The sequence below is a fragment of the Phyllobates terribilis genome, unplaced genomic scaffold (genome assembly GCF_046119375.1).
Source record: "Phyllobates terribilis strain yellow unplaced genomic scaffold, ASM4611937v1 Scaffold_11__3_contigs__length_659146591, whole genome shotgun sequence".
NCBI lineage: Eukaryota > Metazoa > Chordata > Amphibia > Anura > Dendrobatidae > Phyllobates > Phyllobates terribilis.
In genome coordinates, this window is record NW_027362771.1 from 435534073 (window position 1) to 435595020 (window position 60948).

General features: G+C 44.6%; 1 protein-coding gene across 1 annotated transcript; it reads left to right on the top strand.

The window, feature by feature from the left end:
• The first annotated feature begins 31159 nt into the window (after nt 1-31159).
• Nucleotides 31160-59398, top strand: IDH2 (isocitrate dehydrogenase (NADP(+)) 2). Its single transcript, XM_073653214.1, has 11 exons — nt 31160-31422; nt 43513-43604; nt 44769-44934; nt 46777-46937; nt 47023-47166; nt 54282-54418; nt 55041-55192; nt 56857-56969; nt 57186-57283; nt 58887-58979; nt 59056-59398. Exons 1-11 carry the CDS (start codon nt 31314-31316, stop codon nt 59141-59143), a joined length of 1353 nt encoding a protein of 450 aa, XP_073509315.1. The 5' UTR covers nt 31160-31313; the 3' UTR covers nt 59144-59398.
• Nucleotides 59399-60948: the final 1550 nt, after the last annotated feature.

Below are 60948 nucleotides of genomic sequence, written 5' to 3' on the forward strand. Positions count from 1 at the left end.
GCCAAAGGTGCTCTACTAAATATTAAAGACACTTGTCATGAAGGGGGTGCATAATTCTGAAACTAGAGAAATCATTAAAAGTGGTATTTTGTATTGAATTTGGAGACCGCTTGTGATATTAGTTGTGTTAAGCTAATTATTGTTCTCGTTTGTTTTATTGCAAACAGCAGAAAGTTTGTAAATCTTGCTAAGAAACCTAAATTGCAATGGGGGTTGAATAATTTCGATTGCGACTGTAGATGAGAATTCCAGAGAGTAGAGTGTGCACTAAACCACACATGAAAAAGCCAGGATAATTCTATGCGCCGTCTGTCACGTGAAGGAATACTCCAAAGGAATACTTAAAAAGTAATTACTTTATTAGCAAATTCTTCACACATGAACCGGTTTTCGACTCTGAACTGGAGCCTTTGTCAGATGAGCATATATTGCAGTATACAATAGATTATCACGTCATACCAGCACATGGTAAGTGTGTTTGTTACAAAGTTTGAAAATTCAAATTTTAATGCGAAAAGGGCAATGTAACCGACGTTCAGCACCTTCATAATATACAGACCTGATGAAGGCTCCTATCCGGAACTGAAAACCGCTTTGTGTCTGAAGCATATGCTAACAAAAGAATTACTTTTTAAGTATTCCTTTCAAGTATTCCTTCAAGCAGCAGACGGCAGAGAGCATTACTCTGACTTCCCAACTTTTTAATTAATCTAAACCTGATTGGAGAACCGAAAAGGAAGGATCAAGTGCAGCTGTCCTCAACATAAGTGAGAAAATTATTTATTTAACACACACCCACCACCATTCCCCCCAGAGCCCCACCACAACTCGCTATCAGGGAAGATGAGAAATACGAACAGGGCATGGAGGCTGGGTAGTAGAGGTGCATATTCTGGTATTGATAAGCACAAAGGGCTGACAGACTTTGCCAAGCTCCATGACAGTCTTTATTAGGTAGCTGAAAAATATAAGAATATGATGATTTATACTGTATAATCAGTAGCTGGCACATTTGTTAATATGGAGAAGCAGCATTCCAGGAGAGGGAGGAGGAGTATGAGCTATGGACTGGAGCAATGCCATTCTGCTCCCCTCAAGGACACAAGGAAGGTGTGCAATAACTGAGTGTGAAATATCATATGTAACAATAAAGCGTTCTGGGTAGTGATGAGCGAGTATGTTCTGTTAACCCTTTCGCCGAGTATGCTCGGGCCGAGCTCCGAGTATTTACAGCTGCTCAATGATATGTTTGGATCACTCCCGTGTGCATGATTTACGACTGTTTGACAGCTTTAATACATGGGAGGAATGTGTATTTCTTACACATTCCTCACATGTATTAAAGCAGCCAGTCGCAAATCATGCACACGGGAGCGATTCAAACATATCATTGAGCAGCTGTAAATACTCGGAGCTCGCCCGAGTAGACTCGGCGAAAGGGTTAACAAAACATACTTGCTCATCACTAGCTGGGTGTTCAGATATAACAAACTACTTCCTGACAGATATAATAGCGCTCATCCTCTGTCAATTCCAGGAGGAATAACAAAGGAATAGCATAAAAAACAGTTAAAAAAAATCTGATTTCTAACTTTATGTAAAATGTAAGTACTTGTACTCATCAGGAGAGATGACCGATCCTCATACAGTTATGTGAAAAATAATAGCAGTGTGCTTATAACAACTGAGAAAAAGCTCCATCCTCATGATAGCATTTATTTCCAGATACATAAATGCACTGGGAGCTGCACATTCAATTCCAAATGAAAACATGCTTGAATTCAGTGTTTTTTGGGTCATCTCACATTTAGATTCAATAAGAACAATCTTGCTCTCATCTGTCCATAGAATGTTGCGCCACTTCTCTTTAGACCAGTCAATGTGTTCTTTGGTAAACTGGAACCTTTTCAACACGTCTTTTTTGTAATGGTACTTTGCGAGCGTTTCTTGAAAATAGTTTGGCTTCATGTAGGTGTCTTCTGATGGTTGCAGGACTCACAAGTAACTAATCTTCTTTGATCTCCATGGAGCAGGTCACTGGATGCTTTTTTTGCCATTCTATGATCTATGCGGATGGTATTTATTTTCCTACCACGTGTTATGGGTGTTGGTTGCCATTTTTAAAGCATTGGAAATCTTTTTTAGCTGAGCAGCCAATTATTTTCTGCCCTTTTTTATGTTCTCCCCTCTCCAATTAAATTCTTGAACAAAGTTCTTTCTCGTTCACATTTTACTCACTGAGCAAGGGCTAAAACCTGTAGGTACAACATTTGCTGCCCTCCTTCTTTAACCCCTTCATGGCCCTTTTCAATTTTTACGCTTTTGCTTTTTGCTCCTCTTCTTTCCAGAGCCATATCTTTTTTATTTTTTAGGTCAATGTGGCCGTGTGAGGACTTTTTTTTTTGCGAGACAAGTTATACTTTTGAACAACACCATTGGTTTTAGCATATCATGTACTGGAAAACGGGAAAAAAATTCCAAGTGCGGTGAAATTGCAAAAATAAGTGTAATTTCACAATCGTTTTTTAGTTTTTACCACATTTACTATATGGTAAAACTGACCTGCCATTATGATTCTCCAGGTCATTACAAGCTCATAGATACCAAACATGTATATGTTCTTTTTTATTTAAGTGGTGAAATAAAAATCCAAAGTTTGTTAAAAAAAAAAGTTGCCATTTTCCGTGACCCGTAGCGTCTCCATTTTGCAGGATCGGGGGCCGGGTGAGGACTTATTTTTTGCGCGCCGATCTGACGTTTTTGATACCATTTTGGAGTAGAAACGATGCTTTGATCGCCCGTTATTGCATTTTATTGCAATGTTGCGGCGACCAAAAAGACGTAATTCTGGCATTTTGCTTTTTTTCTCATTACACCCTTTACCGATAGGATTAATTATTTTATATATTGATAGATCGGGTGATTCTGAAAGCGGCGATAGAAAATATGTGTATATTTGATTTTTTTTTTTTATTGTTTTATTTTTTCCATTTTTTAAATATTTTTAAAACTTTTTTTTTTTTACTTTTCACATGCTTCAATAGTCTCCATTGGAGACTTGAAGCTGCGATCATAAGATTGCCTGTGTATAGCAGAAATGCTCACTTTTCATGAGCGCCGATGCCAACCCATCGGCGACCCGCGGTCACGTGACAGAGGCATTTAACATGTTAACAGCCATGGGTGGATTGTGATTGCACCCGCAGCTGTTAGGGGCACATGACAGCTGATCAGATCAGCTGTTATGTCCCCGTAAAGGTGCGGGCTCAGCGCTGGAGCCCGCACCACAGGGAGAGACACGCCAATGAGCCGTACATTTACGGCGCATGTCGTGAAAGTGTTAAATAAGGGCCATAACTGACACCTGTTTCTTTACAGAATTAATGACCTCACTAATTGAACTCTGCACTGCTATCAATTAGAACATCCCCTTTCATTAAATGAGGTAATTACACTCAATTAGCACCGTGCACGTCATGACTGTTGATTCTGTTGGTTGCCCATTACTCGCCTACACCTTGTCATGAATTTTTTCCCATGATTATCATCTTTTCTGCCAAAAACAGTAATTAAACACATTAGTGATATTAGACTGTTATTATTTTGCACATAACTGTATGTAATATGGACACAAGTACGGATAGATCGCCAGTGATCTACTTGGCAACTAGACATGCTGGGCAATGTAGTTCACAAGGACATTGAGTGACATTGTGTGAAGACATTTCCACATGCAGCGAATTTTTTCAATGAAGCGTTCAGCTTATGTGCTGTCTTGTGAATCCAATTTTAAATAAAATGCACTTTTTAAAGTTGATACATACAATAAATGGTCGAGTAAAGGCCTATGCATTTGCCATTACCAATAGCCAAAAATATAATCGAAATATATATAAGTCCTGATCTCGATATATGCATTGGAAACATCTTTTTTATTCCAGAACCACAGAAAGCATAGACCCCTGTACACATTACTTAAAAGTTGTCTGAACTCGATCATCTGAAATGTAAGCCGAGGAAGTTAAGGATCCGGCATGTCCGATTTCAGACTTCTGATTCTTTTGTTCTCACTGAGATTATTTGCCTTTCTCATAGAGAACACAGGAGCGCTCAGCCAAGCAAGAGCTCCATTGTAAGGAATAGCTGCCAGGCAAACGATCAGCCAAAGCATCATTCGTCTGACAGACATCTCTTGTGTATGGCCAGCTTTAGATTTAATTCTTTACAACTTTAGGTCTGTCTCCAAAATGTATTTCTTCAAAAATGCTAAAGTCCCAAAACTTTATAAGAGCTACAACCCTAGCCCATGCTGCTATCTATCCAACTTGTACCACTATGCACATAAGACCATGGTCCCACTATCAGTATTTGGTCAGTATTCGGTCAGTATTTTTTCTCAGGAGTGGGAGACAACAGAGAAACAATCAGAGAAAAGGTATAAGGCTATGTGCCCATGATGCAGAAATGCTCCGGATTTTTCCTGAGCGTTTCTGCATCTCCCTGGCAGAAAAAAACGCATGCGGATTGTACATGCGTTTTTCCTGCCAGGGACATGCGGATGTGAAGCGTTCTTCACATGCATTTCTGCATGCGGGTTGACAAGCGCTTTCCAAGCGATTTTAGCATCACTTGGAAAGTGCTTGTCAACTTGGTCACACTATATAAATCCATGCAACCGGCATGGATTTATATAGTGTGACCTTAAAGAATGGTAAAAAATAAAAAAATAAATCTATACTTACCTTCCGATGTCTCCCGCAGTCTTGTTTCGCTCCGTTCTCCCTTGTCGGCAGCGCACGGTACACTGCACTGAAGGACCTGCCATCACATGACGTCACCGCAGGTCCTTCAGTCCACCGCGAGCTGCCGGCAAGCGAAGACAAGGAGACCGCGGGCCATCAGAAGGTAAGTATAATATTTATTTTTTATTTTATTCTTTTTTTTACAGGTTCTATGGTACCCGGGTCCGGAGGAGAGTCTCCTCTTCTCTAGACCCGGGTACCATCTGCACATTGAAACGCATGGAATGCGCATCTACATATACAGTGATGCATAATCCATGCGTTTCAATGCAAGTCAATGGCGGCGAAAACGCAGCACTTCCGCAAAATAATTGGTAGTGCTGTGTTTTTTTCCGCAATGATAATTCGCAGCGGAAATTTCCACAGCATGTGCACAGCACAGGCGGATTATCATTGGGGAACATGGCAGACCTTCTACCATGCGTTTTTTAAGCATTTCTGCAGCGTTTTTGCCCATGCGGAAACGCTTAAAAAACGCATCGTGGGCACACAGCCTAATAGACACAAGTCACCAATTCTACATTTATCACCCATTCCTGGTTTTGGTTCCCACTCCTGAGCAAAAATACTGACCGAATACTGATAGTGGGGCCGTGGCCTAACCCAGTTAATCAGTTTTGACTTAACGGGGTTGTCCAAGCTTGTGATGACGGTCTGCAGACAATCTATGTGACTGTAGACTTTTGAATCCTCACAGCTTGCGCACTAAACACTGTCAGATTCTCCGGTGCCAGCCACAAGAGCGGGTGGTCATGTAACCACAAGTATAAGTTTTTGATGCTTCCAGCTACATACCAACTAAATATGTACGACTACAAGTGAATTGAGTGAGGCCGCACACATCTAGATGATGATTGCCTGCTCGGATAATCCTGACAGTGTGCAGTGCACGCACTGTCAGGATTAGAGTGACTGCAGACTTTCATAACAAGCTTGGACAGCCCTTTTAAATTATCAAGCCCTGACCTGTGTTTCTGTTGGACATTGACCCTGTTAGCACTGATTGAACAGTATAGACACATCCCCAAATTGTAACACCAATTTACCCATTCAAATTGTATTACCATTTCATAGGTTTATGGCATACCCACTGGATATGCCATATATGGGACCTTCATCTATCGTAAGAATGGGGACCTTTCACATGCTGTTTTCAGTAAGAGGTAGAATGAATTCCCACACAAATGATTGGAAATTCCAACTACGTCTCCACTATCTTTGCACATTATGGCACCATTTTCTTTATAGATGCTGGGATTCGCATATACTACACATTTATGACATATCCCATGGAGATGTCAGCAGTATACGAAATGAAAAAATGTGCCCCTTTAATTTCAAGCAGGAATAATAGAGGATCAGTAGTACAATTCAGGGATATAAAAAAAAGTGCTCCAAATTTTTTATTTTATGGGGAATAGAATAATTTGTTAAAACAGTAATGTCAGGAGTGGTAACAGGTGCACTTCAATGGATTTTGCCACTTGAAAAGTTCTTATAATTGTGTAATAGTGTAACTTGTCTTTTTTCTTTTCTTATCTGAACTAACCAGAGAAACCCTAATAGCGATATTTAACAAATTCACTTTAAAAGGCCCCCAAGATATAATGTCAATTACACACACACTGATTATATAGTGTACATTATATACACACTTCTCATACTTATTATGCCCACACCTTTTATGTTTATTATGCACACAAATACTATGTGCTGTCTTCAAATAAAGAGGAAAATAAACATGACACTCGGCCATTTCTTGTCACTGATGGTGCTTTAACTGGTTACGCATAGTATTAGGAGAACGAGCCCTTGTCTTGTAAACCCCATTTGGATTTCTAAAAGGAGCATTAAAGATCAGTGAGTGGCATGATTATTTTCTTCTTTATTTGAAGATATTCAAGATTTCTGTGGACTTTATGTTAAAGAGGACCTTTCACCAAATTGTTCATGTTGAACTGGATACCCGATGTAATAATGGCTGCAGAGAGGATTAAAACTTTTTTTTTGCCTCTCCATTGCAGAGATATTAGCAATGAAAGTATGGCACCTAATTAATTAACTTTTGTTAAATCCCTGTTGGTATTATTAGATAGTTTTCACTAGTAATGTGTACTTATAATAATAAAAAATATATATTTCTATAGCGCCAACGTATTTCGGAGAACTTTACAATTCAGAGGGGACTTGAACAGACATTATATGACATTACAGAATAACAGTTCAACAGATACTAAGAGGAGTGAGGGCCCTGCTCACAAGCTTACAATCTAAGAGGAAATAGGGGGGACACAAAAGGGAAAAAAGTGCTCGTAGTGTACGGCCCAACCATCATTATAATAAATAGGACATTCAAATAACGCTGTATGAACTGGTCACGAGCCAGTATGTGTACAAGTACAGATACAGAGAATATGGATGGTGTGGAAATAGATGATACGAGACCGGATTTGGAGAAAAATTTTGGAATGGCAAAACAGGAATAGTTAGATTAGTAAGATGAAGTATAGGTCAGTCTAAAGAAATGTGTTTTTAGGGAACGCTTAAAGCTGTGAGTATTAGGAATTAATCAAATTGACCGGGGTAGTGCAAAGAATTGGCGCACGGGAAGTCTTGGAGATGAGAGTGGGAGGTTCGGATTATTAAGGATTTTAGTCTTAGGTCATTAGCGGAATGTAGGGTAGTAGACAGAGATGAGAGAGAAGATGTAGGGTGGTGCAGAACTGTGGAGACCTTTGTGGGTGAGAGAGATAAGTTTATATTGAACTCTGTAGCGGATGAGCAATGAGTGCAATGACTGGTACAGGGTGGAGGCATCAGTTTAGAAGTTTGACAAAACCTACAAGAAACAAAATGAGCATGAACTCTGCTATAACTAAATAAGTAAAAATCAAAAGTGCATTTAAATAACAGGGTTCTTAGTAACACTGTTTTTGATCACAAATATCATAAAAGCTATCCCACCACGGCAAGGTGACCTTATTTGGAACGGTCCTACACTGTCTAACATTAAAACCTTACCATGTGCCATAAGTGACCTGTGTGAATAAGGGCAGACAAAGGACTGGGCTCCGAACTCTGGACACCTCAGCCTTGGGAAGCTTTATAAATGTAATGTCCTGCTCAAAGAGGGGAAGCCACACTCTCACTTGCACAAAATTCAAAAATCCAAGAAAAAACACACACATTGAGCTGGAGTTTGAGTTCATGCAACATATAAAAGCATGTTCATATTGGCCATAAAACAGACAAGACCTACAAGAAACAAAATACGCATAAATCCTGTTGTAACTAAATAAATAAAAAGCAAAAGTGCATTTAAATAATATAGGGTTCTTAGTAACACTGTTTTTGATCATAAAAAGCACAAAAGACATCCCATCATGGCAAGGTGACCCTATTCGGGACGGTCCTACACTGTCTAATATTAAAACCTTACCATGTGTCATAAGTGACCTGTGTGAATAAGGGCAGACAAAGGACTGGGTCCTGAACTCTGGACACCTCAGCCTTGGGAAGCTTTTTAAGTGTACTGTCCTGCTCAAAGAGGGGAAGCCACACCCTCACTTGCACAAAATGCAAAAATTCAAGTAAAACACGCACATTCAGCTGGAGTTCGAATTGGTATACATGTAACATATAAACGCATGTTCACTGTTTTTTTTATCAAAAATAGCATAAAATCCAGTCCTTTGTCTGCCTTTGTTCACACAGGTCACTTCTGACACATGGTAAGGTTTTAATATAGACAGTGTAGGACCATCCTGAATAGGGTCACCCTGACGTGGTGGGATGGCTTTTATGCTATTTTTGATCAAAAACAGTGTTACTAAGAAGCCTATGTTATTTTAATGCACTTTTGCTTTTTAATTATTTAGTTATTTAGTTACAGGAGGGTTCATGTTCATTTTGTTTCTTGTAGGTTTTGTCTGTTTTATGGCCAACGTGAACATGCGTTTATATGTAGCATGTGTACCAACTAAAACTCCAGCTCAATGTGTGTGTTTTTTTTGGTGTAGAAGTTGGACAGGAATATGATCCTGGCTGCTGCATTCAGGATGGATTGGAGAAGGGAGAGTTTAGTAAAAAGGAGACCGATTAGTAGAGAATTGAAATAGTCAAGACGAGAATTAATAAGAGCAACAGTAAGAATTTTTGCAGAGTCAAAGGTATGAAAAGGTTGAATTCTAGAGATATTTTTGAGGTGTAGGTGACATGAGGGAGCGAGTGATCAGATGTAGGGAGTGAAGGAAAGATCTGAGTCAAAAATAACCACAAGACAGTGGGAGTGCTGCTTGGGAGTTATGGTAGGAGTTCAGTTTTGACAGATTCAGCTTTAGATATGTAACGCTGGTGGGTGTGGACCCACTGCGTCATGGGCCGGGCTTACCCTGGAGCGGTGTAACTAAGTGTCTACTGGGCTTTACTAGAGTCCCTGATGGTGGGGATAGGCTGGACCACCAGGTACCACTCCAGGGCAGTGCCCGGGTCTGCAGCAGCTGACCAGAGAGTCAAAGACACTGGTACGAGGTACAGTAGGACTGATGGTAAAGACGTAGTCAGACGGTCTTGGGACAGGGCAAGCTGCACAGGTTCAGTATACATAGCCGAGGTCAGGAGCGGAGAGGTAAGGATAAATGGTAATGTAAGGATAAACAGTAATGGAGCAATGTCAATAGCAGGAGAGACAGAACAAACATGAACCCAGAGGATCCAGAGACAAGCAACTGGGAATCAACGATCGAGCAAGGATTGGTGGGAGGAGCTGCCTAATAAACCGTCTGATGCCTAGGGATAGGCTGGGGACAGTAACCCTGCAGGACACAGCAGGGTTAAATTCCTGTAGGATCTGGCCATGTCTCCCTATAGCCAGGTGGAGATTCTCTAGGAGCAGAGCTGGCAGTGAACACACGGCAGCTCAGGGAGATGGTCTGAAGCTGGGGAAGCAGAGTGTTGAATGCAGTGAGTAGGCTGAGAAGGCGTCCGAGTTTTCGGTGTGACAAATAGAGGGAGGACATGATGTTAGAAACAGCGGACAGACAATCACTGGTATTTTGTAGTAATGGGGGGGTGATGTCAGGAGACAAAGTATATAATGACGCTGACCAATCATAAGCAGGCAGCAACACACTGGAAAAAGAACAAAGCCCCAAAATAGCTTAGAGCGATTTTCTTAGTGTGTGGGATGTAATGATACAGCCTTAGTCTCCTAGTGTAATCTCCTGCATGGCTAGACAGTGCTGGGCACACATGACTAAGGGTGCTTTCATGTTGCGTTTTGGCACCCGTTCAGTGGCCCCGTGGGGGCTTGCATCTGAAACCCCCACCCCCCCTGCAAAACGGTATTCGGACGTATGCAACGACAGACCCACAGATTATAATGGTGCCTACAGTGTGAACATGTGCTGACGTGCATAATTTTCGAGCATATACGACTACTGAAGGTGGACACTCAGACGTATAGTAGTAGATTGCGTCTGAGTGTCTATCTCCAGTAGGTGTATACTTCCGAAAATGATGCACGTGAGTATGCATGTTCGCTCTGTTGGCACCATTATAGTCTATCGCTCCATCGGCGCATATGTTCGAATCCCGTTTTGCGGGGGGTTTCCGTTTTGCAGGGGGTTCGGACCTGACTGGGCCAGTGAACCTGGTGCCAAACGCAATATGAAAGCACCCTAACACCTTTCAGATAAGTTCATTATATGAGCAGAGCAGAGAACCTGCTCTAAGCTACGGTGGGGCGTGTTCTTCTTTCTCCAATGTATTTCTGCCTGCTTATAATTGGTCATCATCATACAGGGGAAGTACACGCCCACAGTGAAAACAATCTGATAACACCCATTTGGACTCATTAGGTGCCAAATACAGTACAGCCCAAAAGTTTGGACACCCCTTCTCATTTAAAGATTTTTCTGTATTTTCATGGCTATCAAAATTGTACATTCACACTGAAGGCATCAAAACTATGAATTAACACATGTGGAATTATATAGTTAACAAAAAAGTGTGAAACAACTGAAAATATGTCTTATATTCTAGGTTCTTCAAAGTAGCCACCTTTTGCTTTGATGACTGCTTTGCACACTCTTGGCATTCTCTTGATGAGCTTCAAGAGGTAGTCACCAGAAATGGTCTTCCAACAATCTTGAAGGAGTTCCCAAAGATGCTTAGCACTTTTTGGCCCTTTTGCCTTCACTCTGCGGTCCAGCTCACCCCAAACCATCTCAATTGGGTTCAGGTCTGGTGACTGTGGAGGCCAGGTCATCTGGCGTAGCACCCCATCACTGTCCCTCTTGGTCAAATAGCCCTTACACAGCCTGGAGGTGTGTTTGGGGTCATTGTCCTGTTGAAAAATAAATGATGGTCCAACTAAACGCAAACCGGATGGAATAGCATGCCGCTGCAAGATGCTGTAGTAGCCATGCTGCTTCAGTATGCCTTCAATTTTGAATAAATCCCCAACAGTGTCACCAGCAAAGCACCCCCACACCATCACACCTCCTCCTCCATGCTTCACGGTGGGAACCAGGCACGTAGAGTCCATCCGTTCACCTTTTCTGCGTCGCACAAAGGCATGATGGTTGGAACCAAAGATCTCAAATTTGGACTCATCAGACCAAAGCACAGATTTCCACTGGTCTAATGTCCATTCCTTGTGTTCTTTAGCCCAAACAAGTCCCTTCTGCTTGTTGCCTGTCCTTAGCAGTGGTTTACTAGCAGCTATTTTACCATGAAGGCCTGCTGCACAAAGTCTCCTCTTAACAGTTATTGAAGAGATGTGTCTGCTGCTAGAACTCTGTGTGGCATTGACCTGGTCTCTAATCTGAGCTGCTCTTAACCTGCGATTTCTGAGGCTGGTGACTCGGATAAACTTATCCTCAGAAGCAGAGGTGACTCTTGGTCTTCCTTTCCTAGGGCAGTCCTCATGTGAGCCAGTTTCTTTGTAGCGCTTGATGGTTTTTGCAACTGCACTTGGGGACACTTTCAAAGTTTTCCCAATTTTTCGGACTGACTGACCTTCATTTCTTAAAGTAATGATGGCCACTTGTTTTTCTTTACGTAGCTGCTTTTTTCTTGGCATAATACAAATTCTAACAGTTTATTCAGTAGGACTATCAGCTGTGTATCCACCAGACTTCTGCACAACACAACTGATGGTCCCAACCCAATTTATAAGGCAAGAAATCCCACTTATTAAACCTGACAGGGCACACCTGTGAAGTGAAAACAATTTCCGGTGACTACCTCTTGAAGCTCATCAAGAGAATGCCAAGAGTGTGCAAAGCAGTCATCAAAGCAAAAGGTGGCTACTTTGAAGAACCTAGAATATCAGACATATTTTCAGTTGTTTCACACTTTTTTGTTAAGTATATAATTCCACCTGTGTTAATTCATAGTTTTGATGCCTTCAGTGTGAAAGTACAATTTTCATAGTCATGAAAATACAGAAAAATATTTAAATGAGAAGGTGTGTCCAAACTTTTGGTCTGTACTGTACGTTGATTGCTAATATATCTGCAACAGAGAGGCGAAATTAAAAAGAAACAAAAACATTTTATTCCGCTCTATAGCCACTATTACACTGTGTGTCCAGTTCAACATGAAAAATTTGATAAAAGGTCCTCTTTAATTCTGAACACCACCTACTTTAGTTGGAAAGCACACTGACATTTGAACGTTATTGCCTGACTCTGACTTTGTAGTGCCAATCTGTCTGGTGTATGGGAAATGTATAATGTACTGTACGTTAGGCACACACTAAGAGTTCATGCCCAGTGCCCACAGGGAATAAAAGCATTAGATTTATAATACCAGTCGTTTTACAGTACCAGCAATATGTATGAGATATTAGGGATGGCTTTTATGTTCTTTTGATCAAAATAGTATTAACTAAGAGCCCTATGTTATTTATATGTACTATTACTATTTACTTACTGCAGGGTATTTGCTCATTTTCTTTTTATCTTAGCTTCTACTGTATAAATAAACAAATTGTATTTGTATAAAATAAAAAATTTTCAGACTTAAGATACTGTTCACATCCAGTTTTCCGAAAAGCCGCTGACATAAATTAAGCAGAGGCTTTTGTCATCCATAGACTATAATGGTATCTGTTTAATTTTACATCATAAAAAGCTAATGACGTCCACATTTAGCCATAGCCTGTGATGGATGGCCTACCGAACAATATATGTTTTCACCAGGATTTTGTGGGATGGAATAGTATAGTATACTACGTTATTCTATACCTATTTTTACAGTATACTGACACTCTTGTGGCCTCAGTCTGACTACTTGGACCCCCATGGACACATTTAACGTGTATTTCAGGAGCTTTCTTCTGTGTACATGATAAACCTAAACTAAACAAGTGACGGGAACCAGGTCTAACCCGTAAGCCTTTTAGATCTATATCAAGAGAAGTCAACATTCAGTTAAGAAGTCCAAACTATTGACTATTATTGTAGAGTTTTGTATAGAACATATAAAATGAACACTACATACAACGTATCCTTCATTTCTAATTCTTTTAGAGACATCATGTAAAATAAACATAGAACCTACTCCTGTATTTCCTAGAGACATAAAACCCAGTCCAGTATTTCCTGGAAATTGTAACGTTCTGACAGCACCATGTCACGAGGCTGAGTTATAAAGTCACATTAGGTATAATAGTGCAGGACCGTGCTTTGACCTGTCCTTTGAAGACACAGTGACCTGCTCACGAGACAAGTTGGGTAAGTATTAATAAAAGTCATGTAAGTTTCCAAACATTTGAGCTTGCTTTTTCTGACTCCACCCTGCCGGTCTATCACTCTGGGAGAAGGTTATGACTTTGAGAATATAATTAACTACTAAGCTTCAGACTAGGAGTGGGAGTAAATATAGTAGGGAGGGAGTAGGGAGGTGCTGTGCGGAGTCGGGAAGTCCCAACCAGACGGCTTCTGACACTGTACTCACATAGGACGCTCCATTCACCTTGGGAGTGTTCTCCTGCCCTCATTATTCCATACAAGTAAGATTCTGCCAAGATGGGAATGGTGAAGGCTTCAGCTATGTCCAAAAGCAGCGTTTTGTGCAGCATTTTTTATGCAAATAAGAAGCTGTGTGTTACAGTACCTGCAAAAGCTATGAGATTTCGGAAATCATGTTTTTCCTGACAGAATTTGAGAACTCCCGTGTTTTTAAAATCTGCAGCATGTCAATTCTTTCAGTGTTTTTGCAGTGTTTTTTTCACGAATAGAAAGCAATGAGAAAGTGCAGAAATGCAGCAAACAGCTCCATTTTGCAGCGTTTTTTTGGTGAAGAAAATTAAGTACAGTACTAAACCTGTACTGTAGACAAATCACATCTGTAATCTGCACCAAAAAACACAGCTAAAAAACACAGCAAAACCTGTGTTTTGAAAGCAGACTTTTTACTGCCAAAAGAGCAGGTTTTGGCTGCAGAACAAAATGTTGCAAAAACGCTGAACATTTAGTAGATAAACCTAATATGATGACTTTACATGTGATACATGCACAACCCCTAAATTACAAGTAGCCAAATGTGGTTGATGGCCAATCTCTCTATACTGGCTATCAGGAAACCAATAACTTCATATATGTAATTTAGGTTTCCTGTAGAACAGAAATGTAAAGTGATGTCTCAGCTGTAGTCTCCAGGAGTTCCAAGACTACAACTCCCAGGAAACCCACGACAGGCCGGTAGGTTTGCAAAAGATGACAAGCCACTAACTGAAGATAACGGGTAGGCTAAGTTCACATAACAATCATCAGTTTCATCCAGAAAACTCAGATTTATTTTCACTTGTCATCCGTGTACAATCCATTTTTTACAGCAGGTAATAATAGTTTTCAAAGCAGTTTCTTATGTTACAGAATTGCAATGTATTTGTATAAAAACGGATGCTACACTGTGGCTCCGTACAGTATCTGATTTTTTTTGCGCACTCATAGACTTGAATAGATGAGTCTCATCCGATACATGGAAGAAATTAATACATGCTACAGTTTTTTTCACACGCAGAATCGATCAGTGAAAACAAAAATTGCACTGCTCTATTGAATAACATTGGACCGAGTGCTGCCTGTTTTTTCACGGACAGTGCCCAGACCGAAAATACAATTGTTTGAACCTACCACTTTAAGGAGCAAAAAAGAAACCTGGAAATATTGATAAGATAAGCCAGTGATGGGTGTGAGCGCGGCCTGATAGTCCTGGTACATGTGGTCGTCCTGAGGAAGAAAACCAACTATCCCAAAACTACCACAATTCATCCTTGTGCGCGCTGCAGCAGCTGACTATAAGGCGAATATAGTGGTTGTGTCGCACAGCCCATCAGGTGAGCACCTCCTGTGTTTTTAATAATTTCATCTAACCTGGATAAGACCCTATTTGTGCTTTAGGTTTTTTCTTTGCACGGACAGTCCCGGTGACAGATATAACAGACAATGTTGGCTATGAATATACTTTTTTCCTTGTTCTCTTGGTCTATAATCTGCAGCTCTTCACCAAAATGGCTATTTTGCGGATTGAGAGCTGTTGGCTGAACAGCATCTAGTAATGTGAGAAGAACAATAGAGAGAATGCTGTAACCCTCATTCACACTCACGTCTTATTTCCTGTGTAGTATAATTCCTGAATACAGCATTAGTGTTTCATGAAGCCAATCACAAGTCCATAATACTAAACAGCCAATATATGACTACTCCATCACACCTCGTACGGCAGCAGTATTATCCCTGCAGAAGTCGCCGACTACATATAAATATCCATAATACTACCTGCAATATGGGAACAGATAACATACATAAGGGAAGTGCTGAAATAGTACGGCGCTCAAGGAGAAACCAATAAAACCCCTAATATAGACCGTACACCAGTCCGCACGTTCAGCTTTAGGTACCATGAAGACAAGCACAGAGTCTGCACATGGCGTCCTTATGGGTCTGTATCCCTAGTAAAATCTTAGGCACATGGAGCTACTGTATATAATACATCATTGGCACACTGTTGCACAATTATTAGGTCATTTGTATTTGTGATGGTTAATTTTATTATTGAACACCCACATTGATCTCAGTCAATCCAAAAAGTTAATAAACCTGAATATTTAAGGAAGTAAAAGTGAAGTTTTGTTATTTTGAGGGCTCATTCATACAACCGTATTTTCGGTCCATGTACTGTACTGTCCATGAAAAAAAACGGACCGAACTCGATATTCAATGGGACAGTGCAGATGAGAGATTTTTTTCTCTGACCGAATCTGTGTGTGAAAAAAAAATTGCAGCAGGCACTAGTTTCTTCCATAAATTGCATGAGACTCCATTATAGTCTATGGTTCTCTGGCACCCCAGGAGTCCAGATGCCACATTGGCATTGCCTCTCTCACAGGGGGTGATGCCATGCCTAGAAGCAAGGAGGGGTCCCCTTATCAGGTAACACCAGCATCCAACAGATTTCCTGGCTCCAGACCAGAAGGGGGAGCTCTAACCCGGTTTCAGGGTAGCTTCCCCTTTAAATTGGAGCCTGGAGGCGGGGTTTAAAAAAGTCAGTTGGAGTGAGAAAAGGGAGTTGGAGACAGGAGAGCGACAAGGGAGAACCTGGGGAAGGGAGCTGTGGACAAGCTCGCCCCAGAGAAAAGCGCAAGAGACAGGACACCGGAGTCCGTGGTTGTTCGGGTACTAAAGTCCCGGCAGCTAAATCTGGAGGGCAGGAGACTGCAGGTCCCTGGCCCCACCAAACAACTGGCGGCTCAGCAGCATACTAGGGCCCGGCGCCGCCACGAAGGAGTGACACCTGAAAAGGGCTCAAGCTGCCGGCCATACGGGTGAGGATTAAAGGATTGCTCAAGAACGAGGGCCGCAGCATAGCTTTAAGCAGCAGGGCCAAAGAGGACAGCGCAGCAGGAAGGCCTACAACTCCACCTGGCGAGGTGGATCCCCAAATTGCTTCTAGGCCGCCCGGATCTCCATCCCCAGCTATTACCAGTGCCCCGGTCTCCACCGTCAAACCTCAAGTAAAGGTAGAGGAAACCGCCATTCTTGTGTTGTCTGGTCATTATCTGCGCCCTCAGCCCTGCACTACACTGTCCCTGCCGACGACATCTACCTTTTCAAATCACCATATCCTGCACTGGAGCTTAGCTCTGCCCGTGGAGAGCTGAACCAACCCTGCTGCGTCACCATCAGCTCCAGAGGATCTGCACCGCAGCGGCGGCTCCATATAGCCGCATACCACGGGTGGCGTCATGAACATTATCCCTAAATCTTTATTTCCCCAAATTGACTTTTGATTGATTGACCTTACTGGGCCACGGACCGGGTCACTGCCTCCGTGCCTACCCCAATACAGGACCGGCCCGGCTACCGAGTACCCCACGGCTAGTGGGGGCGCGTCAGTTCCATGAAAAAAAAGAAAAAAAATGAGATGCCATACAAAGCCACAGTAATCTGATTTTTATGGATACATTGCAGTTCAGTAACATAGGAAACTGTAATAATAGCTGCTGTGCATTTGAACCTACTCTTAGGATGTGTACCCATGAAACGCATCAAAAACACATGTAATCTGCATATGACTCTATCAATAAAGTTTTGTCAAAGCTAAATACCAAGAAGTATCAAAAACAAAGCAGCTTTATTTAAAACATGACATACCAAAAAGAGACAAAAAAAATCTGAATCAAAAACGCAAAAAAAACCGCATGTAAAACAATTGCACTGAAAAACGCAATGAACAAATGCAAGTACCCTAAAAGATGCAAATATGGTGCAGAAAATCTGCAACATCAAAAATTCACCAAAAGCATATCGTGGGAACATAGCCTTATGAGAATATCTAGGTGTGATTATTACTGGACAACCAGTAATGTGCAGAATTATTATGCAACTAAATGAAAAATGTACATTTTTCCATCTCAATTGTTTATTTTCATCTGTTAAAGTGAGAATAATAACCAAACAACTCAGAATATACAAAAATACAATTCTGACATCTCAAAAAAAATATCAGTGACCAATAAAGCTACCTTTATTTTTAATAAGGGCTTACACATCAGGGTTTTTTTTAGAAACAAGAAAAACGGACCGAAAAGAAGATTATGTGGCAATACTGAAGCAACATCTCAAGACATCAGCCAGGAAGGTAAAGCTTGGGCGGAAATGGGCCTTCCAAATGGACAATGACCCGAAGCATACTGCCAAAATTGTAACAAAGTGGCTTAAGGATAACAAAGTCAATGTTTTGCAGTGGCCATCACAAAGCCCTGATCTCAATCCTATTGAAAATTTATGGGCAAAAGCTGAAAAGGCAGGTGCGAGCAAGGTGAGCTACAAACCTGGATCAGTTACACCATTTTTGTCAGGAGGAATGGGCCCAACTTCTGACCAACTATTGTGAGAAGCTTGTGGAAGGATATCCCAAACGTATGACCCAAGTCATGTAGTTTAAGGGCAATGGTACCAAATACTAATGAAATGTATGTAAACTTTTGTCAATGAAGTAAGTAATAAGACAAAGTTATATCGTGATACCGTGTTAGCCAGAAAAATCAATGTAAATACTTTTATGCCCAAAAATGACAAAAGTATTCTTGGAGTGATACCTTTAATGGCTAATCAGAAAAAATATATACAGTACAGACCAAAAGTTTGGACACACCTTCTCATTTAAAGATTTTTCTGTATTTTCATGACTATGAAAATTGTACATTCACACTGAAGGCATCAAAACTATAAATTAACACATGTGGAATTATATACTTAACAAAAAAGTGTGAAACAACTGAAAATATGTCTTATATTCTAGGTTCTTCAAAGTAGCCACCTTTTGCTTTGATGACTGCTTTGCACACTCTTGGCATTCTCTTGATGAGCTTCAAGAGGTAGTCACCAGAAATGGTCTTCCAACAATCTTGAAGGAGTTCCCAAAGATGCTTAGCACTTTTTGGCCCTTTTGCCTTCACTCTGCGGTCCAGCTCACCCCAAACCATCTAGATTGGGTTCAGGTCTGGTGACTGTGGAGGCCAGGTCATCTGGCGTAGCACCCCATCACTGTCCCTCTTGGTCAAATAGCCCTTACACAGCCTGGAGGTGTGTTTGGGGTCATTGTCCTGTTGAAAAATAAATGATGGTCCAACTAAACGCAAACCGGATTGAATAGCATGCCGCTTCAAGATGCTGTGGTAGCCATGCAGGTTCAGTATGCCTTCAATTTGAATAAATCTCCAACAGTGTCACCAGCAAAGCACCCCCACGCCATCACACCTCCTCCTCCATGCTTCACGGTGGGAACCAGGCATGTAGAGTCCATACGTTCACCTTTTCTGCGTCGCACAAAGCCACGGTTGTTGGAACCAAAGATCTCAAATTTGGACTCGTCAGACCAAAGCACAGATTTCCACTGGTCTAATGTCCATTCCTTGTGTTCTTTAGCCCAAACAAGTCTCTTCTGCTTGTTGCCTGTCCTTAGCAGTGGTTTCCTAGCAGCTATTTTACCATGAAGGCCTGCTGCTTAAAGTCTCCTCTTAACAGTTTTTGTAGAGATGTGTCTGCTGCTAGAACTCTGTGTGGCATTGACCTGGTCTCTAATCTGAGCTGCTGTTAACCTGCGATTTCTGAGGCTGGTGACTCGGATAAACTTATCCTCAGAAGCAGAGGTGACTCTTGGTCTTCCTTTCCTGGGGCGGTCCTCATGTGAGCCAGTTTCTTTGTAGCGCTTGATGGTTTTTGCAACTGCACTTGGGGACACTTTCAAAGTTTGCTCAATTTTTCGGACTGACTGACCTTCATTTCTTAAAGTAATGATGGCCACTCGTTTTTCTTTACTTAGCTGCTTTTTTCTTGCCATAATACAAATTCTAACAGTCTATTCAGTAGGACTATCAGCTGTGTATCCACCAGACTTCTGCACAACACAATTGATGGTCCCAATCCCATTTATAAGGCAAGAAATCCCACTTATTAAACCTGACAGGGCACACCTGTGAAGTGAAAACCATTTCCTGTGACTACCTCTTGAAGCTCATCAAGAGAATGCCAAGAGTGTGCAAAGCAGTCATCAAAGCAAAAGGTGGCTACTTTGAAGAACCTAGAATATAAGACATATTTTCAGTTGTTTCACACTTTTTTGTTAAGTATATAATTCCACGTGTGTTAATTCATAGTTTTGATGCCTTCAGTGCGAATGTACAATTTTCAAAGTCATGAAAATACAGAAAAATCTTTAAATGAGAAGGTGTGTCCAAACTTTTGGTCTGTACTGTATATGCAAGCTTTCAGGGCACAGAGGCTCCTTCTTATGGTAATCCTAATTTACCTAATTCTGATTTCATGTCAGATATTGAGAAAAACATGCATATGTCTCTTTTTACATAGTGTATGCAAACTTCTGGTTTCGATAGTAGATGGGATTTGAGTGCTGTCTAATTTTTTCACGGACCCATAGATTGTCATTGCTGTGTTAGTTCCAACAATCGGATCAATATGTGTCCACAATTTTGCACGGACCATTCGATCAGAGGAAAAAATCTGACATGTGAACAGCCCCATAAACTGTCATAGGTATGAGTGCTATCCATGAAAAAAATGATAGTACTGTGTCTGTTGACAATCACCTTTTTGGGCAGCATCAACCTCAGCCTCCCAGACAATGTTCAGAGAGGTGAACTATTTTACTTCCCAGTAAATGCCCTTTAAGGCCAGAGTCATACTAGTGTATAGCATTAGATGCGATATGCTAATGACACTCGGCTTCAGCTCTGCTGCGAGCGTGATCCGACTGTCAGTGCTCTGTGCTCCGATCCTCTTGCATGCAAGAATCAGAGCACAGGTGTGGAGGAGACGAAGAAATTTGTTTCTCCATCTCCTCCATTGCCGGAGTCCGAGTGAATCACACTGCACTCTGGTGATTGAGTGCAGTGCGATGTTTCACACACATCCATAGACTTATATGGGTGCGTGCGATCCAATTCTCTGATGCAATCTTGTTTTCGAATCCCAAATCGGCATGAGAAAATAATCGCAGAAGTGAGCTGCCCCATAGAGTAACATTTGGGCAAGTGCAATCCGATTTTTTATCAGATTGCATTTGTCCGATTTCATCGCAAGTGTGAGAGAGCCCTAAGAAGGGCCCAAAAGTTCTCATAGTTGTTAGGTCAGGTGAGGAAGGGGCCATGTCATTAATCTTTCATCTTTAAGGCCTTTACTGAAAAGCAATGAGGTACTTCGATGCTGCGATGAGCATTGTCCTGGATAAAAATCATGGTTTTCTTGAAAGCTGCAGACTTTTTCCTGCACCACTGCTTGAAAAAAGTGTCTTCTAAAAACTGGCATTAGGTTTGGGAGTTTATTTTGAGTCCATCTTCAACCAGAAAAGGTCCAACTAGCTCATCTTTAATGATATCAGCCCATGGCAGTACCCCACCTCCACCTTTATGGCATCTGAGTTGACCTTGTGCCCATTACTGATCCGGCCATGGGCCCGTCCATCTGGTCCGATAAGAGTTACTCTCATCTCATCAGTCCATAAAACCTTTGAAAAACCTGTCTTCAGATATTTCTTGGCCCAGTCTTAACGTTACTACATCTGTATCTTGTTCAGTGGTGGTCGAGTTTCATCCTCCCTTATCATGGTCTCAGAGCACTGAGCACCTTGTACTTCTGGGCCTCCGGGGCGGTTACAGTTCTGTAATATGACAGCACAGGAGGATAATGGCTTCCTGGTCGCTTCACGTTCTCAAATCTTTGGCTGTTAATGTTCGTCTTTTTTCTCATCACATTTTTTGTGATTCTGTTGACTATTTGCAACAAACCTTTTTATGGTTCTGTGATCACAGTCCAATATGTTAGCAATTTTAAGACTGCTGCATCCCTCTGTAAGACCTGTAACAATTTTTTGGACTTTTCAGAGTCAGTTAAATCGCTTTTTTGGCTCATTTTGCCTGAGGAAAACAATCTGCTTAATAATGCTACACACCTGAATAAAGGGTGTTGTATCCTTAGACCACAATTTCCCTCATTACACATCACCTGATCTGCTTCATCCAATAAGAATTCAAGTTTATATAGCTTGGAGTTGGAAAATCTACATAAAAATTATGATATGGTCAAAATCACTGGTGTACAGCTTATAGCGGCAGACCATACAGCTGTTTGGGACTTGTGAGCCAGGTGGGCCCGTTGCCAGGGCCGGCACCGGGTCCCCTAACCGACTTTCAACTGTATCCGCATTCTGAATGCAGATGCAGTTGAAAGCAATGATAGAAGACGGAGCCATCAGCTAACGCTCCCTCCTCCATCTTTCTCCCTGTGCGAGTGACGTCTCAGCGTAGTTGGTGCGATGACGTTATTACATCACGACCGCTGTGCCGAGCAGGGCAGAAGATCAGGCAACACGCTGCGGAAACAAGAGAGGTATTTTTTTTCAATCAGAGAGTAATTTGTGGGGGGCATCATACTATTTGGAAGGCTATCTGGAGTGCTATGTGGGGGCCATCATGCTACTTGAGGGGCCATCATACTATTTACAGGGCTATGTTGGAAGCCATCATACTATTTGGGGGGCATCATACGGTGGGCTATTTGGGGGCCTTCATACTATTTGGAGGACTATGTGGGGTCCATTATACTGTTTAGAGGGTATGACAACACAGCATTCTCTTAATTATGCCTGACGTATTGTGCAGTAGGTCAAGGGACATGAGCCCTTGTTCATATGAGCCTGTATATTGACTCTTGTATGTTCATCTGTGGAATGCTTGCTGATTATGTATTGTATCAACCCCCTGCGGTTTACTAGTCTACACAACATAGAGTACCAATATGCAGGTTAACTCAACAATAGAACAATGAGGAATTACCTACCCCAATCCATTGGGAGAATGCCCTGAATGAGAGCTGTGGGTATAAAAGGGGCATGTCTCCCTCTCCGGTGACACTCTACAGGACATCGGCCGAGGAACCATGGCTCCAACTGGTGGAAAACAGATCTGCTCCACTGCCCATCACTGAACCCACAAAGATGTTGGAAGAAACCAGGTTGGGACAATCAGGTCACCTGGCCACATACCTCACTGTACTCGGCCAGCTTCCTAAGCTTGCCGCTACCTCCTCTCTGAGGTTGCCCGCCAAAAGCGGGGTCTTACTGGTTGGGGTAGTTGGCCCTGGATGCCCCAAAGTCACAGATGTTCTAATCCTCAGCGAGCCAGCAGCAGAGTGAGACTCTGTCATTTGCACCATCTTGTGTACTTGCTGAGACTGTACTATATGTTATTTACTGTTGGTGATCCAAAAAGTATTACAGCAGTGTGTTACCTTCAACCTGTGTTGTCTGAGTAGTATTCTATCCACAGATAAGGAGTGCGGGCGTTCAGTGAGATGAGCTTTGGTCTGTGCGGTCTTTCTGAAGACAGCCAGGCCAGTGGACAAAAGCACTCACTGACCCTCGTGTCTCCACAGAGGGCTGTGTGGGGGCCAAATATACTGTGTGCAGGGTTGTGTGGGGGCCAATGTACTGTATGGATTGTGCAGGGGCCATTATACTGTGTGGAGGGCTGTGCAGGGTCCATTATACTGTGTTGAGGGCTGTGCAGGGGCCATTATACTGTGTGAAGGGCTGTGCAGGGTCCATTATACTGTGTGGAGGGCTGTGCAGGGGCCATTATACTGTGTGGAGGGCTGTGTGAGGGCAATTATACAGTCTGGAGGACTATGTGGGAGCCATTACACTGTTTGGAGTGCTGTGTTTGTCCATCATATTGCATTTGGAGGACTCTGGGGGCCATCATCCTGTGTTGGGGTCACTGTGGAGGTTTCATACTTTGGAGGAGGTACTGTAGGTTCCTCAAACTTTGCGTGTGGAGGGTACTTTGGAGGAATTCAGTATGGTGGTATCTTACTGTCTTTGGAGGGCACTTTTGTTGGCATCATACTTTATGGAGGTAATGAAAGGGATATCTTAGTGTTTTTGAAAAACCAAAGGGCTTCAATAGGTGCAAAATTACTTTGTGAGAGCAGCAAAATTGTGGGATATGCATCAGGGTTGGACTGGCCCACCAGAAAACTGAAGAATCCTCAGGTAGGCCCTGGCTTCTCCTTCAGGAAAGTTCATAGTGCAAACTTTACAGCTGCTATAGGGCTCTTGAGTGGGGGAGAAAGGTTGGCCCTCATTGGGCCCAATGTTCTTCAGTCTGACACTATACGCTCTTCTGTGACTCTGCCGAATATTGTTTTTTTCTTTTTTGGGGGGGCGGGTGGGCCCAGTTAGGACTTCTGCTGTGGTGCCCCATGATTTCTATGCAAGTCCCTGCTCAAAATACTCACTTGTCTAATAATTATGCAGTGTATATAGCACTAGTTTTATAACATACACTGCTCAAAAAATAAAGGGAACACTTAAACAGAATATAACTCCAAGTAAATCAAACTTCTGTGAAATCAAACTGTCCACTTAGGAAGCAACACTGATTGACAGTCAATTTCACATGCTGTTGTGCAAATGGAATAGACAATAGATGGAAATTATTGGCAATTATCAAGACACCCTCAATAAAGGAGTGGTTCTGCAGGTGGGGACCACAGACCACACAGTACCAATGCTTTCTGGCTGATGTTTTGGTCACTTTTGAATGTTGGTTGTGCTTTCACACTCGTGGTAGCATGAGACGGACTCTACAACCCACAGAAGTTGCTCAGGTAGTGCAGCTCATCCAGGATGGCACATCAATGCGAGCTGTGGCATGAAGGTTTGCTGCGTCTGTCAGCGTAGTGTCTAGAGGCTGGAGGCGCTACCAGGAGACAGGCCAGTACACCAGGAGACTTGGAGGGGGCCGTAGGAGGGCAACAACCCAGCAGCAGGACCGCTACCTCCGCCTCTGTGCAAGGAGGAACAGGAGGAGCATTGCCAGAGCCCTGCAAAATGACCTCCAGCAGGCTACAAATGTGCATGTGTCTGCACAAACGGTTAGAAACCGACTCCATGAGGGTGGTATGAGGGCCCGACGTCCACAGATGGGGTTGTGCTCACAGCCCAACACTGTGCAGGACGCTTGGCATTTGCCACAGAACACCAGGATTGGCAAAGTCACCACTGGCGCCCTGTGCTCTTCACAGATGAAAACAGCTTCACATTGAGCACATGTGACAGACATGACAGAGTCTGGAGATGCCTTGGATAGAGATCTGCTGCCTGCAACATCCTTCAGCATGACCGGTTTGGCAGTCGGTCTGTAATGGTGTGGGGTGGCATTTCTTTGGAGGGCCGCACAGCCCTCCATGTGCTCGCCAGAGGTAGCCTGACTGCCAATAGGTACCGAGATGAGATCCTCAGACTCCTTGTGAGACCATATGCTGGTGCGGTTGGCCCTGGGTTCCTCCTAATGCAGGACAATGCCAGACCTCATGTGGCTGGAGTGTGTCAGCAGTTCCTGCAAGATGAAGGCATTGAAGCTATGGACTGGCCCGCCTGTTCCCCAGACCTGAATCCGATTGAGCACATCTGGGACATCATATCTCGCTCCATCCACCATTGTCACGTTGCACCACAGACTGTCCAGGAGTTGGCGGATGCTTTATTCCAGGTCTGGGAGGAGATCCTACAGGAGACCATCCGCAACCTCATCAGGAGCATGCCCAGGCATTGTAGGGAGGTCATACAGGCACGTGGAGGCCACACACAATACTGAGCCTCATTTTGACTTGTTTTAAGGACATTACATCAAAGTTGGATCAGCCTGTAGTGTGTTTTTCCACTTTAATTTTCGGGGTGACTCCAAATCCAGGCCTCCATTGGTTAATAAATTTGATTTCCATTGATGATTTTTGTGTGATTTTGTTGTCAGCACATTCAACTTTGTCCACTACTAGGACAATCCCTTCTTGATCTAAATGTTCGGCCCCTGATAAAATAAAAAACACTTATACTGCCCTCCCGTGCTGGCTCTGTTCCCGCGGTGTCGGCACTCACGGTTCCAGGGCAGCCGTACTGTTATTGTGACAGGTGACCCTGGAGCCCAATCAGCGCTGGTGTTGTGGCGCCCATGAAGGTTCAGTCGCCACAGAGGTACTGCACCTCACCCAGAGGTGTGGCATCTCCTTCTCTCAGGTAAGGATGGAGTACTGCCCGGGACCCTAACACCTGCACTCAACACTACACTACTCCAGACCGGCTGGAAGGGCAATATGCACTGCTTTCTGCTGCCCCGTCCCTGGCTGGAGTGGGGGGAACCAAAGTGAGGGGGAACCATGTAGTGGGTGTGGGTGGAGGACGCAGTACAGGGGAGCACTTGAAGAAGACATATAGGGAAGCCATCTTTTTACAGAGTGGTACGGAGGGAGAGAGAGAGTGAGGACGAAGGGAGCAGAGGCTCTTCAGGAGCTCTGCTCGGGAGGCAGGCTCGGCCTGTCATGCCCAAGACTGAGAGAGGAGTGGGAGCAAGGGAGGAAGGCTCCAGCAACTGAAGGGATCCCAGGGGGTACGGTGAGTGCAGGACGCACCCGTACGCCCGAATCTGCCAGGCGGTAGAGGGATCAGGCCGCAAGAAGGGAACCGGTCCCTGGACTAGCCGAGTTACTTTAGGTCTCAGCTAGAAAACCGGAGGCTTCTGCACTTACAAGGTGCAGTTGCCACAAACTGCACCTAAGCCGCCGAAAAGGGCACCAAGCAAGGTCCGGGAACTCCAAGCTGCCCAGAGGGATCTCAAGGTACCTGATCGGGACTTTGTGTGGCGGGGCGCAGGGCGGGAGGGAGAGACCCAGCGCGGGAAGTCGGCTAAGAAAGGAACATACAGAGAGGGGTCCCGTTAAGTGCTCTTGAGATACTTGAGGGAGTGCTGAACCCCTGCCTGGTAAACGCAGCGCGACGTGGGAGACTGTCACCTGTATGGTGCCACCTGAAGAACCTAAATAACTGTGAGTAAACTCGGATGACTGCACCCCACTGTTTCTGTCAGTTATTTCTAACACGTTATCGCTCCTGCACTACAACGCCCAGCATCACCATCTGCACCTACACTGCCCTGGAGCTGTGCTCTGCCTGTGGAGAGCTGCACCAACCCAGCTGCCCTAACATCTGCCCCAGAGATCTGCAGCAGTGCCGGTACCCATTACCAGGAACAACAGGTGGCGTCACGAGACAAAACTGTTATTCATCCCTTCAAGTAACAAACCCCTTTCAAAGAGTGACCCCAGGGTACGGGTCCGGGAGCCGACTGCCGTGACATCCCACAGAAGGTCAAGGCCTGGGTACCGAGTTTTCCCCCATATTCCCCTGGGCGAGTCATCTCTTCCTGGCGTCACGAACAGGATTCGAACAAACCCGTTATCACCAGGTATTGTGCGCCTAGAGACTGTTTTTCTTCACTGAATGTGGCGCCCGCCCCAGAAGAACGGGCGCCATTATGTGTGTTCTCAAAGACAACAAGTAATCACCACCCATCGTGGGCCAGGTCCCAGAGTGGCGCCAAAAGCGAGGCCCACCCCGAGCTACAGTGACCATGTATGTAGATGTGTCTATCAAAGTGGGGGGGGCCGCCCCTAGGAGTGACCGACAACAGGCTGCCATGGAACTGTCCCTGAAAGGGGAGTGGAGGAGGAGAGAATCAGTGGAGACAGGGTGTGGTTTCAACCAGTCTAGACAGACCGCACCCGGCAGCCAGCATGGACGGAAACCCGGACCAAGCCTCCACCCCTTGTCTGCAGCTACAAAGGAACCCCCTCACCCTGGAGGGAGTGATATCCAAGCTGTCCCCGGAGCATGCCGAGTTCCTCCAAGCTTAAGTGCAGGAGCTGAGCCAGCAAGTGGAGAAGGTCCAGCAGGCAGCAGTTGCATGGTGGAAGGAGGAGCTGCTGGCGCAGATCGCAGCCCGGCGGCAGCCAGCGCTGCGTGTCACCAGCAGCACCCCAGCCCTGGCGGAGCCTGATGAGCGCCAGGAGGCCGCGTACAGCACAGGAGCAGGTAGGAGAAGCTCCCCTGTCCCGGGCGCTGACCTGCTCCTCGAACTCCTGCAGAACCCTCCGTCCCTGGGCGTGTACGCCCTAGAGCAGCTTCTGAGCCCGGAACCTCTAACCCCGGGCGCCGACTCCGCGGACCTGCTGCTCGGCTCCCTCCCAGAACCGCCAGCCCCGGCACCCGAGTGGGTGTACGGAGCCCCCTCCTTTGACTGGTCCGCCAAATATGAGGACCGGCAAGAACCTCCTCTAATCCCTGCACCAGCACCCCCGGCTGCCCACCAAAAAGGAGAAGAATTTAGGTGGGACAATCGGGAGGGGGACCTCATGGGGTTCCCGCAGGAGACCCAGGCCCAAACTCTTCAGAGGGAGGAATTCTGCAAACAAGAACTCCTGCAGCTGGCGAAGGAACGGTGCACCCGGCGGGTGCACTGGGAGCAAATGGAGGCCCGGAACAAGGCCGCCAAAGCTCAAGTCCGCCAGTCAGAATCCGTCCGGCCCAGTCCCCGTGTGGATGGACTAATAGTTAAATTTGACCTGGAGGCCGGCCGGATGGGGCTTTATCCGGGATCCACAATTTGATCGGGATATTTTTGTCAATCGGCAAGATGTCGAGCCCCACCTCGAGCAGGGCCATCCTGACAGGAACCTTTACCCCGGTGACCGCGTCACTTACACCAGACACCACGGGGAACGCGGGTAGTATGCCCTCCAGGTGTACCGCGTGGTTGAGGAGGAAGAGGACATGCCCCCGCAGTCAGAGGCGGCTGACCCGGCTGGGTCAGCCTGCAAAAACCAAGAATACCCCCGGCGGGGACACCACTACTAAGTAACAGTAAGTGGGACTGAACATTGTGAATAAGTTACCCGTAAGGGTACAAACAGTTATATGTGTGTGAACTGGAAAATAATGTGTGCATTTAGTTACCCGTGAGGGTAAAAAGACTTGCAGGCTGAGGACTGTGAGCAGCCAAAAACTGTCCATTGTAAATAGTTGCACTTATTAAAGTGCCCCCCATTGGTTTTATATTAAGAGACCACTGAACAAAAACCCGTTTGGCGTGGCCAAAGACGTGGTCCAACACCTGGCTCACTTATGCCCTGTAGCCACGCCCAGGGCCTACGTTGAGGGTTTTCAGACGGGTCCCTCATGCTACTCATGTTGCACCTTCACCAGTGAGATGGACACCTGGTTATGGGACTCACTGTAACATTAAGAAGAATGTCTTATAGGAAAAATGTTTTATATACTTGAAGAAAGTTTTATAATGTTTTGATAAAAGTAACCAGTAACGTTTAAGAAAAAGTGCCTCCCATAAAGGGAAGAAAGCATTTGTTTATAATCTTATATGTGATGCATCTAAAAATTTGCATGTCTGTAATATACCGTGTTTTACTCTGTCCCAGCCCGCGGACGTGCTGTCTTTTACCAGGGGGGAATGTGGCGCCCCTGAGGGTTCAGTCGCCACAGAGGTACTGCACCTCACCCAGAGGTGTGGCATCTCCTTCTCTCAGGTAAGGATGGAGTACTGCCCGGGACCCTAATACCTACACTCAACACTACACTACTCCAGACCGGCTGGAAGGGCATTATGCACTGCTTTCTGCTGCCCCGTCCCTGGCTGGAGTGGGGGGAACCAAAGTGAGGGGGAACCATGTAGTGGGTGTGGGTGGAGGATGCAGACCAGGGGAGCACTTGAATATATATATATATATATATATATATATATATAGGGAAGCCATCTTTTAGAGAGGAGTAAGAGTCAATAAGATAGGAGAAGAAGTGAAGGGAGCAGAGGCTCTTCAGGAGCTCTGCTCGGGAGGCAGGTTCGGCCTGTCATGCCCAAGACTGAGAGAGGAGTGGGAGCAAGGGAGGAAGGCTCCAGCAACTGAAGGGATCCCAGGGGTACGGTGAGTGCAGGACGGCACCCGTACGCCCGAATCTGCCAGGCGTCAGAGGGATCAGGCCGCAAGAAGGGAACCGGTCCCTGGACTAGCCGAGTTACTTTAGGTCTCAGCTAGAAAACCGGAGGCTTCTGCACTTCCAAGGTGCAGTTGCCACAAACCGCACCTAAGCCGCAGAAAAGGGCACCAAGCAAGGTCCGGGAACTCCAAGTTGCCCAGAGGGATCTCAAGGTACCTGATCGGGACTTTGTGTGGCGAGGCGCAGGGCAGGAGGGAGAGACCCAGCGCGGGAAGTCGGCTAAGAAAGGAACATACAGAGAGGGGTCCCGTTAAGTGCTCTTGAGATACTTGAGGGAGTGCTGAACCCCTGCCTGGTAAACGCAGCGCAACGTGGGAGACTGTCACCTGTATGGTGCCACCTGAAGAACCTAAATAACTGTGAGTAAACACGGATGACTGCACCCCACTGTTTCTGTCAGTTATTTCTACCCCGCTATCGCTCCTGCACTACAACGCCCAGCATCACCATCTGCACCTACACTGCCCTGGGGCTGTGCTCTGCCTGTGGAGAGCCGCACCAACCCAGTTGCCCTAACACCTGCTCCAGAGGTCTGCAGCAGCGCCGGTACCCATTACCGGGAACCACAGGTGGCGTCACGAGACAAAACTGTTATTCATCCCTTCAAGTAACAAACCCCTTTTAAAGAGTGACCCCAGGGTACGGGCCCAGGAGCCGACTGCCGTGACATCCCACAGAAGGTCAAGGCCTGGGTACCGAGTTTTCCCCCATATCCCCCTGGGCGAGTCAGTGTCACTGTCCCCGCCTCATGTCAAATTGAGCATGAAGAGGAAGTCAGGGAGCAGCTGCAGTCCGGACTTCCTCTTCAGGTTCGATTTGTCCAAAGGCGGGGACAGTGACACCAGCGCTGATTGGGCGCAGAGCTCACGTGTCACAACAACCGCATGGGCGCCCCAGGACCGGGAGTGCTGACAACACGGGAACGGTGCCAGCACGGGAGGTGAGTATAGGCATTTTTATTTTATGGGGGCCAAACATTTAGATCAAGAAGGGGTTGTCCTAGTAGTGGAAAACCCCTTTACTATAATACCTGTTATAAGTGGGGGTCACCATCTGACATAGTGCCTTACATTGGTGCCTTATTACATTGGTACATGGCACCTTGCATTGACTGGCACCTTATAACTAGGGCGCTGTGCACACTAATATAGTAACACACTGCCGCAGTATTTGGAATGAGTGACATGGGGCCAGACATAACGGGCACCATTTACAGGCACGGGGCTCGGCAGCACAGTCCAGGACGCAGGCCTTTGTGTCCGGCAGCAGAGGGGTTACAGCGCGCGTCAGGGGCGGGGCTATGACGCTCCTCAGTCCAGCAGTGAAGGAGTTACCGCGCCCCTAATCGCCGCGTGAGAAACGAATGAATGAAAAGTGGAGCATGCTCGCTGCCGGCTCCGCCCCCTGCCGTCAGTGACGTCATGCTAGCTATAAATTGCCGCGATGCTGACGTGTGCGCCCTTGAAGCCGGTCGGTTTGGGGGTGAAGAGCGGCGCGAAGTGTAGACCCTGCGGTTTCTCCGGTGCACCCCCAGCCTTGTGACCGTCTTCCCGTCTCTCCCTGTTGTACGGAAATATGGCCGGCTACTTCCGAGCTGTCACCTCCATCTGCAAGTCCTCGGCGGCAGTGCTGGGCAAAAACCCCGGTGCCCTCGCCCCCGCCCTCACCCAGCAGCAGAGGAACTGTGAGTGCGGACGCCGGGGGCTTACGTCCTGCAGCGCTGGGGGGAGGGGAGGGGATGCGGCCCCATTGTCTGCTGCCGGCTGCCTGTGCTCCCTGTATGGCCATGGCCGGCTGTGCAGGCGCCCGAAATATCCGTCTTGTGACTGGCGGCCGGGAGGCGCGTAGTCTGCGGCCTGCGGCCGAGCGACCTGACACCGGGTCATGGGTGACCTTCATCCGGGGACGGTGACCTGCAGCCGTGCACCTACCCTGCACCCACCCCGGGCGTGAGGAGCTCAGTCCCCGCCTACTGGCGTCTGACCATGGGGTCCACACATGGGGGGCTGCACTCGGTAATGTAGGTGCCGGGACCTGCCACAGGGGGCGCACTGCGCGTGCACGACTCTCCTCTGTAATAGGGCTCAGTGCAGGCGTAATGCTGTGCCCAGGGATAGGGGATGCTGCGGGGTTTGTAAGGGGGAGGGGCACAGGGCAGATGGCATGCTCTGCACTGGAATTATGGGGGCACACTGCAGAGTTTAGGCAGGACTGTAGTGTTAGCCAAGCTTCCTGCTGATGGCATGCAGTGTTAGGGCAGGCTCTTGATAGGGGCTGTATTGCATATGTCATGTCTGCAGAGTGCCCCCCCCCCCCCCTATTGCCTGACATGACATCTGCAGCATACAGTGATACTGCTTGGTCTAAAATTTGTAGAATGCCCTTGTTACAGGGCACAACATTACCATTACCTGCAAGGTGCCCCCTATTATAGGACACAGCTCTGTAATAGGTGACTTTCTGCTGCTTGTCCTCTATTACTGGCCACCACATTTGTAGTGCTCTACCCTAAAACAGAAGGAGATGTAACATAGGGCATGAGGTTGGTGTTAAGCCGCTCTCTAACAGTGAGCCACCCATCAGACCTAATAGAGCTCGTATTGGGAGCCCACCACAGTTCTGACCAGGCAGTGGGATACATTGTAATAAGGGATCATGGGCTCTCCACCTGTTTTGTTGGTCCTCATTCGGTGATTGCACCTAACTAGGAGCAGTCGGGCTGTCCTGATGTGTACTGTAAGGATGGGGCCGATTGGGTTCTTTCCTCCAGTCTTGTTATTTCACTAGTGGTCATTGCATCCAACACTTGTTTTCGGCCCGCTCAGTCATTTGTGTTCATGAAGATTTGTATCTTGTGTGGCAGCTTGCGGTACCTGTATTCCGCAGTACTGGTGGTAACTGATTACCTTCATTGTGCAGAAACACTGATGACAGGGTATTACTGAAGTCGGCCCAATCAGGAAAATTGACATTTGCCCATTAAATAAATTTAGTTTAAAAAAATTAACGAGTTTGGAGAAGGAGTAATTGTTATGGGCAATTGTGGTCTGTTTTTCAATCTCCTTGTACATCTATGATTTTTGCATGAGGATAAGGACAGCTGTGATGTCTGCCTGGTGTCACTGTAATAGTCTGCATGCGCTTGGGACGGTGCTGCTCTGCTGGTATCTGATTCCTCAAGGCATGTGACTAAACGTCAACTGGAAACTATTCTGAGTTTACACAGTGCGGGTCTGGTAACTGCAGCCTAGTGTCCTGCTGGATACCAGTGCTGATACTGTGCAGGGAGCCTCCAGTTGGTGGCTGCAGATTATCTGTTCTGGCAGTGAGACTTATATGACCCATTTGACCTTCACAGCCTGACCATATGGTGGTGCCAGAACTGGGCAAAGAGCAGACATGGTCTAAGCCTGCTGAATTGTGGTAAAGTCTAAATGGATCTGATATGCAAGATGCCAACATGTGATTTAGGTTTTCGTGCTTTCTGTACAACCCGGGTGCAATGTGAAGACTTGAGAGTCATTTTTCAGAATATGTAAAGATTGGATGGTGACCACTATAGAACTACTCTGCATGTTGCATCCACTCAATAAATGCTAAATCAAAGTAGCCCCAACAATGTGATGAGGTTGATTTTAATGTCCTTTTCTGATGTCTGACATTGTCGTCTCAGAAGTGGCTTGCTTAAAGATTTTAAAACTGAAGTTTTCGAGTACGTTTTTGGAGCCTTTACCTCTTCTGATGTGTGCATAGTTCTTATGCCATGGAGGAAATAAATATGCTGTTGTCTGACAGCTAGACTTGTGTTGGTGGTTGTGTAGGAGTGATTGTTTAAAATGTTGGCTCTAATGCTGGCTTGTTTCTCCAGAATACTAACTAGCTGGCGATGACACCATGGGAACTGTGCTGTCCTGCAGCTTCTCAACATTGTATTGCTGGTTGTCACAGCAAATGGAAAGTATGCACTAAACAGGTTGTCACTATGGTCAACGTGCACAGTTTGTGGGATAATTCAGTCGCTGACCTTATGGCTGTCCTTGTTCCAGTAGTAAGCAGGCCCAAGTAAAGTGTGTTATTTGGGTCTTGAAGACTTTCACAGTATGATGTTGTGGCTGGTACCTGGACCACTCTCGAGGGTCCATTCATCGGCCATCAGTAAGTCTTATGTGCCCTTGAGTTATAGAAGTGTTTGACACACTTTGTAAATGACCTGGCCTCTGCCCAGCCCTTTTTAGAATAAGGGTATGTTACAACTGCAAAGCTTCGTAGAGGACAATGGACTGGTTTATTGACTTAGTTTCATATTTTGAAGGACATTTCAGGGTTATCTCTGGCTATTGGAGCAGAGTAACTGTTCTCACTCCTGTGGAGTGACCTTCTCCCCACCTTCACATCTACAATACACTTTCTCCAGGAAGCACTTTGACAATTTACAGTTCAGAATAATCTGGACAGGCTTAGTTAGAACTTGTCCCTGGAGTGAGATCCTGGAGGTTGATGTAGAGGACACATGAGGCTCACACTGACAGCTCAAAGCCAGGAATGCGGTTAGACTGGCTTCTGACAGTCCAGTGCTGATCCCGTTAGGTTCATCCAGGGCCTTCTCATCAAACCGAACCAAATGCTTCATTTCTCAGTGGTCAGTCCATCCAAGGCTCTAAATGTAACTTTCCTAGGAAACCTTAAAAATGAAAGCACCCAAGGACAATCAGAAGTGTCAGATTTTGCCTATATCTGAACAGCTGCTGTATCTTTGGTTAGCCTAACTTGCTGACGTTGGCTATTTTTGCTTGAGATTGTCCTCTTCTGATGTGATCGGATTAAATGTCATACTGTGGAGCTTTCTGCTGCCTCCTTAAGACTAGTGCATGTTAAACCAGACTGGATGCCACTGGCTTATGCTTTTTTTTTCATCTGGGTGTAGGTCATTGGTGGTAGATCAAAGCAGATTTTTTTTGTTCCTGCATTCCACACTCCAGTTTATATATGCTATGTAAATGGTTAACCATGCTTTATATAATTTCATAGATCTTATTTGCAGTCATCTAGATGAGTGTAAAATAAACTATAACTAGACCTTTACACAGGACCCTGATGTTTCACTGGATTAATCATTGCATTACGGCTGGACAACGGTTTCCATTGATATGAATGGCAAACTTTAGATATGCCTTCATTGCTTGTGGTCATGTGATCTTCCTTCTATGCTGTAGGAGTGTTCAGTAAGTGTATATAGGCGCAGGAGCATGGATATGGCCTAGTGCTGGTCTATTGTATCCACAAAGGGTGGGAGGTAATTTTGGCATAGATCTACTCTTGCCTCCTCCTGCAGAATGTTTGTAGTCCCATGTGGAGCGTACTTTATCTGTAAGATGGCAGGCCTGATGAAACCGTGGTAAAAATGCAGTTGTCTATAGCAGTGTTCCCCTTAGTCGTCCCCCAATTTCACCAACATGTCATGATCCCGGGAAAAGTTTGAAAATTTCTGTATCACAGATAGAAAAATATTTAGATTTGAGAGTCCTCAGTGGTTGATACCATCTTTTCAGTTAGCCATTAAAAGGTAACAAATTGCAAGCTTTTGAGACTACTCTGGTCTCTTCATCAGGCCTTCATACAGATACGTTGGCTGTGTATGGGAGTTGTAGTAGGAGTACAGTTGGGACCTTTGCTTCATTGCGGCTACTGTTTTTCAGCTATACTGAGTCACACAAACTGATTTATGGTCCCCTTGTACCAAATGTTCAGTACACTAACTGATGTCTAAACTGCACATCCACCATTCCACTAAACTGACATAGGAAGATGGTCAGAACCTCTACTCTAATGTAATGGGGCATCTACAGGCTCCACAGGTTGTACTGCAGTTTAATAAACCGATCACAACGTCTGTTAGATCAGATGATTTTACAAGCTGCATTGTCGCATGTCATTTGCATGTGCTCATCATTCCTGTGAGTGACAGCAGTATATGAATGTTTGGCCTAAAACTAATATGTACATGTCCTTTACATGACTTTCTACAGAATGTTCCATAGTTGGTCTAGAGCACTAGTGGGGAACCTCGGACCCAAGGACCATTTACGGCCTGCAATGACCTTTTCTCCAGTCCCTGGGCAGATTCGCGGGGACAGTGCTTGGCCCGCAGCTGTTTTGACTGCGCTGGCCCTTTAATTTTTTTTTTGCTCTGTGAGCAGTGTTTACTACTGAACACTGAGGCGCATGCAGTGAAAGATTACGTCCTGACACCAGTGCCAGCGTCAGGGTGTACTTTGTGGGCAAAGTTAGGGTGCAATTTGTACAGCCCCTGAAGGATGGCTTGAATATCCAAATGGCTCTTGTCAGAAAAAAGGTTCCTCATCCCTGGCTCTAGACCAGGGATGTCAATCTCAAACACAGAGGGCCAAAATGAAAAACGTAGACAAAGTCGTGGGCCAACCAGTATACATAATGGGCCCCCGCATAGTCCTCCATACAGAATAATGGGCCCCCGCATAGTCCTCCATACAGAATAATGGGCCCCCGCATAGTCCTCCATACAGAATAATGGGCCCCCGCATAGTCCTCCATACAGAATAATGGGCCCACAATAGGGGTGGTGGTTCTGGTGTCGCAGGCCAAATATAAAATCTCCCTGTGGGCCAGAGTTTGACACGCATGCTCTAGAGTCTAGACCATGTTGGATTTCCCTTTGCACCATTAAGCTATGCACCACTGCCCCACAATGTTATACAGTAGGTCTTTTAAAACTAACTTCATGCACGCCATATGTTGCCGACCTAGGCTGGAAGGGAGTTATGTCCACGATAGAATTTGGGAGAAAAATCCTCAGCGAAAGTAAAAAATAGTTTTCCAGCCTACACATTCTTTTATCTCTGTTGGAATTGTGTTTTTTAACGATGGATTAAATAAAGGCTTTTTATAATTTTTCTACATCATGTGCTGGAAAACTATTTTTTTACTTTCACTGAGGATTTTTCTCCCAGATGGGGATGGACTAATTCCAAGCACCGAGATCATAGAAAGGAGGACTGGGCAGGCTGGGCCAGGTGAGCTGAAGATCTTTTTCTTACTTGCTTGATAGAATTTGGGTATTCCCTGTTCTTTAACTGGGTTGTATCCACAGTTTCGAATGCAGAGGATATATTATAATTTTACTGTTAGTTTCCCATTTTATCAGGCACCTCTGCAGTCTGAGGTGGCTGCCTCCTTGATAAGGAAGGAGCAGCACTTGCTTGGCTCTGAAGCTGGCAGGATAACTAAATCTGGCCAGCTTCAGTCCCCCTGTGCTGCTCTAATGCTGTTGAGGCAAAGCAGCCTTTGCTAGTAGCATTGCAGAGTATGTAGTTTGGGACTACTCTATAGCTCAGCTGCTGGTCCCTACTATCAATACTCCGGAGCACACTGACCCCTGGCAAGCAGGCGGCTACGAGGCAGGGGTGCGGCGTGCTCCTGAAGGTTTATTTTAAAGGGGTTGCCGATACCTTTAATGCTCTTTATAAATATCTATTTAAAGGGCACATGTCATGTAAAAAATGCTGTTAACTTTTGCTGCAGGCATTTTGCCTGCAACTCCTATCTCAACCCACTGCACCACTGTAACAGGATGTTATCAGAGGGCCACGCTGCAGTCACATACCACATCTTCTGACCCCTGGTGTCCTGTTTCTGGGGTGGTAATGGAGACTTAATCGGTGCTTCTTTCCCCACCACCTGCAGCTTCAGTGGGGTGACAGTCCCTGCTTCTGACCAGGGCTGTGGAGTCGGACTCCATTTTGGTTGGAGTTGGTATAAAATAGACCAGGGGTCTCAAACTTGGCTGGGTATATGGGCCGCACATGGAAAAAATTTGAATTTGGGGGGCCGCATTCTTTGCAGGTCAAAGTGACATTTAGAGATACTATTTTATATTGTATACACCATCTGATCATTTTTGCTGTTTTTATTTTTTTATAGCTTGGGTCGTTATGGATTTGGCGATAATAAACGTGCACTTTTTTGTTTACTTTAGTTCATATATAAAACAGCATTTTTAGTGGCAAAATATTGTTTCGTGCTTTTATTTATTTATTTTTAATTTTTACAATTTTGTTTCCTTCAATTGGCAACATACAGTAATATTTTACAATTGGCACCATATAATAATTCTGGCAAACATCTAGTAATGTGCCCCATTCTGGTCCTCGTCTTGAAATAATGTCCCCCATCTGGTAGTAATGTCCCATCCAGGTCCCCAGCTGGTAGAATTGTCCCCTGCGCTGTTCTTCACGCACATAAAAAATAAAAAAAAGATTCTTCTCACCTGTCCTCTGTTCCCTCAGTGTCCTTTGTGCACATGCGGCTTGCAGGCGCCACAGACCCCTTGACGATCCCGACCTGGTCCAGGAGGAGCTGCTGACAGCAGCGCTGCATTGCTGTGCAGAGACCAGCTCTCTGCACAGCATTTCCAATGCCAGCCAATCAGAGGACAGCAGCTGATAAATGCGCATGGCAGTGACGTCATGCGCTGCTGCGCTGGGATACAGATATCAGCTGCTGGCTTTTGACTGGCCGGCGGCTGGCACTGGAAATGCTGTGCCAAGAGCCAGTCTCTGCGCGGCAATGCAGCGCTGGTGTCGGTGACTCCTTCTGGACCAGGTCGGGTTCGTCAGGGGATCCGTGCCTACGGGCCACATTAAAGCGGCCTCAGGGGCGGCATGCGGCCCGTGTGTTTGAGACCTCTGAAATAGACTAACTCCTAATTAATTGGGTTCAGTAGTACAATGCAGGATGTGCTGAAATGTTTTCATAAGTATTTGGGAAAGTTATGAAATGTCTTATTATATGTACTAGATGGTGGCCCGATTCTAACGCATCGGGTATTCTAGCATATGTCTCCCGACCCTCCTTTATAATGCCCCATGCAGGAAGTCACATCCCCCCTATATAATACCCCATGCAGGATGTCACTTGTTCCCCCATATAATGGCCCATGCAGGATGTCACCTCTCCCCCCTCCCCCCCATATAATGGCCCATGCAGGATGTCACCTCTCCCCCCATATAATGGCCCATGCAGGATGTCACCTCTCCCCCCATATAATGGCCCATGCAGGATGTCACCTCTCCCCCCATATAATGGCCCATGCAGGATGTCACCTCTCCCCCCATATAATGGCCCATGCAGGATGTCACCTCTCCCCCCATATAATGGCCCATGCAGGATGTCACCTCTCCCCCCATATAATGGCCCATGTAGGATGTCACCTCTCCCCCCATATAATGGCCCATGCAGCATGTCACCTCTCCCCCCATATAATGGCCCATGCAGCATGTCACCTCTCCCCCCATATAATGGCCCATGCAGGATGTCACCTCTCCCCCCATATAATGGCCCATGCAGGATGTCACCTCTCCCCCCATATAATGGCCCATGCAGGATGTCACCTCTCCCCCCATATAATGGCCCATGCAGCATGTCACCTCTCCCCCCATATAATGGCCCATGCAGCATGTCACCTCTCCCCCCATATAATGGCCCATGCAGCATGTCACCTCTCCCCCCCATATAATGGCCCATGCAGCATGTCACCTCTCCCCCCATATAATGGCCCATGCAGCATGTCACCTCTCCCCCCATATAATGGCCCATGCAGCATGTCACCTCTCCCCCCATATAATGGCCCATGCAGCATGTCACCTCTCCCCCCATATAATGGCCCATGCAGCATGTCACCTCTCCCCCCATATAATGGCCCATGCAGCATGTCACCTCTCCCCCCATATAATGGCCCATGCAGCATGTCACCTCCCCCCCCATATAATGGCCCATGCAGCATGTCACCTCCCCCCCCATATAATGGCCCATGCAGCATGTCACCTCCCCCCCCATATAATGGCCCATGCAGCATGTCACCTCCCCCCCCCCCCCCCCCATATAATGCCCCATGCAGGATGTCACCTCCCCCCCCCCCCCCCCCCATATAATGCCCCATGCAGGATGTCACCCCCCTATATAATACCCCATGCAGGATGTCCCATCTCCCCATAGTGCCCCATGCAGGTCCCCTATGCCCCCATACAAAAAAAAAAAAAAAAATCCAATACTCACCTCACTGCTTCTCTGGACTCGAGCGCAGCCAGCATCTTCACTCTGTGCGCTGTGACCGGTCAGGAGAGAGCGCGGTGTAAAGATGTCACAGAGCATCAGCGGAGGACACAGGAGCTGCTGCGCAGGCATGGGGAGGGGTAAGTATGATGCCCTGTGCCGGGGTCCTGATCGAGCGGGGGGAGGGACGGGAGGGGAGGGGTAAGTATTTAGCCGGGTGCCGGGGTCCTGATGGAGGGGAGAGGAGCGGAGGGGCGTCACACTTGTCCTCGGGAGATAAGGGCCGTAGCTGCTGATCTCCCGACGATAGCCGCATGTAGGTCAGCGGCGCCTGCGGTCGGGGGACTTGTGCTGCGAGCAGCCGGCTGCATCGCCGCTGACCTCCGTGCCGCACATGAGCCGCTAACGGCTGCCATGTTTTTCTGAAATGCCGTGTCGCTGATTGGCCGCGGCCGGACCAGACAGACAGTTCCTGTTCTAAGGATCTTGGCTTTTAGTTGAGATGAATCTGTGCTGCACTTTATGTACATACTCAGTAGTGAGGCTGGGTTGTGGAGTCAGTCTGAGTCGGAAGTCAGGGAAGTTGAGGAGTCTTGGGCTGTGTGCCCACTATGTGTTTTTTTTTTTTTAAGCGTTTCCCCAGCGGCAATTCCGCTACAAAAAACGCTTGGTAGAAGGTCTGCCATGCTCCCCAATGATAATCCGCATGTGCTGTCACATGACTAAATGACATCATGGCAGGTTCTTTTAGTCCATCGCAAGCTGCCGGCAAGCCAGGACACATCGCTAAGGACACCGGGGGCCATCAGAAGGCAAGTATAATTTTTATTTTTTACTGTTCTTTAACGGCCACACTATATAAATCCATGCCGGGTGCATGGATTTATATAGTGTGACCAAGTTGTCAAGCACTTTCCAAGTGATGCTAAAATCGCTTGGAAAGCGCTTGACAACCCGCATGTGGAATTGCATGCAAAAAAACGCTTCACTTCCGCTTGTCCCTGGCAGGAAAAATGCATGTAAAATCCACATGCGTGTTTTCTGCCAGGGAGATGCAGAAACACTCAAGAAAAATCCGGAGCATTTCTGCATCTTGGGCACATAGCCTTAGTCTGAGGTTTCGCTTACTGACTCCACAGCCCTGCTTCTGACACAGCCATCTTTCCCTGAAAAAAATCTCCGTTGGGGGCAGTGATGTAAGCAGGGTGAGTGACACCCATGCCACCCCTGATGACTATTTTGTTTCAGCGAAAGAGGTGGCAATGTCAGAAGTGGGGTGGGGGGCAGTAGGTGCAGCGACTAAACATGTAAGTGGTGAGGTCAGAATTTGCGATCACTACTCAATCACCAGTACTGAAGCAGGACCTCTTCAGAGGACAGCAGTGACAAATGCTGGTAACTGCTGCTCCCAGATGACATCCTGTTTCAGTGGAGATTATAAAAGCTACTGAGAAGTTACTGCAGGGCTGGTCTGACATCCAGTTTGAGACTCTCCTCAAATATAAATTGGCACAGGAAGTAATTAGGGAATGGCTGTGAGCAGAAGAACCACAAGATGTTCCATAGGTGATGGTGGACTCTATGGACATTGGATGCTATCTTACACCTTTTAGGGATTTTATCTATAGAAAGCAGTCTGGCATCAAACCTGTATGGAATAGATATTTAGAAACATTGGCCATATTCCACCTACATTGTCTATGGTAGTAAACATTGGACCCTCCACAGCTGCAATACTAAAGATTGCGACTTGGAGAAAATAAGCTTAGTATAAAATTGGAGTAAAGCAACTATATTTAACCTACATGAAACCCATTTCCAGGATTCTTGGTAAATGCAGTCTTGCAATGATTTGTAAACGGAATTAATGTCCAAAAATCACTTTTACAACGGTTAAGTTTTGCTGACACTTTTTCTACTGTTGTAAAAATGGACGCCCAATAATCAGTGGGACGCCTCTGTTTATCAGTTATGCAACTGAGCAGTTTTGAATACTCAGTTTGTCCTTTCCAAAAGAAACAGAAAAGGCAATTTCAAAATGCAAGTGTGAATGTTGTTGAACTGACTTGAGTGTCTTCTAAGGAGTTCTAGTGACTATAATGGGGTTTTACATAGTTACCTAGGTTGAAAAAACTTCAGTCCATCAAGTTCAACCTTTCTCCACCAATTATTATACATTTTGTCATTGAATTATTTATAATCAACAATGTTATGTACTGAGGAAATCATCCAGCCCTTTTTTAAAAGCTGTTGGTATCTGCCATCACTACCTCTTGTGGTCGGCATTCCCCAGTCTGACTGCTCTACTAACTGTAAAGAACCCTTTCCTATTTAGCCGCTGGAATCTCCTTTCTTCCACGCATGAGTGCCCCCTGGTCCTTAGTATGGTCTTTGGAAGGAATAAGTCGTGTGCTAGTCCTTTGTATTGACCACGCATGTATTTATACATATAAATGAGATCTCCTCTGATACGTTTTTTGTTTTTTCTAAGCTAAACAAGCACAAATTTTCCAACCTCTCCTCATGAGGCCTTCCATCCCTTGTAATTTAGCTGCCCACCTTTGAACTGACTCTTAACTTCTGAATATCCTTTTTGAAATATATACCACCCAAAAAAGAGGTGCATATAGTCTTTAAAATTCATAAATTGTATTGAAAATATATTAAAATATATGTTCAACAGAGAAGTGCAATGGAGGACCACATGATACATCAACATAATTAAATTTTACAATGCTGTATAGCTTAGAGAGATGTATACTTCACCCAAGTGTCTGCACACTTACTGGCTATCATATAGGTATCTGCTTGTGCAGGGGAAAAAATTCTACATTATTTTGGTTACTGGCGCTGATTGCTTTAAATGATGGATAATAAGAATAAAATGACTTGCATATTTTTGCAGACTCAAGTGGGATTTGATCCTAGTGTCCCAACGCATGTTTCACCCTTTACTATATCAGAGCCCCCAAGTTAAGGTAGCATTTTTTCCATGCACAATGCAGATACCTATATGATAACTAGTAAATGCACAGACACTTGGGTGAGGTATACATCTCTTTAAGCTATATAGCATTGTAATATTTAATTATGTTGATGCATCATGTGGTCCTCCATTGCATTTCTGTGAACATGTATATATTTTAGTGAAAATAAAGTGTTTTTAAAGACTATATGCACCTATCTTTTCTATGGGTGGTATATATGGTTCAGGTGTGTCTTTAGCAATGAATAAAACAGTGCATTCTCTATGTTGGTAGTCATCTTTTTTAGCCCAAAACTGAATTGCATATTCTAGATGTGTCCTCACAAGTGATTTGTCATGTTTCAATCACTGTCTAAGTTTCCAGACTAAATAGTTGTGCATGCTACTGTCTTGTACAGTAGTCTGTTATTGTTGGACAGTCTCCAAGGCGGATGTGCACATAGCCCCAGTCAGAAACATAGAATTGGGGATGATTTATAAGCCAGGTAAATTCTCTATGTATTACACATAAACAATGTATCAGTCCGGCGTCAATGAATGAGCTTTATATTAAAGCTGGAATATCCCCATTAAGTCTTTAGCTTGCACTGAATGTACATGAGCAGCTTAGTAAAGGATCTACTGGTTAGCATGTCTTCTGCTTCAGCCTTGGTTGATGTTGAGGTGTGTGTGATCACCCATGTTTTTCTATCCATTTTGTAGATGCAGACAAACGTATCAAGGTGGCTAACCCAGTGGTGGAAATGGATGGGGATGAGATGACCCGTATTATCTGGGAGTTCATCAAGGAAAAGGTACAATAATTGTGTGCAATGTTAAGCTGCTGCTTATTTCAATGCTCTTCCCAAATGTGTCCTGTTTAGCTGAATGTATAGTGTATAACTGTGCCTTGATAAGCTTCCCATACACGTTAGACAAAACTCCTGTTGGCAACAGGATGGATTGACCTCTTAGGGGTATCGCACACCAATCCTCCATGCTCACAGTAGATGAGGGGTATCTGGCAGTGGCTTGCTCCCTTTTTCAGACAAGTGTCCAGCTGCCAGGTTCCTAAGATGTATGGCTAATTTTGCACAAACTACAGCACACCAGTGGGTTGCACTTTGGGCCTGGTCATTAGGTGGCACATTGTCTAGGCCAGGGATCTCAAACTCTGCTTATATGGGCTGCACATAGAAAAAAAAATTGAACTTAGGGGGCTGCATTCTTTGCTAGAAAAAGTAACCTTTTTAGTGATGACATTTTTTGTTATACACACCTTTTATAAAACAGCATTTTTAGGGGCAAAATATTTTTTTCATGCTTTATTTTGAAATATTTTTTATACATTTTTACAATAATTTCCCCCAATTGTCCACATACAGTAATAGTCGTACAATTAGCACCATGTAGTAACTCTGGCAGACATCTTGTAGTAATAGCCCCCATCCTGGTCCTCATCTTGTAGTAATGGTCCCTATTGTGCTGTTCTTCACATACACATAAAAGATTCTTCTCACCTGTCCTCCGTTCCCTCGGTGTCTTCACAGTGCCTGTGGGTTGCATGTGCAGAGGACCTCTTGACTATTGCAGCCCTGTCCAGGGGTCTGCTGACGACAGGGCTTTATTTCAGTTGAATGTGTGTCTTTAAAGGCCAGCAGCTGATATCTCCGAGCCAATGTCTGCTTCTGGCCGGCGGCTGGCATTGGTATTGCTGTGCAGAGAGCTGGTCTCTGCGTGGCAATACATTCCAGTTGAATGTGTCCAAGGGGACACATTCAACTGAAATAAAGCACTAACGTCGGCAAACCCCTGGACAGGCTGCTATCGTCAAGGGGTCTACAGTTCCTGTGGACCGGATGAAGCTTCCTCAGGGGCCACATTTGGGCTGAGTGTTTCAGACCACTGGTCTAGGCTAAAAGCAATTTTATGGTTGTGGTTAACTTTTAACTTTTTTTTTTTCTCTTTTTTGTGTTCAGTTGATCTTGTCTAATGTTGATGTTGAGCTAAAATACTATGATCTTGGACTTCCATATCGTGACCAAACCAATGACCAGGTCACTATTGACTCTGCCTTGGCCACTAAGAAGTACAGTGTTGCTGTGAAGTGTGCCACAATCACTCCTGATGAGGCCAGAGTTGAAGGTAATAAAACATGTATTAGTTAGCTTAAGTCACTTGCTTACTTTTTATTAGGCCCTCATATTGGATTATTGCCATGCTAGAGATTCTCCAGGAAAATGCATGTCCCTTTGTGGGATTATGACTGCAATTTCAATAGCAGTTTTTCCTTGTGACAAGTTTTGTGACACTACAATGGCCCAATTGACTGCCTGCAAGCAGAATTAACAAAAAGATCAGTAATCTCCTCCATGATACGATAAGAAATCCTCCTGAGTGGACAGCTAGGTCTTGTGTGGCTTACAAGTGTCTTCTATGTTAGCTTTTTTTTTTTTCACTGGAGAACTTTGCCTATCAGAACCACACCACTGGTTTATCAGTGGTATAGCCAAAAAATGCAAGCGATGTTGTTTATAGCTGTTTCTTTCCTACAAAGGTCCAGACTACTTTGTTTTTAGTACCTTTAAGGCGGCTATAATTGCTAGGGAAATGCTGTTAGTGGAGTGCCAGGACACCACTAGGTACACACACTCTGCATGCTGTATGGCCAGGAGAACCCCATGTTTTACTGCAGTAAATGGAGAAGTGGCCTCATGTGTAACTGCTGTCAGTGGAGAAAAGGAGCGATCCAGCTCATGGGCAGTGTTCCTTTATTCAGGTAAATATAACAGAGGACTTGGGATAAAACCTTCATGTTGGCAGTGGCCCATGAGATGGATCCCTTTTTCTCCACTGGCTGCAGATCCACGCTATGGCTGAGCATTTCTCCATGCTCTGGGTTACAGGGGAACATTAACCATGAGCTGAGATTCACCTTCTCTTTCTGGTACCAGACTATATAGTCAGGGTTGAGATGGCAGCCTGACACAACTCATTGCAAATTGCCAAATTAAATGTACCTCAAAATACCTCTTACTTGTTCCAGCTACATAGCAGTTACAATCCTGTTAAATACTCAGTGCCATCTCCATCAGTGACCATTCTTAATAGACAATGGCGTGGTGATCTCAAGATGCTGTTTTATACTTTATTCTTGAGGTATATGAAGTTATGTACATGTTAGCTGCATTAAATGAGAACTTACAAATCACCCAGTGTTCTCATGACCCACTATGTATGTACTAAATATGCAATGGCTGACGTGGAGTTTGCTAGAGCACCTTCCATCCAAGGTATGTAGTGTCTTGGTTATTGGCTATAGATAAATGCTGCTTTAAGGGGGTGTCATCAGAAATCGACCTATTGTTTAAACCAGGTTTTTGTATTATAGAATGTCTATTCATAACAATCTATATGAAAGCTGCAATTTTCACTCTGGCCACTAGGGCTAATATTGCTTCCTGTTCAAGTAATCAGACCCCATTTGGCTGTTTATGTCTGGAAGTATAAACTGGGCACACACTAATTAGAGCTAAGGGTATTGATAGTAGTGAGGGGAAGGTGATGGCATTTACCATAAGCCTTGACGGGGGCCACTGAGCGTGTAACTGAACGCAATGTGAAAGCACCCTATGGTTTTCCTTTCCCATATCTGCCCCTGAATGTGTATTCCAGTGAGGCTTTGACTCGATTATGAAGGTGCAGACTGCCATCCAGTGGTGTGCTTGATAAATAACAGCTGACTTGATTCGTTCTGCAATGTGATTTGAACATTGCACTTAACATATGACATAAAGGCAGGAAATGTAGGTGCTTGTTCTTTGATGTGCCCATCAAAACCATTTTAAGTTACATTTTTTGTTTTATGATCTTTAAGAACAATAAATGGTGTGGATTGTTAGTAAGCTGCTTTGACTACCTACTAAGCAGCAAAATGTTCTCATTAAGTCACCAGTGCTGATATAAATATTGTTTCCTACATGTTAGAGTTTAAGCTGAAGAAGATGTGGAAGAGTCCCAATGGAACAATCAGGAATATTTTGGGTGGAACAGTCTTCCGTGAGCCAATCATTTGCAAGAACATTCCACGCCTGGTGCCTGGATGGACACAGGCGATCACTATTGGCAGACATGCGCATGGTGATCAGGTAAGTATCTTCATCGGATCATGCCTTTCTAATGTTGGGGTTTATCCTTTTTAAAGACCTTTCTCATGTATGGGGTTTTTTTTAGTACAAGGCCTCAGACTTTGTCGTTGATCGAGCCGGAAAATTCAAGATGGTGTTCAATCCAGCTGATGGCTCAGCAGCAAAGGAATGGGAAGTGTATGACTTTCCTGCCGGAGGTGTTGGCATGGGAATGTACAACACTGATGAGGTAATGATGGCTCTTCATTGTAATGACTGTAGGGGAGCTTTAATGTAAAAAAAAGTTGTGTACTTTTTGGCTACAGGAGCTTTGTTCTGTATCTAGCTGTAGAAATGACCCACTTGTACATACAGGTCTCTTCTATAGTGGTGATGTGTCATTCTCCTGATCTCTGTAACAGATTCATATTAAAGATCTCAGGTCAGGAGTATCTAGATCAATATAGAGAGGGGTGGGGGAGGTGATGAAATGCATCTGATTGTGCCCCTAACAATGTTGACAAGTATGGAGGCACTCCCTAATTATAATGGTATAGAGGAACCTCTACAAATGACAATGCAGTTAACTGAATAAAACTCGTGTACAAAGACTGATATTTCTTCCATATAGTGGTAGGTGCTAGTCCTGCAGACCACACAAGTCATTGCAGTACGGTTATAGATGGACTTACAGGTGACATCCGGTCTGAAGTCACTCACTTTTCACATCTCTTCCATCTTGTCCAGACCCACATTACAACTTCAGCCATGACTTATCTGCACAGTTTACAACACACATTTGACTTTTTCCATTTACAGCACCATGACCGCCTATTACTTCCCAATACAAACTACCCATCTTACTGATACCCCAATATTGAGACTTTTGCTGCTCTATTTGCACTGCAGAGCAGGTTCAGTAAAAGATAAACCGTAAAATTACTCGTTGGTGCCCCAGATAGTAATATCGCCCCACTGTCCCTTCGTAGCAGTAATACCTTTTGCCCTCTAGTTGTTAAAATGGCCGATAAATATGCCCTTTGAGCACCCTAGAAAGGAATGGTACACTTTTTTTAACACTTGGGCTATGTTCACATGTCCAGTAATGATTTGTTAGAATGGATCCAGCCGCAATCCATTTGCAAAAAAGTTATGCAAACACAACTTTAGTTCTTTTCTCTAATAACCCCCCACGACAGCAAACAGGAGGATGTAACCCCACCCTAACAGGGACAGGAAATACGAAGAAGTTTAAATAGCCCCTCCCACATCCTCCCTCCAGTGTTATTTCCTGTCCCTATCAGGGATGAAGAGGTCATCCCCAGTGTGCAGGGCCGACAACAGGCACTGGGGGAAAGCTACTAGCTGGGCAGCGGAGGATAGAGCGGTCTCTACCTCTCCTCCTCAGGGCGCTGCTCCCGTCTCCTCTGGATTCGGGACCTCCTCCTGCAGTCTGTGCTCTCGGGCAAAGTCTGCAGGATCTTCTGACCGGAGGCCTCTGAGCTCTCTGGTCAATCTCCTCCTCCCCTCTCCTGCTGGATGCGCGGGCGATGCCAGCTCCAGGATGTGGAGCTCACGCCGTGGCACCGGAAGTGACGCCGGTCGGTGGATGTCACTTCCGGCAGTTTGCGTTCCACTGTGGACCGCATCAAAAAGCTATGGGGGGAAAGAGCGGAATGCCGCCGGTGATTAGAAATCTTCACTTGGACACTGGGGGAGGAGCCCTCTAAACAGAGGGAGGCGCTGGTCTGGTTGCCCATAAAAGGAGCCCTGGATAGGAAGACATCTACAAGTAGGACAAAACCATGTCTGAAGCTTCTCACTCTGCATCTGTAGAGCCCAGCGCCGGTCCGGTCCCAGTAAGTATGGCACTGGTAGTCCATCTCCCAGATGCAGGAAATAGTGATTATAGCTCCCCTCCCCTTCACCCCTCTCTTGTAGGGGGACAAGGAACCTGCATCTGGAGAAAAAGTTAAACCGTCACGCAGATGTCCCATCTGTACAAAAAACGATCGTCCTCCCATAGAAAGCCCCTATGCAAGGACTGTATGGAGATTATCAGGCAGGAAAAACCTTCCTTAATGGAGGAGATAAAGGGGATTGTACGTCAGGAGATCAAATCCTCCTTGGCCTCGGTCACTCTCCCTACGCCCTCACCTAGTCAGGGTTCTACATCTACTCCCTCAGGAGCCAAAAAGATGAAAATTAGCCCGCCAGAGGGAGGGGAGGAAAACTCTCTCAAGATGAGATGTATATCTCGGAAGATCTTCCAGAGGAAGGTGAACTAAGTCCAACCCCTGATAACTCCCAACGAGAGAGAGATTACTTTCCATCAGATAGCTTGGAGGAACTCCTCATGGCAGTAAGGAGAACTATGGAGGTAGAGTAAGAAAAAGTGCCCCAAACAGTACAGGATCAGATGTTTGGGGGGGCTACATTCCAGGAAAAAATTTGTGTTCCCTATACACTAGAGTATTAGGGACTTGGTCTTGGAGGCGTGGGAATCTCCAGAAAAGAGATTAAATACCCCTACTTTGTCTACAGGAAATCTATCACTTAACTATGAGACGGCAGAATGCTGGTCTGAAGTCCCAAGAGTGGATATCCAAATTGCACGAGTAGCAAAGAAAACCACACTGGCCTTTGAAGATTCCTCTCAATTACCATGGATCCAGAATCTGCTGGTAACCATAAAAGTGGATGCCAGCGAAAAGGGATGGGGAGCCATGGTCTCCCAAGAGCTATTCCAGGGTATATGGACCAAAGAGGTGAGCCAACGCTCATCAAATTTCAGAGAACTAAAAGCTGTAGAGGAAGTCCTCAGAGCAGCAGAGCCTCTGGTCCAGAAATCTCACATTCAGATATTTTCAGACAATATCACCACGGTAGCCCACCTTCGTCACAAGGGGGCACAAGATACAAAAGCTTACAAGCAATCTCAGCAAAAATATTCTCCTGGGCCGAAGAACATCTTCTATCCTTGTCGGCTCTTCATATCAAAGGTTCAGTCAATATCCAGGCCGACTTCTTAAGCAGAACAAAGATTCATCCAGGAGAGTGGAGCCTAAACCCAGACTTCTTCCAGATGTTAGTCAAGAGATGGGGCTATCCAGAGATAGAGCTCTTCACGGACAAGAACGCGAAAGTACCTCAATATTTCTCCCTGGTTCCTTGCCTGGGTGTGGATGCATTCGCTTACAAATGGGAATTCAAACTAGCGTATGCCTTTCCCCCACTACCTATCCTTTCAAAAACCTTACAGAAGATAAGGACCGAAGGGACCAGAGTAATCCTAGTGGCCCCTCACTGGCCAAAAAGAAGTTGGTTCGGAACATTAACCAGTCTGTGTGGAGAGCCCTCTAATCCTTCCTCCCATCAAGGATCTCCTTCTCCAGGGACCGATTCACCATCCGGATCCTGAGAGACTACACCTAACTGCCTGGCTTCTGAATTCCTGATATTAAAAACAAGAGGCCTCTCAGAGAAAGTCATCAAAACTCTTCAGAAGAGCAGGAAACCTGTAACTAACACCATTTACAATAAGATCTGGAAAACCTTCTTAAGGTGGTGTGCACCCACTCGCCCAGACCCTCATAGGGCTGATGTGGCTCAGATTCTAGACTTTTTACAAGAAGGTCTGGACAGAGGTCTCAGACCTAGTACTGTTAAGGTCCAGATAGCGGCGTTAAGTTCATACTTCGATCAAAGACTAGCGGAACATCAGTGGGTGAGAAGATTTGACAGCAGCCACCCGCATCCACCCTAGATAAACAGATCTGGTTCCCCCCTGGGACCTTAACATTGTTCTGAAAGGGTTAACCCTTCCACCCTTTGAACCCTTATCAACCATAAGACTGGACAGGCTGACCTGGAAGACGGCTTTCCTGGTGGCAATAACTACAGCCAGAACAGTGTGTGAACTACAGGCCCTTTCGGTCAATAAACCCTACCTGAGAATCCTGGAAGATCGTCTAATTTTCCAACTTGACCCTTCATTTCTACCCAAGGTGGTCTCAAATTTCCACATATCTCAGGAGATAATCCTTCCATCTTTTTGTGACAAGACAAGAGATGGAATTCCACACTCTGGACGTTCGGAGAATAGTACTGCACTATCTTCAGGAAACAGAAGAAGGAAAGACAAGAACCTATTTGTCCATACACAAGGTCCAAACAGAGGGAAGAAAGCAGCAAAATCCACAATAGCCAACTGGCTTAAGAGGGCGATTACAGAGGCTTACCAGATCCAGGATCTACCTCCTCCAGCAAAGCTCAAGGCCCATTCTACAAGGGCGATATCTGTCTCCTGGGCTGAAAAAGCCAGCGCATCCATCGAACAGATTTGCAGAGCTGCCACATATTCCTCAATTCATACTTTCTCCAAACACTACAGACTAGACCTAATGTCTGTTGGAGATTTAGCCTTCGGAAGGAAGGTCCTCCAGGCTATTGTCCCTCCCTAGTATATCTTTGGTATAACTCCTGTGTGCTGTCGTGGGGGGTTATTAGGGAAAATAGAATTAGACTTGCCAGTAATTCGGTTTCTAATAACCCACCATGACCTCACGGGTAATTCCCTCCCCCTCGCTTATTGTTTTTACGACAGTTGGTCAGTAGAAATAAAAAATAATTTTAAGCATCTATACTCTTGTGGTCCTTTGTAATAACACTGGAGGGAGGATGTGGGAGGGGCTATTCAAACCTCTTCTTATTTCCTGTCCCTATTAGGGTGGGGTTACATCCTCCTGTGTGCTGTCGTGGTGGGTTATTAGAAACCGAATTACCAGTAAGGGTATGTGCACACTATGCAGAAATGCTCAGGATTTTTTCCTGAGCGTTTCTGCATCTCTCTGGCAGGAAAAAACGCATGCGGATTGTACATGCGGTTTCCTGCCAGGGACATGCGGAAATGAAGTGGTCTTCACTTTCATTTCCGCATGCGGGTTGACAAGCGCTTCCCAAGCGATTTTAGCATCACTTGGAAAGTGCTTGTCAACTTTACACTATATAAATCCGTGCAACCGGCATGGATTTATATAGTGTGTATGTCAAAAAATAAAAAATAAATATATACTCTACCCTCTGATGGCCCCCGGTGTCCTGCTTCATCGGTCCCGGCTGCCGGCAGTGAAGACTTTAGGACCTTCCGACGTCAGCGTCACGTGACCCGTCACATGACTCTGACGTCAGCGAAGGTCCTTCATTCAACCGTGAAGTGCCCGGGAAGCCAGCAGGACGCAGCGCGGGCCGTCAGAAGGTGAGAATATATATATTTTTTATTTTATTCTTTTTTTTTTTTAATGGTACCTGGGTCTGGATGAGAGTCCTCTCATCCACACCCGGGTACCATCCGCACATTAGACCGCATGAAAAGCGCATCAACATATACAGTGATGCGTAATCCATGCGGTCTAATGCAAGTCAATGGCGGCAAAAGAGCAGCGTTTCCGCAAAATTAATTGACATGCTGCGGATTTTTGACCGCAGCGTTTACGCTGCGGAAAAATCCGCATCATGGGCACAGCACATGCGGATTTCCATTGGGGAACATTGCTGCCCTTCTACCATGCGTTTTTCATGCGTTTCCGCGGCGTTTACGCAACTGCGGAAACGCATGAAAAACGCATCGTGTGAACTCAGCCTTAGTCTAATTCTATTTTTTTTTTTTTTTTTTTTTTTAAACTGATTTCTGCTGTGCTGGATCTTTTTTGTTTGGTTTTTTTTAAATTGAAATCTGTAGAAAAAACTAATTTGTTAATTAGCAATCTGTTTCATTTTGTAAAAAAATGTTTTTTTGCTTACTGGATCTCTTAAAAATGGAAGAAAATGGATGGCTAATTCATTTTCCATAGACTTCAATGTAAAAAAAAAAAAAAAATCCAGCAGAGATCAATTTTTTAAAAACTGACGTGGTCTTCACAACTTTTTTGCTAACGGATTGCTGCTGGATCTGTTCTAACAAATCATTACTGGACATGTGAACTTGGCCTTAGAAAGTAATGATACCTGTGAGTTGCAATACCCTGCATGCCCCTATGTTGTAATAAAGCCCTTGACCATAATTCTTCAAGTGACGATAGAGTAAAAATACCCCTTTACAATGCCCTGAGTGCCTCACCAAAAATACAGGGCGATTCAAAAATCTAACATCACTGGTAAATGACCAGTGACTGACTCAAGGCAAAACTGGCTTGGGTGCCCATGGTGGCCAATCACGGGACAGTTTTCATTTTTCAAGACCCAAATTGAATGTTTTTATATCAGATGGCAACCCTTTCAGAATAAATTTAAATGTGCACCATTTAGAAACTGCATTTCACTATCCTCTTCACCACCCTGTGACTTTTCTGTGGGGCTACATCAAGGCCTTGGTGTATCTGATCGACCTGAGGCTGATGTAGTATAGATCTGATAATGGGCTGGACCGTGCTTGGCTTCCAGTTACACATCTGTTTCACCAGTGGAAATCAATTTGAACATTTGTAGTATATAGATGAAACGTGGATACAGTGCATTTTCAATTTAATATATGTTCTCAGTTATGAATACTGAGGCATAGTTATAAATATGCATATTGTGTTCACCCACAAATGTTATACTGCAGCAGAAATTAAAATTAAAAATATATACACTCCTAACCCCCTGGATCCTGATAGGCCGTCGGTGTCCTGGTGGAGTGACACAGTGATGTGGTCACAATGCTAAGACTGCTATTCTATGCATGCACCTACCATTGTGTAGGCTGGGGCTCTAAAGTGACCTGCGGCCTACAGAAAGTTCATGGGTAGGGAGGCCACAACTCTCCTCCTCCACAAAGTTTAACATTATTTGCATCTTATGCATGGTCATGCATTTAACAAGTGGTTGCTTTAGGTGGGCCCAGGTTGACCATCCCCTCTACCCTCCCTTGCCCCAGTAACTACTCTACTGCCAAAGGTACACAAAAAATAAAACTAACCCTTGGTGTAAGAGTGCAGCATCATTTTGGTTAAGACCTGTGTAGGATATTGGCACCAAACTACAGATCTGTGCTCCACACAACATACACAGATCCTTAAAGCTGCCCCAAAATGTAAATGACTACTGTCACAATACCTGGTTCCCTCCACTCTGCTGCCACTAACTCCCTATCTTTTCAGCACCATTCTCTTCATAATTTTGGTTGGGTGATATATTTTTGTTTTTTACTTTAGTCTTTATCCCTTGATAAATATGTAATGTGTTAGATATACAAGGGATTGATTGTAAAGTGAACATATGTATCCCTTAAATATTTCTTTGAGTTATTATAAAAACACTATCCCTTGATGGATAAACCTAATTTTGGAGCTAAATAGACTGTATTAATCTGTGCTTTGTTTGCAGTCTATTTCTGGCTTTGCACATAGCTGCTTCCAGTATGCTATTCAGAAGAAATGGCCTCTGTACATGAGCACAAAGAACACCATACTGAAGGCTTATGATGGCAGGTTCAAGGACATCTTCCAGGAGATCTTTGAGAAGTGTGTATAAGAGGAATCTACAGTATTGCAATTGGGCATTGACACCTTACAATGAATCAGTATACTGTTGAAAAGATCTGGGCCACAACTTCAACTGATGTAACTCCCTAAGTAAAGGGATCTCAGTAGGCTCAACCCTGCTGAGCCGTCTATATGGGAATGTAGGTTGTACAACTTTCTTTCTGCAGTCCAACATCCCATCCTGTCTACACTGGCTGTATGAGACAGAAGCTACAGAAGTGTATGTAATCGTACCCATGTCTCCTCTACTCAGGGCACTTTCTTCTCTCCTGATCTCACAGCCATGCTGTCTGATTACAATCAGTCATTACATGTCTCACACTGGTAACTCCCCGTTTATCTCTAATCTCTGGAGGCAGATTCTCCTGCAGATCGGTGTCTGGCTCATAGCCTGGAACAGCTCATTTACCTATAAGAAACGTGGGTTTCTCTGGAATAAGATATAAAAATAACATTTTATTCAGCTACATGTCCATATAGACTGCTTGGGAGGGTTGATCCTACTGACCCCTTTTAAATAGATGCTGTTGGATGCTTGTGGGATTCTTCATACACTACCATTTATATTTTTTGTAACATAAAGGCACTGTTTCCTTTCTAGGAATTACAAGCCACAGTTTGATAAATCAAAGATATGGTATGAGCACAGGCTGATTGATGATATGGTAGCTCAAGTTCTCAAGTCTTCTGGAGGCTTTGTCTGGGCTTGCAAGAACTATGATGGAGATGTCCAGTCCGATATCCTTGCACAAGGTGAGTTTGTGTATGACAAACTGTCTCAAAATGACATTCTGACATCATGGCTATATAATTGTAAAAAAATCAAACTTATTTTACAAAGTTAACACTTATCTGAGGCATAATTTGTGACTGTAGCACAATTTTCGTAAGGTCTGACTATACTGCTACAGAGGCCCTCTTCTCCAGGAGCAGCAAGCAAAGTATTAAAGGGGATGTCTGGTCTTAAGCTACCAGTCTGCAGTCACTCTGTAACTGCAGACTTGTGAATCCTGACATTTTGCCCACTGTAAGGATTCTTGAGTGGCGGTCGTGTGACTCCAAGCAGCTATTTGCATTCTTCCGGCCACATTCTGGGCTCGCTCATTTAGTCGGAATGTGGCTGGAAGTATGTACGTCTCATACTTGTGACCATGACTGCCTGTTCATGGTGCCATAATCCTGACATTGTGCACACGGTGACTGCAGATTTGTAGCTTAAGACAAACAGCGGCTTTAAATTTGCTGTGCACCTTTTTGGCGCATAGACCTTAAAGCCACATTGAAATGTTCCATTTTTTGGTCATCATTTTACATCAGCATTTGTAAGCCAAAACCAGGAGTGGGTGAAAAATGCTGAAATGGTGACTTGTTTCTATTACACTTTTCCTCTGTTTCACCCCTGCTTTTGGCTTACAAATACTGAGGTAAAAAAACTGACCAAAAACTGAACGTGTGAACTTGGCCTTAAATGATGTCTGTCAGACGCTGGGACTTTGCAAAACGGACAATAGATCTAGAAAGACTTGTTGAGGTGCTTATCTTGTCCCAACATCAGCAGTAACCTGTGCAGTAGATGTCTATGGACAGATCTGCTGTATACATGTGCCTGATGTCTTGTATAGCTGGCATCTGCCTCAAACAGCAGCCTGAAGCTGACCTTAGTAGGAGAATGGAAAATGCCATGCTTTAGCATTAGTATTTTTTCAGGTGACTAAGGGATCACAGGGTCAAGTGCCCTAAGGGACTATAAAAATTTTAAAGTGGGGAAAATATAAACCTTTACCCAATCCAAAAATAAAGAAATTAAAATATGCATCCCTAAAAATCTTATCTTATAGTCCCAAAAAAATGGTAGTTTGGAACGGGACAGGATATTAACCCTTTAAAGACCAGGGTAATTTTTTTATTTTTTGGTGCTATAGCTTTGGGCTGTTAAGGGGTTAAACTCTACAGTGAAGGACTGTCCACATGTTGCAGATGTGTTGCTTTTTTTCTTTGCACAGATTTGTCAAAAACCTTAAAGGGTTTCTTGATGTCAGCAAAGTTTTTGCAGCAGATTTCACACATACTGAGTGGGGGAAAAAGCTGCAGAAAGTGTTTCCTGCTAAGAGGCAGAAATGTCTGTACCAGATACTTACCCTAAAGCATTTTCAAACGGGTCTTTCTAGAGTGATCTTTCTCAGGGACTGTTAATGGCGTTGGTGTCTCCTCTTGCTTCACCTGATTGCTGCACAGGAATAAGTGCTCGGCCATTCTGTGGCCTCAGGAAGTGACTGAGGACATTCACCATAGTGTTGCTATACAGAGGTTGCTTCTAGCTGTGAAGCAGGCATTTTAATGGTGTTACTACTATTGTGGATGATGAACGTTCAGTTATGGCCCACTGTATAGTACTAAATATGGTCCATTTCTTTCAGGATTTGGTTCCCTTGGATTAATGACGTCTGTCCTGGTGTGCCCAGATGGAAAAACCATTGAGGCAGAAGCTGCTCATGGAACAGTTACACGTCATTACCGGGAGCATCAGAAGGTGCAGTTCCATACATGAACATTACCTCTGGCAGCATGCACTGCAGAATCTAACTAATATCCATTTATGCCTTGGAGGGAGAGTCTCTCCTACTGTAATCCTCTTGTTGCACTTTATTTGCTTGTAAAGTCAATTTAATACAATCACATGGGAGACTAGACACGCAGAGGCAATGTATTCTGTTCTGAAAGCCTTCATATTTGTTTTGTTATAAAGGGTCGTCCCACAAGTACAAATCCCATTGCCAGCATCTTTGCATGGACTCGGGGCTTGGAACACAGAGGAAAGCTGGATGGAAACCAGGATCTAATTGAGTAGGTCTTTTATCTGATTTTTTTTGGGTACAAACAGAATTGTGGTCTGACAAGTGTAAATCATACTTTATTTGAGAAAGCACTGCCACTTTCCAATATACATGTATTTTACCACAAATGTAGGGACCCTTGCAAGGGTTGGGTTTTTTTGTTTTGTCACATGGAACGATTGAAGTTGTGACGTGCAAATCGTGCGACTGAACAGCCAAGTTTATCATTTTTACGATGTAGCTTAAAACAAGTGAGAGTACTGATCACCAATCTGGGGACGGCTTCTTAAAACTGGGCAACTGTAGACTGGTGATTTTACTAAATAGAAGGGTCACTACTGCCCTATAAACTTTCAACCAAAGTCGAGCCTGACTTCTGGGTTGTTGGATCCTGGCATGCAGAGCGGGATCCCACAGCTCCTACAGCACTAAAAGATCTCTCCACTAACAGTCCTGCAATATGCTTCACTAAGCTGTTAGGTCTTGTTCACATACTGCAGTTTTGCTGCAGAAAAATGTTTTTACAGTACCAGCAAAGTGAATGAGGTTTCTGAAATGCACATGCTGTTTATTTTTTACCTTGCAGATTGGAACAATCAAAGCGGTTTTTCGAATCTGCAGCATGTCAAATCTTTTAGCATTTTTGCAGCATTTTCACCCATGTCAGGAAAAACACTAAAGTAAATGCGTTTTTTATTCAACATTGATTTTTGTGCAAAAAAAATCTGCTGCAAATACTCAGTGTGAACACAGCCTACTGTGCAGTAATCACTAGTAAAGTCCATCTCAACACTGGGTGGAAAGACTAGGATCTCTCTGCAAGAAGGGCCACAGTGGGTTGTGTAATCACGCTCTGCATGTTAGGATCCCACAAACTAGAAGGTTCAGGTCTAAGGCCACGGCCCCACTATCGGTATTTGGTCAGTATTTTCTCTCAGGAGTGAGAGCCAAAACCATGTGAGGAACAATGAAATAAAAGGTATAATAAATGCACTATTGGTGCACTTGTTTCTATAACCCACTCCTGGTTTTAGCTCCCACTCCTGCAAAAAACTACTGACTGAATACTGATAGTAGGGCCGTGGCCTAACACTGGTAAAGGTGGACCCTTTCAGAGGCAGTAGGGGCTCTTTTGGCATGAAGTTTTATTTAGTAAAATCACCAGTCTGTGGCTGCCTATGAAAGAAGCACTTGGTAACATCAATGTTTTCAGATTCATGGAGTAAAAACTATTCAGAAATGAAGCTTAGAATTTTTTATTAAACAAATGTACACTTTATTTAGTAGTTACTACAACTGGTCAGGTGTCCAATCATTTCTTCATTTGAATAATTCCTTTGTAATTGTTAGCAATAGTTTGAATATTCAATGTTTTGACATTTAGCAGCAAATTGTTAGGAAGAAATCTACAAAAAAATAGGTCCTTTGAAAAATCTGACATCCTCACTGATTGCAGCATAGCACAAATAAGGGTTAATGTGAAAAGAGGATATTGTGTATATTCTATATATAGTGTTACATTGGGGCTTTCCAGGTGGTGGGAATGTGCAGTAGCAATCAGTGTCTGCCATTCTCAGAATGTGGGTGTTAAGCTGAATGTTCCTTTCTTACAGCTTTTCCTTGAAACTGGAGAAGGTTTGTGTTGAGACGGTTGAGAGCGGTGTAATGACAAAAGATTTGGCTGGCTGCATTCATGGTCTAAGCAAGTAAGTGACTAATGCTTCCAGTCTCTAGTCCAGCCATTTAAGCTGAGCTTCCATCTCATTGCTGTTTTCTCCACAGCGTCAAACTCAATGAGCATTTCGTAAACACCACAGACTTCCTAGATGCCATCAAGAACAACCTGGACAAAAAGCTTGGGAAGAAATGAAGTTTGCACTAGTTCAACAGCCAGACAGTTTTACCTCATTTTTAACCTTTTCAATATAGGAAGTCGCCTTAGACATTGGAACAAACTTTTTAACCCATTAAATGCTGGTTCTATTAAACACCCTGCACAGCTGCAGAATCCAGGCAGGTGTTTGTCACCTGTGTTTAGTGCTGGACTTCCGTTTACTGCACCTTTTGTATCTGTCATCTTGATCTGATGGTGCCATGTATAGCAAATAAAACCTTCACAAACTTCTCCTTGTAAAGTAGTTGAGAGCACTTTGAAGAATAGAAGGCCTGTTCCCTTTATAAGACTCTTGGGAGTAATCTTAAATCGTCGCATGTGCAAAAAAATAAGAATTAACAAGCTTGTCTGTAGATACTAAATCTGTCTACATGAGCCTGTATGGGGAAGACCAGACATGGTGCTCGCGCTGCGGCAGAGAAATGCTGCAGTCGGCTGTTACTGTGGTTTTCAAATTTACTTTCGCTAAACCATTTTTTGCTGGGGGAACAGCTGTTCACCATTGTGTACACCCACCCTTCACCTTAGAATCCATTGTTTAATAGGTAATTTTAAACACTTGTGGTGGTTTTTCGTGTGGGCTTTATTTTTTTTTTTTTTTGTTGTTGCAAGCCCTGGCTTTTCCTTCACTGCTGAAAAGCATTACATGGGATTGGGCTGTTGGGATGGCTATTGGCCGTATTGGGAAATGTCATGGGCTGGGTCACGTCATGTGGACCTTTGTGGTGGCCAGAGTAAAATCCCACCAACAGGCACCTGTTACAGTTGCCATGTAATATTGCATGTCTCCCTCAGAGGCTTTTAGCTCTCAGTTGTACATCTACAGGATAAAAGCTTTTTTTTTTTTTCCTAGTTAGGCTGTGTGCTTAAACGCATGGTAGAAGGTCTGCCATGTTCCCAATGATAATCCGCATGTGCTGAGCACATGCTGCGGAAATTTCCGCTGCGGATTATCATTGCGGAAAAAAACGCAGCACTACCAATTTTGCGGAAGCGCTGCGTTTTCACCGCCATTGACTTGCATTGGAACGCATGTAATCCGCATCACTGCAACTGTACATGCGGAATCCATGCGTTTCAATGTGCGGATGGTACCCGGGTCTGGAGGACAGGAGACTCTCCTCTGGACCTGGGTAAAACCTGTAAAAAAAAAAAAAAAAGAAAATAAAAAATATTATACTTGCCTTCTGATGGCCCCCTTTGTCTTGGCTTGCCAGCAGATCGCGGTGGACTAAAGGACTTGCCATGACGTCACTTAGTCATGTGACTGGTCACGCCACCGCTGACGTCGGCAGGTCCTTTCGGTGTACCGCGAGCTGTCTGCAAGCCAGGACGCATTGAATAAAGACTCTGGGGGCCATCAGAAGGTAAGTATAGATTTATTTTATTTTTTACCATTCTTTATGGTCACATTATATAAATCTATGCCGGTTGCATGGATTTATATAGTGTGACCAAGTTGTTTGACCTTGGTGGGCTGGAGTCTGCTATGGAGTACCACACTTATTGGCACATTCGTCTCATGTAGGGATTGATGGAACTAAACAGATGTTGTATGACCAGTCGTTTTAAAAGATAAACCGCATTGTAACCCTGTTAATGTTTTCATCTTTTTGGGAAAGCAAAAACTCAGGTTTGCCACATAGTTGGCTGCATTTTCCTCCACATTTTTTACCTTTAATGCAGTTTAGTCTTCCTGCTACAATATATGCAATTATATAGTAAATAGAAAACATTTTATTAAACATTATTATTTATACACTGTCTGGAGTGACACAACA

Excerpts from the sequence above, each read along its gene's own strand:
- IDH2 (XM_073653214.1), top strand. The coding sequence starts at position 31,314 with ATGGCCGGCTACTTCCGAGCTGTCACCTCCATCTGCAAGTCCTCGGCG. Across the intron at positions 44,935-46,776 it reads TGATGAGGCCAGAGTTGAAG|AGTTTAAGCTGAAGAAGATG; the intron begins GTAATAAAACAT and ends CCTACATGTTAG. Across the intron at positions 55,193-56,856 it reads GTCCGATATCCTTGCACAAG|GATTTGGTTCCCTTGGATTA; the intron begins GTGAGTTTGTGT and ends CATTTCTTTCAG.